A 72089-nucleotide genomic window follows, 5' to 3' on the forward strand; every position below is an offset into this window, starting at 1 on the left:
TTCGAACCGGGTTCGAGTCTGGAAACAACAGGGTTGACGGCTAATCTAAAGTAATGCTGTGTAGGCTTGTCCAAAGCGGAGTACCTAGGGAACACGATGGAGAATGGGAAGATCGGTGCTCAGCTAAAAAAGACTTGGGCTGTACCTTTTTCTTTCCTTTCCAAAAAAGTTGAAAAGGAAAGTTACATTTTCAGTGGTCTCTTAATTTCTCAGTACTGGCATGTACTAAACAGTATGTGTAAACATATACTAAACATATACTGAACAGTACGTACTTCATAACCCACGAAGTACGTAGGCTGCTTGAAGTATGTATGTAGTATGTGATCATCAGATTGTCTTCGTAGGTGTCTGCTACGACTTCCTTTGTGTCAGAAAGAAAGGCTGAACAGTATTGGTTGTAGCCAAACTGACAGAAAAAATGGATAACCAATAGAGAAGCATCAGCCACACGGCTCACGATAACCCACTCACCGCTGTGGGGTTAAAGTGCAAATGACAAATGAAGAATTAGTGTTACAATCAACAAAAACATTTTTAAAAAGCAAAAAATAAGCACTTCAAGCAAAGGGGGGAGTCTAGCCTAAATAGGGTGTGTTTGATAGTTAGTTTTGCTTTTAAATACATATTTTGTTAAATAAATATATTTTTTGCACTCTATTACTAAATATTTGATTGCACATTTTTTTATTACTTTGTTCTAAAACAAATACGAGGCTTCAAATATATTTGATTGAAAAGAAAAAAGAAATGTACCTCCATATTCATCGTTCACTTATCTGGTGTTGCACACACACTTTTGCATGCATGATGATCGCACACACAACTGAGACACGCAATTGTTATTTGTGCTCAAATTACGTTTTAAAAACATTAAATAAAAAAATCAAACATGCAGTGTGTCAAAAATGTTTTGGGCACCTATTTTTCAATTGAAGTGAACCAAGAAGTAATCATAAATGTTTCCAAAATTATTACAGTTACTTTTTTTGTAATCCTTTACACGTTACACAACCCAACTCTGAGCATGCAAAAGTTGGGAACATAAAACTCCCAGTGTATGACCAATGTACCTAACAACTCAGAACTATATATTTTCATAACTGCCTTAACAGTTATGAAAATAAAATGTTCAACAGTTGTATATATTTGTTGCCATAAGAGAGTAAACAGACATGTATTTCAATTATTCAAAACAATTTATATCAGTAAAAAGAGCATGCCAATTGATGAAAAAATGTGTGAGGGTTTTTAATGTAAGTTATAATAAAAAGCACATACATACATGCGTAGTAGCTGACAGCCGCTGTGAACAGCTATCATTAGAGGACTTTCACTGTGATGTCTCTTCCAACATGAGTGATATTGCTGCATTTTATTAACACTTCATCTCTATCACAAAAAAACTGTTCCTGAAAATGAGGAAGTGATGAAATAAGAGATCATAGGGATAGTGATCAGCATCTTTAACTTTTGATCCTCTGCTGCCTTTATTTGTGAGACTTGTAATAACAATAACAAGTCATTTTATCTTAAGCAACTTGCATTCATATGTAAAGTTTGACCCCAGGGAACCAAATCCCAAATCCTGGCATTACAAGTGACGTAACTGTCAACATAGATGACTGGACTCAGGGAACAGGATGCAAGTGCGCAAAGTTTATTCAAACAAAAGGCAAACAAAACTGAAGAGAACCTGGAACCAAACAAAGGTGAGTACAAGACTCTGTAAATTGGGTAATACTTGTATATGCCCCCAACAGTATAGTGGTGTAGCAGGTAGGGACATTAGGACCCAGCTGAGTCAGTCCAAATACCAGAGCATATAAACTGATGAGCCAAAAGATCATGACCATCTGCCTAACCCACCGAGGCATGGACTCTACAAGACCCCTGAAGGTGTCTTGTGGTATCTGGCACCATTAGCAGCAGATCCTTCCAGTCCTGTAAGCTGAGAGGTGAAACCGGCGTGGATCTGATTTGTTGGTCGAGCACATCCCACAAATGCTCAACTGGATTGAGATCTGGGGAATTTGGAGGCCAGGGCAAAGCCTTGAACTCTTCATCACGTTCCTTAAACCATTCTCAAACAATTTGTGCAGTGTGGCAGGGCGCATTATCCTGCTGAAAGAGGCCTTTGCCATTAGAGAATACCATTGCCATAATAACAAGAAACCAGACAAGCCTAGTTCAGCCGGCCCAAAATAAAAAGTGATAATAGTTGACACCCTCCCTGGATTGAAACCTGGGTCTCCCACGTATGAATCTGTCTTTAACCACTACGGCACAGAGCTATAAATATACCAAGAGGTGGTATTGCATTTCAACATTAGATTATTAACATCACGCCAAGTTTCAATATTTCACTAGACAGCATTAAGCATTGTGTTAAACTAAGTAATGTTTCTTATTAAGTTTACCTCCACCACAAATAGCATCTATGAACTATATGGCTTTTGCCACTGTCTGTTTTAACAGCTTATTAGACATTTGTGAATGACAATGATACAATAACTATCAATATAAGTGATGATAACTGACTTTTTCGTCAAGTGAAAAGACGAGAGAATCGTGTAGCCAGCGAAGTGTTTGTCTATCCTGACGAAATCCTAAGACATAATTTGAAAATCCACCAGAAATAGTCGGAATATACAGTTACAGTAAACAGTTTTATTTTAGGCTTCCCACCGGGAGGAGACCCCGGGGAAGACCTAGGACACGCTGGAGGGACTATGTCTCCCGGCTGGCCTGGGAACGCCTCGGTGTCCCCCCGGAAGAGCTGGAGGATGTGTCTGGGGAGAGGGAAGTCTGGGCATCTCTGCTTAGACTGCTTCCCCCTGCGACCCGGCCCTGGATAAGCGGAAGATGATGGATGGATGATGGATTTTAGGCTTCCTATAACGTAGCTACTGAAGGTTGTAGCCAGCAATGTTTTTGTCTATCCTGAACAAATCCTCTTTTGCCACTGGCCATTTTAACAGCTAATTAGCCATTCGTGAATGACACTGATACAGTATCTATGAATATATGTGATGATAACTGACTTTATTGTCAAGTGAAAAGGCAAGATAATCGTGTACCCAGCGTAGTGTTTGTCTATACTGAACAAATCCTAAAATCCACCAGAGCTGTTTTATTTTAGGCGTCCTATAATATAGCTACTGAAGGTTGTACCCAGCAAAGTTTTTGTCTGTCCTGAACAAACCCTAAGGTACAATGTGTTTTGACTGTGACGGGAGTCGAACACAAGACCTAATAATCCGTAGTCTGTGTCTCTAACCACTACGCTATTTAACAAAGGGTAGTCCCTCAGTCAGTCAGTAAGAGACATTCGCTGTTCTAGGCCAAGTCCACTTATGCAGTCTGCCAATAAATAATAATAATGCAATATATTTATATAGTGCTTTTCTAGGACCCAATACACTTTACAAAATGGAACAGAAACAAACAAATACAAACAATCAAAAAATACAATGAAAAAAAAAGAAGATTGAGAAAATGGGATTGGGCATGGCTAGGGGTAGGCGATTTTGAACAGATGAATCTTTAGGCGTTGCTGGAAGATGGGGATAGTCTCAGAGTCACGGATGGTTTTGGGGAGAGAGTTCCAGAGCCTAGGAGCAACCAATGCCCTAACACCAAAGACTTTGAGCTTGGACTTGGGGATTATGAGGAGGCCTGCAGTACTGGAATGGAGTGAGTGTGTAGGTTGATATGGAAGAAGAGGGTCAGAGAGGTAGGCAGGGGCAATATTGTTTAGGGCTTTCTATGTCAGTCAGAGGATCTTGTAGTCAATGTATTGGGAGATAGGAAGCCAGTGTAACTCACAGAGGATAGGGATGATATGCTGCCAGGACTTGGTGTGAGTGAGTAGTCTGGCCGCAGAGTTTTGAACCATTTGGAGCTCATGGAGGAAGGTAGATTTGATGCCGGTGAGTGGAGAGTTGCAGTAGTCAAGACGGGAGGTTATGAACGGATGTATTAGGGTTTCATTCAGCAGGACAGGAGAGGGAAGGTCTGAGTTTGGTGATGTTGCAGAGATGGAAAAAAGGAGAGTGTAGAGTTCAGAATGACGCCTACACTCTCCTAATGAGGTTACGTGCATGGGGGATGGATAAATAACAATTTTGGTTAGTTTTGGTGAGGGTGGATGTGGTTCCAATGTGTACGAGTTCTGTTTTGTCACTCGTTAGTTGCAGGAAGTTTTCCTTCATCCATGCTTTTATTGCAGTTAGGCTAGATATATTTGTATATCATCAGCATAGCAGTGGAGTGCCATGGGGCGTACCTGGTCTGCAACAATGTTTAGGTAGGTGGCATGTGTCAAATTGACGTCCACATGAATGCCCAGGCCTAGGGTTTCCCACCAGAACACTCCTTCCTGGGCTTGTCGTCTTCCCACAGTGCATCTTGGTGCCATCCCTTCCCCAGTTAAACAGTGCACACGTACATGGCCGTTCACGTGATGCAAAAGAAAACGAGACACATCGGACCAGGCGGCTGTTAGAAATCGGCGGTTTCGTATAGTGGTCAAATAATGTAGAACCCGTATCAAATCGAGGGAGAAGTTCGTTCACGTTTATTGGAAAATTGCAGCACAGATGTCATTCGTTGAACGTTCCATTACCTTCTCACTGTAATGTTGGTTACCAGCTAGCCTATACATTAAGGGCGTTTCTAACTAAGACCATGTCTTTAGAAGTCAACCCCCCCATGCCATATGGCCATCGTAAACATTCCTACAGAGAGATAATCTAAACAGAGAGGTTTCTGTTGTTCTCATTATCTAGGCACATGCACTTCCAATGAAACGTACATTCATATTGTAATTGTTAATGCTCAGATTCCACACGGCCTTCCACTGCTTCAAGATCCAGTTCCGACACTCACATGTTCACTGTTGCCATGGGCACTCTGATGTGCGGCTACGCAGGTGAAGTAAATAATACTGATAATCTCGTTATCATGGCACCTGTCAGTGGGTGGAATATATTAGGCAGCAAGTGAACATTCTGTCCTCAAAGTTGATGTGTTAGAAGCAGGAAAAATGGCCAAGTGTATAGATCTGAGTGACTTTGACAAGGGTCAAATTGAGATGGCTAGACAACTGGGTCAGAGAATCTCCAAAACTGCAGCCCTTGTGGGGGGTCTGCAGTGGGCAACACCTATCAAATGTGGTCCAAGGAAAGAAAAGCGGTGAACCGGCGACAGGGACATAAGTGGCCAAGGCTCACTGATGCACGTGGGGAGTGTGGATATACTGAATGTATAAGCTGTTAAACTGTTGTAAGCATTAAAGCCAAAATGTTGAATGTCTGTAGCAAAATGCTGAAACTGAAAGATGCAAGTAGAACATCAGGAAATCTTATTTAGACTGTTGCTAGGAAGTGGAAGTAGATTTAGCTTGGGTGTCTTAGGCAAACAGGACACAGATTGACAACGCACACACATACTGAGGAACTTCAAGCTGAAGACATAAAGCCCAAATATGACGCTTGTGCTGCATGTACACATATAAGGTATAGAACATAAATTGGACCAATGGCACACTGCTTGGCTAACTTAATGCCCCCACTTTTTAGGCATGTTTGAAGTATAAGTAATGCTGTTATGACAGTTCATGTTCAGACATTGTGCGGCGACACTTGTCTCCAAAAGCTTTTGTAATAAACGGAATATGCGGTATGGTAATTGACCTGACTCCTGGTGTGTTATTTTCCTTTCCAACAAACCAACTCGGGGAAGTGTTAGACTTCAACAGGAGCGAAGGCTGGCCCGTGTGGACTGATCCCTGTTGGGGAATTTTCTGAAGCCTGATGCATTCTTACTGATTAAAAGACTTGTGTCCCATTGTTTAGATAGGTAGAGGAATGTGGGGGATCTGGTATTTACCAAGGGGGTATCATTGACTGGTATCAGCTGATGAAATGGTTACTCTTTATCTCCTCATCTGTAAAACTCATCAGGACATATATTGTCTGTTAGGGTTCGGTTGGAACTCTTAGAATTGAAGAAGTTACTTATGGGGGGAAGGAGAGCTGTCCTTTGTGTGAAGCTTAGGTAAACACAGTAGTAAACATTATGGCAGGAAGGATAAGGTGGGGGAAGATAGCATTTGACTTGTGTGATAGAACAAAGGTGTTTTATTGACATAGGACAGCATCTTACCACACCCCTTTTTCTATGTAATAAATACTGTTGAAATGATGTTTTGAGTCAGAGACTCCTCAGACGATTATGAGTGTGTAAGCGGTTGACGCGTCTCTCATATGTGCATAATAATTAATAAAACGGTTAGAATGTGCCAAGAGAACTTTTTGTCTCTGTGTCCCTTACTCCGAGTGTCGATACATTGGAATTTCCATCACATCCCACAGACGAGCTACTGTAGCTCAAATTGCTGAAAAAGTTAATTCTGGTACTGATAGAAAGTTGTCAGAACACACAGTGCATCGCAGTTTGTTGCGTATGGGGAGGTGTAGCCGCAGACCAGTCAGGGTGCCCTTGGTGACCCCTGTCCACTGTGCTGAATGTGCCTACAATGGGCACATGGCACCCTGGAGAACACATGGCACCAGGGTGCACTATGGGAAGAAGGCTCGCCGGCAGAGGCAGTGTGATGTTTGGGCAATGTTCTGCTGGGAAACCTTGGGTCCTGCCATTCATGTGGATGTTACTTTGACACGTACCACCTCCCTAAGTATTGTTACAGACCATGTGGACCCTTTCATCGTGATGGGAAATGGGCATGAGAAACTTAACACAACACAGATGTGCTGACTAACTCTGAAAGAAGGACCATCTGTAACAGGTGTTGCCTGTTACTGATGGGCCCCACACATCCTGTCCATACATTCTGTCCATACCTCCTGCTAGGAGTTGCCCATGTGACTGACATAGGCTATATGGATAGGTCCATTGACCATAGGTTGGAACATTCCATACAAGGGTCTGTTGTAGGATAAACCTTTCTTATTGGAGGGTATTGGAATGTGTAATGGTTGCTTATGACCACTGGCCACCTCCTATGTATTCTGGCATAAAAGACAGTGTTGCCTCTGTATTTATGGAAGAGATAGAAATGAGAAATGGAAGGTCAACATCTTAGACTCATGCTGAATAAAGATGGCTCTCCCCTGACTTCTGGTTGCATTTATTTTGTTCATCGATCAAACGTGGACAGAATCTAACAATCGCAACGGTATTTCCTGATAGCATGGCCTCTTTCAGCAGGATGATGAGCCCTGCCACAAAACAAAAATGGTTCAGGAATGGTTTGAGGAACACAACAACGAGTTCAGGGTGTTGACTTGGCCTCCAAATTCCCCAGATCTCAATCCAGTCGAGCATTTATGGGATGTGCTGGACCAACAAGTCTGATCCATGGAGGCCCCACCTTACAACTTACAGGACTTGTAACTTAAAGAATCTGCTGCTAACATTCTTTTTCCTTTAATAAATCTCCACAGAGCAGCAATCTGCCTACACCCTTCACATTTACAGGTCAAGGACCTTCCTTGGGTTAATTGTGCATCCACACCTGGTAGTGTGTGTGTGTGTGTGTGTGTGTGTGTGTGTGTGTGTGTGAAGGTGTAGTGTCCGGCTTTGATGTCTCTGGTTTTGTATCATTAATTGGTTCTGGCTGTACTTCACAGCTGTGTAGTGTTGTCTTTTGTCCGTAGCAGGTGACAAAGATTGCAACAATAGGTTTGACCCTCATCATTGACAATGTTGTAGGACCTCTCTGTGCTGGCAGGCTCTGTCCCAGTCGCAGGTTTCTGCAGTGTTGGCAGTGGTCTTGCACTGAGGTCAAAATATTGCTTGTCTATGCTGGCACTGTACTCTCCTGGCAAGCAAAGCCTTTTGACAAACAACCTGTGGTATTAGTTGCTTACTTGTAGTAGTACTGATCTCAGTCGTCGACTCATTAGCAGCTGGGCCAGTGAATTTAGTCTGTCAACTAGGGTGTTACGGTCCTCAAGATTCAAGTTAATTTATCAGATGTACTAAATAACACAGCGTCTTCCTGCACAATTCAATTCTTGTGACATGGCACCTGACATCTACGTATTAAGAATTAAAACACAATCTATAAAGCATAATATATAGCAAAAATAAAAATAAAGCGATAATATACAGTTATGCTGAAACATTTGCATAACCTTGGAAAATTGGTAATACCATTTGTAAAGAAAACATATGTCAGCAAGCAAAACATGTCTTTTATTTCTTATGAGATTCACATTCAACTTTAAGTCATAACAGAATGGCCCAATCATAAAATAAAACATTGCAACAAAGATTTATTTTTTTCAAAACTGTTCAAAAGTGTACATACCCTTATTTTCCTAATACTGTGTATTGCCCCCTTTAGCATCAATGACTCAGTCTTGATGCGATCAGTCTTTTGTAATAGTTGTCTATGAGGCCCCGAATTCTTCAAGGTGGTATAGCTACCCAATCATCTTGGCAAAATGCCTCCAGGTCATGCAAAGTCTTTGGTCGTCTTGCATGAAACACACGTTTGACATCTCCCCAGTGTGGCTCGATGATATTAAGGTCAGGAAACTGTGATGGCCATTCCAGAACCTTCACCTTTTTCTGCTGTAACCACTGGAGGGTCAACTTGGCTTTGTGCTTAGGGTCATTGTCGTGCTGGAAAGTCCAAGAGCGTCCCATGCAGCTTTCATGCAGAAGGATGCAAATTGCCAGTATTTTCTGATAACATGCTGCATTCATTTTTCCATAAATTTTCACAAGATTGCCAAAGCCTTTAGTGCTAATACACCCTCAAATCATCAGTGAGCCACCACCATGCTTCACAGTGGGGATTGTATTCTGTTCACTATAGGCCTTGTTGACCCCTCTCCAAACATAGTGCTTATGGTTGTGACCATAAAGCTCTATTTTGGTCTCGTCACTCCAAATTACAGTGTGCCAGAAGCAGTGAGGCATGTTAAGGTGTTGTCAGGCATATTGTAACTGGGCTTTTTTGTGGCATTGGCGCAATAGAGGCTTCTTTCTGGCAACTCCACCATGCAGCTCATTTTTGTTCAAGAATCGTGGTATTGTGCTCTTTGAAACACCCACATGTCCTTTTCCATAGAAGCCTGTATTTTTTCTGAGGTTACCTGATTGTTTTCTTTTGTATCCTGAACAATTCTTCTGGCAGTCTTGGCCCGAAATCGTTCTTGGTCTACCTTACCTTGTCTTGGTATCAAGAGATTCCCAACTTTTCCACTTCTTAATAAGTGATTGAGCAGTACTGACTGACATTTTCAAGGCTTTGGATATCTTTTCATATCCTTTTCCATCTTTATACCTACCTTGTTATCCACTACCTTGTTATCCACTACCTTGGTACACAGGGCTTTTGACAGTTCTTTTCTCCTCCCCATAGCTCAGTATCTAGCCTGCTCAGTGCATCCACATGAGAGCCAACAAACATATTGAATATTCATACACAGACACTAATTGCAATTTAAAAAGCCACAGGTGTGGGAAATTCACCTTTAATTGCCATTTTTACCCTGTGTGTGTCACTTTGTGTGTCTGTACCAAGGCCAAACATTCAAGGGTATTTAAACTTTTGATCAGGGCCATTTGGCTGATTTCTGTTATCATTATCAGTTAAAAAGGAACCAACAACTATATAATAATCAATATGATCAATATCCTTAAATAAAACATTTTTTTTGCTTCATCAGTCATATTTTCAAGATCAATACCAAAATGTCACAATTTCTGCCAGGGTATACATACTTTTGAGCACATTTGTACATAACACTGTAAAACTAGCAGAAATTTAAAAAGAGTACCGTAAACTAGCAGTAAATGAGTAGTAGTATTATATTTTATTGATACAGTGGGGAGAACAAGTATTTGATACATTGCCGATTTTGCAGGTTTTCCTACTTACAAAGCATGTAGAGAGAGGTCTGTAATTTTTATCATAGGTACACTTCGACTGTGAGAGACAGAATCTAAAACAAAAATCCAGAAAATCACATTGTATGATTTTTAAATAATTAATTAGCATTTTATTGCATGACATAAGTATTTGATCACATACCAACCAGTAAGAATTCCGGCTCTTACAGACCTGTTAGTTTTTCTTTAAGAAGCCCTCCTGCTCTCCATTCATTACCTGTATTAACCGCACCTGTTTGAACTCGTTACCTGTATAAAAGACACCTGTCCATACACTCAATCAAAGACTCCAACCTCTCCACAGTGGCCAAGACCAGAGATCTGTGTAAGGACATCAGGGATAAAATTGTAGACCTGCACAAGGCTGGGATAGGCTACAGGACAATAGGCAAGCAGCTTGGCTAGAAGGCAACACCTGTTGGCACAATTATTAGAAAATGGAAGAAGTTCAAGATGACGGTCAGTCTCCCTCAGTCTAGGGCTCCATGCAAGATCACACCTCGTGGGGCATCAATTATCATGAGGAAGGTGAGGGATCAGCCCAGAGCTACACGGCAGGACCTGGTCAATGACTTGAAGAGAGCTGGGATCACAGTCTCAAAGAAAACCATTAGTAACACACTACGCCGTCATGGATTAAAATCCTGCAGCGCACACAAGGTCCCCCTGCTCAAGCCAGCGCATGTCCATGCCCGTCTGAAGCTGATAGTCTGTACTGCGCAGCGACAGCCCCAAACCTGAAGGATCTGGAGAAGGTCTGTATGGAGGAGTGGGCCAAAATCCCTGCTGCAGTGTGTGCAAACCTGGTCATGAACTACAGGAAACGTATGATCTCTGTAATTGCAAACAAAGGTTTCTGTACCAAATATTAAGTTCTGCCTTTCTGATGTATCAAATACTTACGTCTGTAATTAAATGCTAATTAATTACTTAAAAATCATACAATGTGATTTTCTGAATTCTGTCACACACAGTTGAAGAGTACATATGATAAAAATTACAGACTTCTACATGCTTTGAAAGTGGGAAAACCTGCAAAATCAGCAGTGTATCAAATACTTGTTCTCCCCACTGTATGTATATTATTGCCATTCTTGCCATAATATACAGTTAGGTCTGGAAATAATTGGACACTGACACAGAAGTGGCTGTGTACCAGAATATTTTCAAGTTACAGTTAAATAATAATATGGGCTTTAGGAATTACAGCTCTTTAATATGTAGGCCCTTTATCAATGGGTCAAAGGTAATTGGACAATTGACTCAAAAGCTCTTTCATGGACAGGTGTGGGCTATTCCATCAATCAAGCAGGTTAAAGGTCCGGAGTTGATTCCAGGTGTGGCATTCACATTTTGAAGCTGTTGATGTGAACCCACAACATGCAGTCAAAGGAGTTTTAAATGCTGGTGAAACAGGCCATCCTATATATCCATCAGAGAAATAGCAGGAACAACAGGAGTGGCCAAATAAACATGTTGGTACATTCTGAGAAAAAAAGAACGCACTCGTGAGCTCTGCAAAATAAAAACACCAGGACATCCACAGAAGACATCAGTGGTGGATGATCATAGGATCCTTTCCATGGAAAAGAAGAAACCCTTCATAACATCCAGCCAAATGAAGAATACTCTCTAGGAGGTAGGCATATCATTATCAAAGTCCACGATAAAGACAAGACTTCATGAGAGCAAATACAGAGGGTTCACCACAAGGTGCAAACTACTTATAAGCCTCAAGAATAGAAAGTCCAGATTACACTTAGCCAAAACACATCTAAATAACCCAGCTTTAGAATAGCATTCTTTGGACAGATGAAACTATGATCAACCTGTACCAGAATGATGGGAAGAAAAAAGTATGGAGGCTTGGAACGACTCATGATCTGAAGCATAGCGCATTGTCTGTAAAACACGGTGGAGGCAGTGGGATGGCATGGACATGCATGGCTTCCAATGGTACTGGATCAATAGTGTTTATTAATGATGTGACAGAAGACAGAAGCAGCCGGATTAATTCTGAAGTGTATAGGGATATTTTGTCTGCTCAGATTCAGACAAATTCATTTAATAGTAACTGTTCGTAGAGAATTCCTTCAATGCAAATATAGTGCCCATTCTCAGCTCCCCTTTCTGCAGCGTCCTCTTCCCAGCAGCAAGACTTCAATTGTCCTGTTTACATGTATATAAACAAATCTTATGTGGGTTTAGTGATTAAACAGTTTGTGGAAGATGGAAAATTTTCCCAATTTATTACAATAAAAACTTCTGAGAGTCTGGTATAAAAGTTGGTTATTTAAACTTTAATTACATGGTACCACGGGAATAACCATCATGACAAAAAGAATAAAAGTACAGAGACCAACACAGAGGAAGTCATGACAGATTGATCTGATTATGAATATCCAATTTCAAGCTTATATCCTCTTCCAACAGTACAGATGACAGAATTAGCATTTGCAGAATGTACATACAAGGCATGGTAGCCACTACGTTGTAGTCTAAAAATGAAAGGTTGCACAAATAGCTCCAGGAGACAGAAAAACATAGAATGTCGGTTGCCCAGACAACCCGGTCAAAGACTGAGATATAACATTCTGGACAGTTACTATATGGGGACTTAAATTAACCCTTGTGCCCTCCTCAAATTTACTACCCTCTGGACACCTTCGTGGACAAAATTGTACACATACAATAAAATATTTATACATTAATATTATTTTCAGCCTTTTTTTCTGTAAATCTCTTAAACAACTTGAAACCTGATCAAAACAAACAAACATTCAATAATTTTCAGGATTTTAACCCTGTAAATGCCAGTTTGATTGTTTGAATGATCTCATTATTTATTACAAAAAATAATTACAAAATGTATATTTTCCATATAATAAATAGTAGGGGCATTGGGCTTTGGTGGTGATTAGAGTCTTGGATATGCCAAAGATCAGCAACTAAATTGATTTGATTGCATTAGTATATTTTATGTAGTGCCAGATACTCCCTCTGGACACCTTTGTGGACAAAAATGTCCCATTGACTTCCATTAAAAATATATTTTTTTTATCTCACTGCCATTAGAGTATAAAACCATGCACCATATTAAAAAAAAAACATATAAAAGGAGCTTCTTATGGCGGTTTTATGGCACAGGCCTGTTTCTCTTACTGCTAAAAGGAGCCAAGGCCCTGCTCAGCCGAAATTCCATTCATCACTGCCCCTGAACACAAGATACTGGCCTTATAAGTTGGAGACAGAGAGAAAGACTAGTATTTAGCATATGTGTAATTGATCAAACAGACAGAGTACAAAACTCTTCTAAAAAATAATGAATAAATAAGAATGGCAATGAATTTATTTTCTACAAGTTGATGCACAATGTCACGTCTTCGGGGGCGGAACAAGGAGGAGCAGGAGAACGGCGTAGTGGTAGTATCTTTTAATATTTGAGTGATAAATGTCGGGGGCCTCCCTGCGGTGGCGGTCCGCAGAGACCTTTTGGCGGCGGACAGCGAGCCGGAGGCGAGCCTGCACTGCCTCCCACGTGCCTGCTGCCCGCCGGAACCAGTCATCCACCGCAGGGGTACCGGTCTGGCTCGGCGTCCAGGGTGCCAGGACCTGCTGGTAACCCAGTACACACTGGAAAGGTGATACGCCCGTGGAGGAGTGGTGCAGAGAGTTGAGCGCATATTCTGCCCAAGGCAGAAACTCTGCCCACTCCCCCGGCTAGTCCTGGCCGTAGGACCGGAGGAACCTGCCCACTTCCTGGTTTACCCGCTCCACCTGCCCGTTGGACTGGGGATGGTAGCCCGAGGTCAGGCTGACCGAGATCCCCAGGTGCTGCATGAAGGCTTTCCACACCCTGGACGTGAACTGGGGACCCCGGTCAGACACGATGTCCTCGGGCACCCCATAGTGCTGGAAGACATGTGTGAATAGGACCTCCGCGGTCTGTAGGGCAGTAGGAAGGCCGGGCAGAGGCAAGAGGTGGCAGGACTTGGAGAACCGATCCACAACGACTAGGATGGTGGTATGGCCCTGGGAAGGGGGAAGATCAGTTAAGAAATCAACCGATAGGTGGGACCATGGTCGTTGTGGAATGGGCAAGGGGTGCAACTTGCCCACAGGTAGGTGCTGGGGTGCCTTACTCTGGGCACACACCGAGCAGGAAGAGACGTACACCCTCACGTCCTTGGCTAAAGTGGGCCACCAGTACTTACCGGCCAGGGCACGCACCGTTGGCCCGATACCAGGATGACCGGAGGAGGGAGATGTATGCGCCCAGTAGATGAAGCGGTTGCGGACAGATGGCGGCACATACGTACGACCCTCAGGGCATGTGGGCGGAGAGGGCTCGTCGCGCTGCGCTCTAGCGATGTCCGCGTCCAGTTCCCATACCACCGGTGCCACGATGCACGACTCCGGGAGCATCATCCACTGGCCTCTCCTCCGTGTCATGCTGGCGGGACAGCGCGTCGGCCCCGACGTTCTTACTCCCCGGCCTGTAAGTAAGAGTAAAAACAAACCGGGTGAAGAACATAGCCCACCTTGCCTGGCGAGGGGTCAGCCTCCTCGCTGCCCGCATGTACTCCAGGTTTCGGTGGTCCGTCCAGACGAGGAAAGGGAGTTTAGCCCCCTCTAACCAGTGCTGCCACGCCGACAAGGATCGACAAGCTAGGCTTGACACGTCTCGACAAGCTAGCTCCCTCCGGACGCCCCCATGAAGGCTACACCGATAGTGGTCGATTAGAGCCCGCTCGTTCCACCCCGATCCCGCTGCCAGGGTCCGGAACTCCAGTGCGAACTCCTGCGCCAATCTCGTTCCCTGCCGTAGGTGGAACAGCCGTTCACCCGCCTCTCTCCCTTCGTGAAGATGGTCAAACACGGCTCGGAAGCGGCAGGTGAAGTCGGTGTAGCTGCCCTGGGTGGGCTGCTCGATGTTCCAGACGGCGGTGGCCCACTCCAGGGCTTTCCCGGACAGGCAGGAGACGAGTGAGGAGATCTTCTGGGCCTCGGTCGGCGCAGGATGCATCGCCTGGAGCGCGATGTCCAACTGTGGCAGGAAACCCTGGCAGCGGTCCACCGCCCCGTCGTAGTCCCTGGGTAGGGGAAGGTGCATCGGCCCCATGTTGGGCGGCGCAGCTTGGGGAGGCGGAGAGACGGCCAGTGCTGCAGGGTTCCGCTGGCTCAGCTCTAGGCGCTGTACCGCTTTCAACACATTGTCCATTGCGGCGCCTAGGCTGGCCAGCATTGTAGAATGTACTTTTACCGCCTCCGCAACACCGGCCTCGCCTGTGGCTCCTTGTGGCTCCATTTCCTTTGTGGTTTAGGTGGTGTGTTATTCTGTCACGTCTTCGGGGGCGGAACAAGGAGGAGCAGGAGAACAGCGTAGTGGTAGTATCTTTTAATATTAGAGTGATACATGTCGATGAGCGAAGCGTAACACAGCTCTTTGTGATACAGAGACAATAACACACAAAGCCAGGGGGAGCAGAGGGAACATATATACTGGGGGGAATGATGAGGATGAGGAACAGGTGCGCTAAACAAGACACAGGTGAAATGCATAATGAGATGGACGGTGGTGTCAGAAGGCCGGTGACGTCGAACACTGGAGCCTGTCTGCTGCAGGGGGAGGTGAAGCAGCAGAGGGCGCAGTTGTCACACACAAAGCCTTCAAGAGCGGTATTGATGTTTGTAGACCTTTTAATAATACATGTTGGTATAAACATTTTAATAATCCGAACAAGCATATGGAAACGGTCAGGAACACATCTGATGATTGGCTGCAATTGTTGTCAAATGATGTTGAATCAACGGTTCCAAACAACTTCATGTTTAAACTTCTAACATTTTCAAATGTTGACAACAAAGACTTTAAAATTGGGAACGTGTTATGTTTGTGAAATAAAAGCGCTATCGAGATAAAGAGAGCATTTTAAGACATATTAAAAGAAGGAAGAAAACCCCAAAAAGTCCAAACGGACAAGGTGAAGGAGTTTTTTAATACACATTTTGAAATGTTAATGAAGTAGTACAACATAAAACATTTTGCTACAGGAAATTATATCAAAGCGAGTATCGTTGAGAGTGTGGAATCTGAGCCTTAACAATTACAATATGAATGTAAGTTTCATTGGAAGTGAATGTGCCTAGATAATGAGAACAATAGAAACCTCTCTGTTTAGATTATCTCTCTGTAGGTTGTGCTTTGATAACCACAGGAATGTTTACAATGATCATTTGGCATGGGGGTAATTGTCTTGGAAACCTGATCTTTGCTAGGTAGACACACCCTTCAACGTATACAGGTGCTGTTCATGAAATTAGAATATCATCAAAAAGAGTTATTTCAGTAATTCCATTCAAAAAGTGAAACTTGTATAATGTATACATTCGTTCAACACAGACTGATATATTTCAAGTGTTTATTTCTTTTAATTTTGATAATTATAACTGACAACTAATGAAAACCCCAAATTCAGTATCTCAGGTTCAATATTGAAGACACCTGGTGCCACACTCCAATCAGCTAATTAACCCTGAACACCTGCACAGGCCTTTATATGGTCTCTCAGTCTATTTCTGTAGGCAACACAATCATGGGGAAGACTGCTGACTTGACAGCTGTCCAAAAGACGACCATTGACACCTTGCACAAGGAGGGCAAGACACAAAAGGTCATAGCTAGAGGCTGGCTGTTCACAGAGCTCTGTGTCCAAGCACATTACTAGAGAGGCAAAGGGAAGGAATAGATGTGGTAGAAAAAAGTGTACAAGCAATAGGGATAAACACACCCTGGAGAGGATTGTGAAACAAAACCCATTCAAATATGTGTGGGAAATTCACAAAGAGTGGACTGCAGCTGGAGTCAGTGCTTCAAGAACCACCACGCACAAACGTATGCAAAACATGGGTTTCAGCTGTCGCATTCCTTGTGTCAAGCCACTCTTGAACAAGACACAGCGTCAGAAGCGTCTCGCCTGGGCTAAAGACAAAAAGGACTGGACTGCTGCTGAGTTATGTTCTCTGATGAAAGTAGATTTTGCATTTCCTTTGGAAATCAAGGTCCCAGAGTCTGGAGGAAGAGAGTAGAGGCACAGAATCCACATTGCTTGAAGTCCAGTGTAAAGTTTCCACAGTCAGTGATGGTTTGGGGTGCCATGCCATCTGCTGGTGTTGGTCCACTGTGTTTTCTGAGGTCCAAGGTCAACCCAGCCATCTACCAGGAAGTTTTAGAGCACTTCTTGCTTCCTGCTGCTGACCAACTTTATGGAGATGCAGATTTCATTTTCCAACAAGACTTGGCACCTGCACACAGTGCCAAAGCTACCAGTTGCTGGTTTAAGGACCATGGGTTCATAATTTTCAGTTGGCCAACATTTCTAAAAATCTTTTTTTTGTATTGGTCTTAAGTAATATTAAAATTTTCTGAGATACTGAATTTGGGATTTTTTTTTTGCTGTACCTATGTGTAAAAGTCACTAAACCGGATGGAACTAATATTGATTCCGGAGCACGTGTTGGGGTTATCAACTATCCAATAGCCACCCTATTTTCACAAGTGGATGTCTCCTTGGGTGATCGTTTAATTAGTCAGAGTAGTAACACATACCCCTACAGAGCTGTTATGGAGAGCTTTCAGAATTTTGGAAGTGATACTTTAAAGACACAATTTTCAGCCGGTTTGTTTTTCAAGGACAGGCCACATGGATGTTATGGACCCTGCAGGAGATAACAGATGAATTCTGTCTTATGGGGGTAGGGTATGTGCGTTATCGTCTGCACATAGTTTCAGCATCATTCTTTGTCAAGAAAATTACTGTATCACCAGCCGTAACACTTGGACATGCTCAACCGCTACTTTCATCCAATGCAAAGTACCCGACTGAAAGGGTGTCTATGAAGATATTTAATTTACCTGCCAGCCGTGTTTGTAACCAGGAAAACCAATTTTTAGGACCCCTACCAAAATGCATTGTCGTTGGATTGGTGGACAGTGACAGGTTTACAGGAAGTCAGCAATCCATGTAATTTCAAATATTATCATTTGGAGTTCATGGCTATGTATGTGGACGGTCAACAATTTCCTAGCAGACCATTTCAACCGGCAGTGCGTGAATTTTACCAATAGGCCCTAACTTCAGGAAAACACAGTGAGGACCAAGCCATGGCTATTGACCGGTCTGACTTCTTACACGGCTATGCTCTTTATGCATTCAACTGTGCAACGGATGAGGAATGTGGTCAGCACCTATCCCTGATTAAGTCTGGGAATGTGCGACTTGAGATGAGGTTCAGACCACCACGACCCCACACAATTAATTTGGTTGTTTATTAAATTTTTTACTCCATTATCGAAGTGTCCAACTGGATGCAAGGTGGAATACTATTAGGAAACATTACCCAATCAGATGAGGAATGAAAACGGCAGAATTTTCATCTAGGACTAATTTCTATTTTGTGCTGGCATGCGACCAACTACCAGGTGGACCTGTCTGAGATGTAGCATCAATGATGATTGTTAATAAGTTTTGGAAACTCACCAGATTATATGTATTTTCCCAAGTCAATCACTGCTTTTCTGCAAACCTGTGAGATCTTGGAATACAGCTCAAAACAAGTCCTGGATGTGATTTCGACCACTTTTGGACAACATTGTGTGTTCTTTTTCTATTAAATGACAAGAGGTCTGAGTTACAAAGATGTTATGTCTTTTTATACTGATACAGTATATACTGAAAAAATATACTGAAAAAAGTATATGTTAGTCTCCAAGTTTGTATCTAAGATGTATCAGAGTAAGCGTGATAGACAAAGGTTTAATTTTATACAGCATGCTCAATCTTGTGAATCATTTAATTTGTGTCATGGTTGTAAAAGAAAGACAGTTAAAAGTATTCCTTATGCCTGTTTTATTCTTAAAAAATAAAGGCAATTGTAAAACAACATTAATACATACAACAAATAGTAAGTTATAAAACATTGAAATGAAAAACATTGAAATGGACGCCATTTTGAGGGGTCTGTGGTAGGGGATACAAAGAAAGCTTTGGTTGGTTGATAACCAGTTGCGGGGGGAGTGGCACTGGAAGTAAGGTGCCTGGAGTGTGGCTAAATAATCCAATGTGTCTCCAGGTGTTTGTATATGCAAATTGATTTTACGCCTTACAAGCTCATTTGGAATAGTTGTAAAAGCCATGTTGAGACATGCCAAGCCGCAAGCTTCATCGGTAGGAAGCAATGACTATCAATGTATCTCTGATTGAATGTGCTGTCTGTAAAAACCATGAGCTTGCTACCATTAGCAATAAGTGTTGCACCAATATTATTTACAAGGTGTTCCATCAAGATATAAAACCTTTTGAGTTGTGTGCTATAAATGTGTAGTCAGTAAATGTTGGTTGCCTAAACCAGGGGTTCTCAAAGTCTACATTCAAAGGTCCAAATCTGAATTTTCATCAATGACAAAGGTCCGGAACTATTGGTAATTACAAAATGTGTTTTTAATAAACATGTATAACAAATTAACATTTATTTTTTTTTTTTTTTTTTTATAACTCATCCGTTTAGTTGATTCATATTTAAATGTCTGCATAATTAAGGGCGTGGTCCACTCCGTTGACTGACAGGTGGATTGCCGCTGCTGTTGGTCTCTCACTCGCTCTCACTAGCTGTCTGCTGTTAGCCAGCCGTCACGTTTCTTCCTCAGATAATTCCAGCTGCTGAACTGGACATATCGGCCGTGTTCTTGCTTTTTTTTCTGGATTATTTCATACAATTTAATACACGCATTATACCTTCACCCACGCCTTTGTATTCCGTCGTTATCGAGTATCAAGAGAACCAGGGCTGTTTTTCTGTTGTTTTCCTCTGTGAACATGCACTCATTGATGTCTGACAATTTTGTTGCTTTTGTGTGGAGATTCCAGATTTAAAAACGTGTAAAACGTCTATAGATATAGAGGCTACACTCGTTCTGCGGTACTGTTGCTCTCACTGAACAGACTAACGTTAGATATGCTTATGTACCGTCAGATGCAAATTCCTGGAGGTGTCAGTGCTTTCCGTCCATGCAATAAACTAATGCACCCCTGAATGAGCACAGATTTCTAGCGCATTTACTTTAACTTCTTAGGTAATAAATATGGTTTGACCGATTTGAGGGGCAGCCAAAATAAAATGTTTAAATGGACTGAATAAAGCTTTCTATGAACTTGATGTGCAATGCCGCGCTGGCTGACATGTTTGTGCATGAAACACAAGCTCACAGCAATACTGTAAGTTAATACACTTTAACTAGCAGAATAATACAGCATCACGATACGCAGTCTCACTGTTAGCTATGTCTTAATAGTATTTCGAAGGGCAAAAACATTAACTTTAACTTTTGGCTTTACTTCAAGTCAGCTGTTGTTAGTCACTTAGCGGGATGCCAGTAGCACATAGCATTAGCTTAGCTTGAGCAAACTCGTTCACATCGAGCTAGGTTTCAGGTTTCAGCATCCAGGCTCCTCGCTGAGCTCATCCCGCCTCTTTGCCCATTTCTGTTTATCCGGGAGTGACATGCGTTGACACGCTGCCAAAATGGCGACAGTTGGCTCCGCCCACTTTAGGCTTCAAAACTGCTCTTCACAAACCTACTGCTGACGTCACGGACACTACGTCCATATTTTTTTACAGTCTATGGTTGAAATACGAAATGGAGGAGGGTCCGGATTGAATTCCCTCCGGGTCCGGATCCGGACCGGAGTCCGGACTTTGAGAAGTGCTGGTGTATACTGTTCACAGGATTGGCAATTGTCTCAAAATTATCAAATATGTAGCGCTCACTTAGTTCCTCGGGTTTAGATGGTTTTATGAAACATTGATTATGAATTTCAACAGTCAGATCCACATTACAATTGGGACAAATGTTAGCCTTGCACTTGTGAAGTTTATAGTTGGTCATTGTATTGATTACCACAGTGTATTGATTACCACAATCTACACAGTATTTCTTCTGGTCACATCTGCTAACCCAACGACCTTGCACCTTTGTGGAACTTCAGAACTTTATGATGGCTATAACAAAAATCTGAATAATATATTCGCTTACAATCCGGGCACTGCTTTGTGTTCCGAGGCTGTGTAGGACGATCGTCATGAAGACATACACTAAAGCTGTGTTTACAACCGTGATCACCGCGGGTGTTAAAACCTGTATAACAGCAATCACAGACATACGACACCCCCAGAAAACTTCGTAAAACCCCCATCATGGGCTCGGCGAAAAACAATAATATTACACCCTGTAATTAGTTAAAACCTGATGCTATCCATGAATGCCACACTATCACATAAGGCTAAACCAGCATTTGTAGGTAACTCACAACCACTAGCCACGGCCTCATCATACGTGTACTGTGGGTCCAACATACCCATCAAACAAATTGAAAAGCACATAGAATCATTATTCAACACAACATATAAATGCCTTCTTTTTTTGTGATAATCTGATTTAGCAATAGCGTTTGAGCCTTACATCGCACCCCCCACCCTCACGGTTGTTGACAATTTGCACCACTAGCTCTAGTGATTCATCGATCAAAAGCTCTGCATTACTCTGCATAACACTCTCGAGTAACCTGCCAAATGTGTGTTCATTATATTCCTCAGCTCTCATGGTCACATGAGGAGATCAGAGAATCACCAAACAGTTCTATTTATTGGCGGTCAGCTGGACCTTGTACAAAGTCTGAAGCTCTAACAGTGTATCCAAACCTTCCATAATGCGTGCATAGAATGCACCAAAATCATCAACTTCGCCCATATTTTGGAAATGTACAGACTGTCATAATTCCACATTGTCAAATTGGTTACATTGTTTCTCTCTAATATCACCAAACATACATTTACAAACAACACAGCTTTGATGAGTTGACTGTAAAGATGTATTATCTCCAGCTTTCAAGCATTGTGTTATGGGGTTACTATGGAACAAAAAACTCTGACTCTTTACAGCTACAAGCTGGGGTGTCCGATAACTGAAGCCATTATGGTTTTGTAGTAGTCTCCAACATCACCCCGCTCCACACTTTTGGTTGATAAATAGAAAACAAAGATTCAGCTATACGCAGATTGTCATAATGTTAATAATATATTACAACACCACTGAAAATGTCTGTGAGTGTTTACACTTACACAAGAATCATTGCTTCACAACGTTGCGTAAAACCACAACCGCACAGTCCATCTGATACCAATGTTGGCTACTTGGTCTGAAATAAAAATAATGTGGGTTAACAGAAGACCAAGCATATACAGGTATTTAAAGCTGATTACTAAATGTTAAAATACTACTTACCAAGGTCTGAAGGTTCAACAAGGCTGTGTTGAATTCCACTCATCCCTAAACCACAGATATAAAACAGAAAATATGAAAGATGTAAAAGCTTAACGTTTGGATTGCTCTATCATTTTCATTATGTACTTCTTTAATACATTTTTAAAATGTTCAAATGTGTCGTTTGTTAGCTTTTATAATTGCAACACAATTTAAAACAATTCTTTCAAATAAAATAACTTGTAAATGGACTATTCTGGTGCTGGAAAGACCAGATGTCTTCTGTGGAAGCCTCAGACTTAATAATGACAACACAACCGCTACGCATCCAAAGGGTTACGCCTAACTTTGTCATTGGGTACACATCACCGGTCATCACTTCAGAACTACACTGGTAACAATAATAAAAAAACGTATATGGTCAGATGAAGCTAAACTAGTTCAGGTATTTGTTGACAGGTAGAAATGCCGTTTTTGTTAGGTATAGCGTCTTCACCGCGACATTGCGTCATTTAATTTGATCTATTAAGGACAAACTCATCCGTTTAAATACACCAGCCAGCGTTCATCTTATTATTAAAAAAAAATGACCCATTGTTAAATACACTAGGTTAGATGCAAGCGGGTGTCATCCTTGTATTTTTGTTGCAGTTAGGCAACTTGCTAGGTGTTAGAGTTTAAAGGCAGGGATAGAGGTGCAGGAAAGTGTAGAGTTTTGGTTTTCTACATTTCTTTGATTGGAACTCTTTTGCCCAGCCCTTCTCCTACTATTCCAGCTTAGTGGTTGTGTCAGGCGTCTAACATTTGTATGTTGGTATTTGTGCTTTGTACAGTCATCTACGTACCACCCACTGGTTATAGATTATTTGTTGTACGAACTTGTCGTAAACATTCCAGAACCCTGGCACCCTTTTGTTGAATAGCCAACATCACACTACATATCCTAACATCTTATGCTTTGGGAATTTAACATTCCCGAACCCTGGCACCCTATTGTTATCCATCGGACTTATTGTAACATTGAATATCTGGTGAATTTAACATCCCCAGAACGCTGTAGCCCTATTGTTAAAAATCTAAAACATTTCCAGCAAAGAAAACAACTAAGGAGATTGCGTTAAGAACTGTCAAACGCATTATTAAAACCTGGCAGAACAATGGTGAACTGTCAACTTTGAACTGCCAAGATTGGACGCAATGGAGAAAGGTCTTGTGATCTAATGAGTCCAGATTTAAGAGCAATGGGAAATGGGCATGTCAGGATAAGAAGGGAAGTGCATGAAGAAGTGCATGAAGAAATGAATGACCAGGTTATCCCATCAATTTATCTTTTCCTCCCTGATGGCATGGGCATATTTCAGGACAACAATGCCAGAATTCCTCAGGCACAAATTGTGCAAGATTGGTTCAGGGAGCATGAAGAAGCATTTTAACAGATTAATTGGCCACCACAGAATCCTGACCAGAATCCTGTTCCATCGAAATTCTTTGGGATGTCCTTGAGAAGACTTTACGGAGTGGTTTGCCTCTACCGTTTTCAATAATAGATTTCAGTCAAAAACATTAGCAACTCTGGTCAGAATTAAGTGATGTGACGTTGCATAAGTTTGTTGAAAAAATTTCACTGCGAATGCATGGCTTAATCAGAGCTAAAGGCGGGCCAATGTAATATTAGGGTGTGCAATTATTTTGGGGGCCAGTCAGTGTATTTATCAAGTCCACTCATGAAAGAAATGTGAATAGCACACACCCAATCTGGTCAACTGACAGAAAAGTTCCAATAAGTGCTAACAGCTATGCATTTAACATGATCAGATCAAGTTGCCACATTGACTCTGGACTGCTTCACCCCGCTTCAACTGCCCATCAATAACAATTAACTAAATTTGACATTTCAAACACAGCAGATGTCATTTGTCAACAACTTCTTGTTCCTTAAAATTTTAAAGGATGTGAAAGCATATTTCCCATAAACATTTGTGCGATTCTCACCAAATTTGGTATGCAACATTGCTATGACAAAGGACGTGTAATGTGTGGAGCCAATTGGCCATTTGGGGACGCTGTTCCAGAAAATAACATTAAATGCTCGTTAATCCTGAACACAAACAGGCCAATACAACCTGTCAGGCCTATAAGGCCTATCCTCTTATGGCATTCTTATTGCTTGGACCACTTGATTGCTGCTTGCAGCTATATTTTATTATTATTATTCTAAGTGCCTATAATGCTTAATAACTCAAAAGTCCCTAGTAAAAAATACTATAAACTTGCTTACTGTTAAAATAGTCCACGTGTAACAATCATACAGACCCCCACCCCGATTCCTCCACCAGGAGCGCTATAGTACACAATTGAAATAGCTAATTTCAAAATGATGCAGTTTTAACTCAGTTTGTCCTACTGTGTAGATTTTTGTTGTTGTACCTGCCTCATTTCTCATGATGAACAAAAAAGCCTCAAGAACCCATAAAGTCCGCCGTTGATGGATTTTTCGGTTATGGAAATGTATGCAAAACTACAAGAATCTTCTTCTCATGAACTGTAAATCCAATTGACTTGTCCTTTGGCATACAGGTGTCTTATACATGCCTCCCTAAAAAAAAAAAAGCAGGAATAAAAGATAACTTGGCAGACATGGGAGACAAAATGACTGACTACAATACAATATATGTATGCGCAGTGTGTGTGTGTGCAGTTCTTTATTGGAACAATAACCTATGCACTTCATATTCATTGTGCATCCAGATACCACCCCCATATAAGGCCATGTGCATTTGTTGCAAGCTAATGCTAATACTAAAAAATGCCTTTAAAACAAATCTTCTCCTGAACTGTACATCGGATTTACTCGCCAGTAAATCCGAGGCCATACCTCTGAACAGGGCTTGTCAAGTCTCTTTAGAATTTTTTTGCAGATTCCCCCCTTGAAAGGGATTTCATGTATCCACCCCAGAATAAAGAACTGGATTTCACTCAATTTCCAAATACTTTTTCTCTTCCTTCTTTTATTCTGGCACACTTCAACTTGAGTTATTGCTTCAGCCAAAGAACGCATTTTGGATTTTTTTGTAGGTCCTTAAACTGCTTAACAGTTGTGTCTTTTCTATCAGTAGCAGTAGCAGGTGAAAAACCTTTAACACAAAAAAACGTTTTTTAAACGCATTTGAACATTTTTATATTACTTTTTACCCATATATAAAAGTAGTAATTAAATATTTTATCATACTTATTTAACATATTTAAAGTGCAATTATTTAAACCAACACCATACATTAGCTCATATTAGCCCTTTACCTCACCATGTTTGCTACAATCCCTGAAGCAGTATGCACTTTTGACAGTTACCAAACACTACCTCCCCATTGTTTAGTTAACAAATATTTACAACAGTTGAAACACATTTGCAATCAATATGGTAAGCAAGTCTCTCAGGCATTAAAGGGTCAAGTGACGCTAGAGTCTCTGTATCGCTGCCAACTGTGTGGCTACAGCTAAGCTAACGTCTATAACAGCAGAAGCGGTTTTCAGCAATCTCAGTTCATTTAGAGCTCAGTCTCTTACCGGCTGCCATTCGGGTGTTGTCATCAGTTCTGCACGCTGCATGGCAATAAGGTGACTCACGTACCACACTGGTCCCTTCCAGTTGCCAATGTCATCTTCAGACAATTTCATTGCAGCTTTTCGGTCTACCATGCCGTGCACCTGAGCCGTGTAGGCACTTTTCCACTCAGGTTCTCTAGAAAGCTGTTTCTCTGTCCTGAGAAATGTGTCTTCAACCGTCCATTTGTTATTTGGTATAGAAGCTGGGTCCTCCAAACAAGGATAGCTGGCAGGCCAATGTGGGTCTTTGCTGTGGCTGTCTCCTGTGACATAGGTGAGACCTTCCCTTACCACCTCAGGCTCTCTTTCCTCAGCAAGAGTCATTTCTTTTCTGTCTGACTGACAGATTCCACAGCGGCACCCTCCGCACTTTGGCTCGCATGCTGCTCCAATACTATCCCACTTCCACCAGTCCAAGAAGTCCTGATTTATGGTTGATGTACATGACTCATGGACCTTGACCACGACCTCTTTGCTTGGTGGGGAATGTTCAGTGACTCCATCAGTGAGCTTCTCAGCAGCTGCTCTCATTGACCTTGCGAAGTGTGTTTTGGACATGTGGGCTGACATGCTAAGCTCCTCAAACAACTCAGGATGACAACCTCTGACAGCCTTTCCTAGTGGTCCCTCCCACAGCACTAGACTTCCAACAGCTCTCTTCCTCTGTGGCGCTAGTTGACATTCCCTGTGGCTTATGAGCAAATGTATTTTTGGTCTCACAAGGTCCTCTAGTGGGATGTCTGGATAATTTTTTTGCCATTGCTGTGGTGTCACATGCTCGAGGACATCCGCAATGTTGCCCAAACCAAAAAAAAAAATCTTTACTCAGATTTTTTGCTATAGCATTTGCTATAACCTCCAAAAGCATCATTAGCACTGGGTGCTCTTGCAATCCATCTTGCTTCAGGAGGCTCGGCTGAACTTTTTCAGTGTTGAAAACTCTGGATGCAGTGTTGGAGAACACATTTTGACACTGTTTGGCCAACTCTGGTGGAAGTCTGTTGAAAAACTCCTCCTGCTCCACTGTTTCTTGCTGCTTCTATCTTCCTCTGGACCAAATGTACTTCTTCTCTGATCCACACTGCTTTTCCTCATCTCATAATTGGGACACAGATAAAAATGATGCTCAGGAGTCTTCTCATCCTTGCAGCTTTGATCTTTACACAGAAATGCATGTTTGCAGTATGAACCATCATCATGAACTTCAAGAAACTTTTTGCAAGCTTCCAACTACCTTACTGCTAACTTTTTCTCCATCAGCGGAAAATATCCTCTGCAGTGTTGTAACTTGTGAGGCGGAGGTCTCTCATAATTCTGTCCTCCAGACTGTCAAGCAATTGGGCCTTCTTCACCTCTCTCGATCCAGTGGGTTCACCTTGCTCTTGCAGTGCCTCCCAGTCCTTCCTCCATCTATAAAAGTCACGCTTGTTCCCAGTAAGGCATTTAGCTGGGGATCACTGCAGCTTTTTGAACAGTCTCCCCTTTCAACTCTCGCCGTTTGTCTCTGTTCAACTTGTGTTTCTCTTTACTTCCAATGTTGTCTCATTTTAAAAACCCCGGGCAAATCTTGGCATGGCACATTGGTTCCGCCTACTTTACCAATTGTGCGCTTCAAACAGTTTTTCTCCAGTTTGACTTGATAGGGCTGGCAATTAAACTAGTTGCTATGTCAAAAATCGAATGAACTATGACTTCACAAAGTTATCCCTTTATGCTAACTCTAATGACCACTACCGTTAATGAACTATTAGGCTGTATCTTTTGAACTGTTTGAGCTACAGACACGAAATCCTCTGTTTAGGTTATCCCTACTTAAAATTAGGAAATGTTTATTGATTTTACATATGCAAATTTGCGTTAATAGCATTAATTAACTATTGGCCTGTATCTTTTCTACAATTAATGCCACAGACACAAAACTAACCTTGTTTCACATGTTTAAACTATCCCCTCTGCAAATTATGAAAAGGTTATCAATTTGACTCATGCTAATTAGCATAGTTAGCGTTAATGAACTATTAGGTTGTATCTTTGAAGCCGTTCGAGCTACAGAAAGGAAACCAACATTGTTTCACCAGTATATCTATCCCCACTTAAAATGAGGAAATGTTTATTGATTTTACGTATGCAAATTCGCATAATTAGCGTTATTTAACTATTATGCTGTATCTTTTGAACAGGCCTGGACTGGTAATCTGGCATACCGGGCAAATGCCCCTTGGGCCGAGGAACATTTGGGGCTGGTATAACATGGAAAAAGAAAAGGAAAAATGTTGGCAATTTTAGAACGCGGACAGAAGAATGGATCTGCAGTCCTATTTTTGCAGATTTGATGTACAAATGAAATCAATCAATTGAGGTAAGGAATATGTAAAATTGCTTATTACAATGTTTTTCTAATAGGGTCACCTGATAGATTATTATTTTGTTGAAAAGTAGGTTTTCAGCGCTGAATAATTACTAGATTGACTGAAGCTATTTCTCTATACATGACGATGCAAATTAACAAAATGTGTTTGTGCAAACTGGGTGCACATTGGGTTGATAACAGCTAAGTTTGTCACCAGTATTAAGCAAGTAAATACACAAAATGTAGCTAGATAATTCACTTTCTGTTTCACAGTGCTGGCTTGCTTGTATCTAACGTCTAACGTTTTGCGTATATCATTTATGAAATGAGGTGTGTATTATCTGTTTGTCTCTATGATGTAAATATTAATTTAGAATAAGCAAGTCTGATTATACCTAACAAGCTACCATCTACAGACTAGGCAACATTTACTGTCATCTTCAGTCTGACGTGGTTTTCTATCCTGGCATATATATTTCTAAGTACTACAGTATGGCTCTGTTACTGTACTTGGATAGTTTATCAAAGATTGTGCTGTAAATCCTTTGTTTTATATTGTGTTATGGATTTATGAAACAATGCAACTAATTACAGTATGTTGTTATTTATTTTTACAGTATATTGTACATACTGTAAAATTGTACTTACTGGTGTATGCATACTGGTGTATGCAGAGGAACAGGTCACTGACATCTCTGGTAAAGTCCAGCTCATAGCAGATTAAAAATATTTAGAGATCGGACCATAAAGCTGGTTTGTACTGTTAGGCCTACATTAGGTCTTTCATTGTCTTTCTGTCTCTTGTTCACCTGGACAGTGTGATGTACAGTCCGCTCTTATTCTTCATGGCACACCAACTGATGAGTGTCCACCTGTCTTCTTCCACTCAGTTATCATGTCTCTGTCTCACCTTTCTCTCTGTCTCCCCTTCTCTCTCTCTCTGTAAAAGGTTGCACTCATTTGTTTGAAAAGGTATCTGCTTTTAACTGAAGTTGATTTCACAGGCATTATTTTTATTTAGTAGTGAGTTTACAATCTCTACTCTCATAAATTATAAAAACTAGACCAGACAACAAACTGAAAGTTAACCCTTAGTAGGAGATTCACTAAACACACTGTACAAAGCACAAATACCAACATACAAATGTTAGACGCCTGACACAACCACTAAGCTGGAATAGTAGGAGAAGGGCTGGGCGAAAGAGTTCCAATCAAAGAAATGTAGAAAACCAAAACTCTACACTTTCCTGCACCTCTATCCCTGCCTTTAAACTCTAACACCTAGCAAGTTGCCTAACTGCAACAAAAATACAAGGATGACACCCGCTTGCATCTAACCTAGTGTATTTAACAATGGGTCATCTACGGGCAAATGTGTACCCCAGGGTAATTTACCTATCCCTTTTCCCTGGGGTAAGGTAAGTGGATAGAAACAGCAGGAAGGACAAGCACAAACACAAAACAAAGGTATTGAAAACAACCTCAGGAACATATATACTGTCCAGTAGAGTCGATGCTCTCAAATGGAGGATGGAGTATGAAAGTTCTCTCCCTCCTTGAATTACATCGTGCTACACGAACACAAAGTCAGTTATATACAGCCGGAGATTGGTTGGGAACAGCTGACAAAACTCCATAGGACAGGTGCCACACCCACCCTAATCACCGGCAACAGACCACACCTGCTAAGGACAAAGAGAAACCACCCAAACACAGACATACACAAAAACACAACCCACACTCTACTAAGGAGATGGGGAGAAGCAATACATTATACGTAACACTAGTCCAGTATGGTTCAGGAAGGATAGAAAGGGAGTATAAGGAAATTACAAATCAGTGCTAACTGATTTACTGACCTAAGAGAATATCTCTTAATAGCTTTTAAATATATTTGATGAAATATTAACTAAAAACCTCCACTGGAGATGTCTCGTATTTGCTTCTATTTATGCTAGGAGTACAGAAGAAATCGTACATAATTGCTCCTTTAAAGTTGTTTTGTTTAAGGGTATTTTGCAACTCTTTTCAGTCATTGGCAGCAGCAAACTGAAATGACTTGCAACCAAAGGAAGTATAGGCTTTAGGAGTAATCAGAGTGATATACAGTGGGGAGAACAAGTATTTGATACACTGCCAATTTTGCAGGTTTTCCTACTTACAAAGCATGTAGAGGTCTGTAATTTTTATCATAGGTACAATTAAACTGTGAGAGACGGAATCTAAAACAAAAATCCAGAAAATCACATTGCATGATTTTTAAATAATTATTTTTCATTTTATTGCATGACATATGGATTTGATCACCTACCAACCAGTAAGAATTCCGGCTCACTCCTGTTCTCCACTCATTACCTGTATTAACTGCACCTGTTTGAACTCGTTACTTGTATAAAAGACACCTGTCCACATACTCAATCAAACGGACTCCAACCTCTCCACAATGGCCAAGACCAGAGAGCTGTGTCAGGACATCAGGGATAAAATTGTAGACCTGCACAAGGCTGGGATAGGATACAGGACAATTGGCAAGCAGCTTGGTTAGAAGGCAACAACTGTTGGCGCAATTATTAGAAAATGGAAGAAGTTCAAGATGACGGTCAATCTCCCACTGTCTTGGGCTCCATGCAATATCTCACCTCATGGTATCAATGATCATGAGGAAGGTGAGGGATCAGCCCAGAACTATACTGCAGGACCTGGTCAATGACCTGAAGAAAGCTGGGACCACAGTCTCAAAGAAAACCATTAGTAACACCACGCCGTCATGGATTAAAATCCTGCAGCGCACGAAAGGTCCCCCTGCTCAAGCCAGCGCAAGTCCAGGCCCGTTTGATGTTTGCCAATGACCATCTGGATGATCCAGAGGGGGAATGGGAGAAGGTCATGTGGTCTGATGAGACAAAAATAGAGCTCTTTGGTCTAAACTCCACGTTTGGAGAAAGAAGAAGGATGAGTACAACCCCAAGAACACCATCCCAACCGTGAGGCATGGAGGTGGAAACATCATTGGGGATGCATTTCTGCAAAGGGGACAGGACGACTGCACCGTATTGAGGGGAGGATGGATGGGGCCATGTATCGCGAGATCTTGGCCAACAACCTCCTTCCCTCAGTAAGAGCATTGAAGATGGGTCGCGGCTGGGTCTTCCAGCATGACAACGACCCGAAACACACAGCCAGGGCAACTAAGGAGTGGCTCCGTCAGAAGCATCTCAAGGTCCTGGAGTGGCCTAGCAAGTCTCCAGACCTGAACCCAATAGAAAATCTTTGGAGGGAGCTGAAAGTCTGTATTGCCCAGCGACAGCCCTGAAACCTGAAGGATCTGGAGAAGGTCTGTATGGACGAGTGGGCCAAAATCCCTGCTGCAGTGTGTGCAAACCTGGTCAAGAACTGCAGGAAGCGTATTATCTCTGTAATTGCAAACAAACGTTTCTGTACCAAATATTAAGTCCTGCTTTTCTGATGTATCAAATACTTATGTCATGCAATAAAATGCTAATTAATTACTTAGAAATCATACAATGTTATTTTCTGGATTTTTGTTTTACATTCCGTCACTCACAGTTGAAGAGTACCTATGATAAAAATTACAGACATGCTTTGTAAGTGGGAAAATCAGCAAAATCAGCAGTGAATCAAATACTTGTTCTCCCCACTGTATCTACCGGAGCACAGGTTACTATTGGAATAGCAGATGTTAACAGTAGACAATTTTATTTTTTTATTAATATTTATTTCAGTACTTTGATTAGTCCTTCAGAGTTCCTGTATTTCTGTTTACCTAATCACTATGAATGACTACAGCTATGTGTTCCATGGTGTGACAACTGCGCCCTCTGCTGGCTCACCTCCCCCTGCAGCGGACGGGCTCCAGCGTTCAACGTCACCGGCCTTCTGACACCACCGTCCGTCTCATCATGCATTTCACCTGTGTCCTGTTTAGCGCACCTGTTCCTCATCCTCATTATTCCCCCCAGTATATATGTTCCCTCTGCTCCCCCTGTCTTTGTGTGTAATTGTCTCTGACTATGTAAAGAGCTGTGCGACGCTTCGTGTCTCGATATACATATATACATATTTCCACTGGATAGTAATAAATATCCTTCTACCACGCCTGCTCCTCCTTGTTCCACCCCCCCGAAGCTGTGACACATGGTCGGCTGAGCAAGGCCCCTAGTCTCCATCTGTGTATGGAAGACTAGGCCTTGGGCCTAGCAGAAACCACTAGAAGACTCCCTTTTGAGGAATGTCTTAATATAAGCAGGGGACTCCTGCTCCTTGTATTTTAAAGGTGAACAAGACTCTATTCCTTATTGGAATAGCTGAGTTAGCAAAGCCACCTATAGTAACATGCCCCAGCAGTCATTTGTAAGCTTTGTCTGGGCAACCAATATTCTATGATTATGTCTCTTGGTTACATCATGGTAGCAACTATTCCTTGTATGTGTATCCAGCAAGAACTAGTGGAATAATCTGTACAGTTTGAACTTAGCAAGTTTGAACCCTAGCAATGTAAAATTTTGAACAACTGTCAGGACACAACATTGTGTGGTTCTCTGTTCCCAGATATATGATTAAACCTGAAATAAGTAACTGTTATGCTAACAGGACAAACACAACTGAAGATGTTTTACTTGATGAATTGCACACACCTTTCCATCTTCCACAGAAGATAACAATACAGAGCCTTTTTTGATATATTTTTCATAATATTGGAGAACACATTATTTTAATGAAAATTGGTAATTCCACGTTTCAACCCCGTAGCAATTGCAACCATGTGTTAATCCGAAATATCCTGTCACGGTAAGGTGAGTAGCAGCGCCACCGCTCCGTGCACACTCAATTCCAGTCACATACGAACGCATCCCGGACTTTTCGTGTCATGTCCTTCATCATTCACACCAGGTCCCATTTATCTCATAAGTATGTGTTTAAATGTGTCTCCCCTCTGCTCCCCACATTGTGGATCGTTGTTGTTGTTGAATGTAAGTGTCATTATACCCATTGCCTACATTCGTTTTGCTGCTAAAGTCAGCCCTTTTCTTTCGTTGTTTGTTTGTGCTCTGTGTTTGTTTAATTAAAAAAGGTCAACACCGATTACCTTCTGCCTGCGCCTGGTTCCTTACTCCCGCACTGCATGACAGAAATTATCCACCAAAAACGGAACCAGCAGGCAGTCCCTCCAGAATCGCCTGGAGGGGTGATTGGGGGTCTGACTCCCTCTCCTTGGATGAAGAGGACGTGGTTTATGGGAGAGTGGTGGAGGGAGGGGAGGGGGGGGGGTATTGTCACGGTAAGGTGAGTAGCTGCGCCACCGTTCCGTGCACCCTCAATTCCAGTCACATACGAACGCATCCCGGACTTTTCGTGTCATGTCCTTCATCATTCACACCATGTTCTTGGTAAGCTAATTGATCATGTTCTCACTATTTGTTAATGGTTCTATTGGCCTAGTAGTAAATGAATAAACAAGAAGTTTAGAGTAGAAGCTTGTTGACAGGCATTAACTGTTTCCTTTTTGTGCACACACTGCTGTGCAGCAAGGTAACCTAACTTACTACAAAGCCACAGCTATAGGTTTCTCCGTGGGTGGTTGGATATATGGAAGAACGTTTGTTTCCATGGGCTTGATGCCCATTCAGTATGATATTTTTAGATTAACTCAAACAATGTAGGCCTGAAGATAAAGGAACAAACTTAAAAGGTAACCCTACATCTCGAATGGCTATTACTTTCAAATTTGCCTTTCAACAACCTTTAAAACAGTGGCTCCCAAACCTTTTCAGTTACTGTACCCCCAAAAAGAATTTGCACTGCTTGGAGTACCCCTGAGGTACCCCCTCATGTTCATTTCACTAGTAAGTCTATGGTGTCATGAGTGTTTTCAAGTACCCCCTGTGGAAAGGCCAAGTACCCCCAGGGGTCCTAGTACCCCTGGTTGGGAATCACTGCTTTAAAACACCACAATTATTGCCAAACGCGTGAGTGAAGGAAAACCTCCACAAGGGGTCAGAGAAGGACTTTGTGGTGCTGATGGACAGCTCAGTCATAACACTATCGGTCTGTAAAGGCTTACATGACATGTAAGCCTTTTAAAATGTACGAAGTAAGCATCGCGTGCATGCTTTTTGGGGTAGTATAGTAAAAAAGGAAGGGTTTCCACGATCCTCTCGTCTTTTCACTTGAAGAAAAAGTCTGTTATCATCACCTACATTGATAGGTATTGCATCATTTCATTCACGAATGAAAGAAAAATGTACGTTGTTGTGCCATTAAATGTTGTGCCATGACATGACGCCATGCCTCGACTGAATCTGCTGAATAACAAGAGTGTAAGCTTATAAAAAAATAAGGTGAAACAATTAAACATATAAGCATAATAGCCAGGTACAGATATAATTAAATTAGGTTTTTTGCAACATTTCCGCAAAAACTGAAGTCTATATCCAGGTCGTTCAGGGCGAATATAAGCTGGAGACATACAGCTGTTTGTTGTAAAATACGCCCTTTATTGTGACGTTATCCTAGGGAATTTGTTATTCTATAAATTCATTCTGTGCAGCTTTTGCAAAACAAATACCAACACGACGAAAGACCAAGAAACAGTTATCCGCAGAGGAACGTTTTACGACTAGTCTAATACGATTTAGATATCGGAGTGTAGGGCAGATTAAAAATATATAAGTACGAGACGACCTAGCCAAAGTAAAATGAAAAATCAGCGCAAAGATATTGCCCCACCACGATCGAATAAGGTTAGTAAGCGCTTGACTTGGGATACAATAAGTGCAGGAACTGACAAATCGCACATTAGACTATGTTCATCCAAATGCATGTGTTGAGGCTTGTTCCATTAAAGTAACCTATCCCAGATTTGCCTAAAAAAGGGTCCTGAACAATCTCAAATCGCATATGTTATATAGTATGCGAGAAGATTAGTATGTCTCAATCCATGATCGCTGAAAATAGTATGCCAAATGTTCCCAGATGTTATACTATTTCAGGTCGATTTAATGAAGTAAGCATCGCGTGCATGCTTTTTGGGGTAGTATAGACCACAACCCAGTAAAAGAGGAAGGGTTTCCACGATCCTCTCGTCTTTTCACTTGAAGAAAAAGTCTGTTATCATCACATACATTGATAGGTATTGCATCATTTCATTCACGAATGAAAGAAAAATGTATGTTGTTGTGCCATTAAATTAAGCTTTGGCAGTGTACAGTTCGATCGTCTTTAGTCTAGCTAGCAATTGCTCAATTCTTATGACCATTCGAAGTAGTAAGATATAGGCCTATTACTGGCTAATAAGCTAACTACAGCCCGTGGCAAAAGCCAAACAGTTCACAGATGCAGACATCCGATGAGTCTCCCGCACTTAAATATTGTCTCACTGACACCAGCAAGTTATATACAGTATCCCGGAAATCTGAATAATTTCAGAGCCAACGTGAGTTAAGAATTATGAATCGCACATTGAATCCTTGGCGAAGTACGTACTTTTTAGTGTGTAGTTGGCTAGTAGGCCAGTATTGGAGACGGAATTAGACATATTCTTCAGAAATTTGGTGAAGCCATGAAATTAGTTTCTACAGGTTGGGATGTTTGTAGATGCTATTTATGGTGGACGTAAACTAGATTAGAAACGTTAGTAAGTTTAACACATAGCTTAAGTGATGTCTACCTAAATACTCAAACTTGAAGTTAAGTTCATTCGGGACAAAATCATTTAATGTTTAGATACAATATTATGAGGTTGTATGTCCCAATTGGTCCTAGGGTGACCAGACGTCCCGAAAAAATCGGGACAGTCCCGAAATCCAAGCAATTGTCCCGAATCCTGCCCTAATTGTCCCGAAAATTTGAACGAAGTCTCAATAGCAGACTCTCGAGTATTTTTTTTGACTCTCGATTAGTTCTAGTATGATAGAACATTAAAAACTGTCCATGCATTGAGGCGTCCTGCAGCCAGCTCCCGTCGGCTGCAAGTTGCAATAGTATGTATAGGCGGCTATAGGCGCGAATTTTCATTCATTCATTTTTGAAATGGAGGCACAGGCTGGTGTCCCGGGACCCGATCAAGATCAACACGTAGCTAAAAAGCAAAAACTCCTCTGCAGATACCGCGAGGACTGGGTAGGGAAATACCCCTGGATTACTGCAGTTTTACGCGATGCCGAGAGTGCTGGCAGCAGTGAAATCCTCCGCGAAATATGCCAGCGTCGTGCCTCCAGCGCAACCCAATCTAAGGAGGTATTATATAGCTTATGTATTACACTTTTGTTGTTTGTTATTTTATACGCACAAAGAAAATACAACCTATTTGTCCCCTTTTTATGTCATAGAGTAGATGAAGACAAAGAACTAAAACTGATACATCCACCTGACATTATATACAAGAACTTTCCTATATAGTTTGAACTATAACCTACTGTATCGGACAGTGTAACCATGGTGGAGTATTAGTGTATTAGAATGCCTGAGAGCCAGCCAGGCGCACCCACCTTGTCTCCACTGGCGCTGGTGAGGACAAACGTGGAGAAGACCGGGAACTGGTACTTGGTTTTGAGGGGCCAGCTCTCCACGGACATTACAGACCCCACCCATCCCCCCGAATTTTACCCATTCTCATCTGGTCACCCTAATTGGTCCCAATACTGGCATACTAGCTTACTATATACTTAACAGCACTCCGCAATCATCTTTGAAGTACGTACTCAGTACGTATTATGCGATTTGAGATTCTGACAAGCTTCCGGAGGATAATAGTTATTTACATTGGAAGTGCAGGTACACTTAGACTGACGATGCTTGTCCTTTTAAACCCATTCCAGCTGTTGGCTATATGCAACATGTTAAAGTACTTATTACCGCTTAACATAGGTAATGTATTGAGCATTTATTGTCATAATACATGCTCACGATTGCGAGTACTAAAATTACCTTTGTTAACAATCTAGAGCAGTAGTCTTCAAGTTGGCATTCTCTGACTATGTCAACATGCTTTCCCTCATATAGATGTGTTTGACGACTTGGCTATTGTCTTACATTTCTGAGGTGGTTCTACATTGGAAGTGCCCCACACAGCAAAAGAATTGATACATACACCCGCCTCACAAATTTCCTGGTTCATCTGGCCCGGGTCCGTTTTGGACCGGGTTTTCTAATTTTCAAAATCCCTAGGCCTGTTCTTGCTGTAGGATAAAATAGGATAAACTAAACCATAGGATTTCTATGACTAGGCCTAGTCTAGGTTACTCCAGCAATATAGGCCTAATCTTAAATCTGCATTGCCTTGTATTTTAACCTAACAATATTGTCAATAGGCCTAACAGAAAAAGTTCAAGTCAAGACATAAAATTGTCATTCACGGAAAGTTATAAGCTCTTCCTATTCTGTTTTTGTTAAGTAGCCTACGTTGGCTAAGCTACTTTACATTCATTTTGTGGTCAAAACCTAATTTAGTGCTTTATAGGCCTAGGTCGGTGCAGACAAAATATTTTATCCATTAGGCTAAAACTTCAATGAAATGCACAGCTAAAATATCAGAAAATGATTAACTGGTGAACGACCAGAGGTTCAATAAAAATATTGTTTATTTCTCCTATTACTCCGTTTGTGTGGCTTGAAGCAGGACACGTCTCCTCGTTGCCCGATCCGCTGCCAGGTTGAACCACCTGATTGCGTGCTTGGTGACCTCTGCGTCCGTGGCTGACCGTGTCACTGTGTTTTTCCTCACAGCACCTGTAATCAAACAGACAGATATGATTATGTATGTGGCATCCAAAGCCAAGTATGCTTACACAATACAATATATATGAGATAGGTATTAAGGAGATTAAATTAAAAAAGAAACATGACTATAAATTATTATAAAGTTATAAACAGGGTTGTGGTGGTTAAAATAAGAGGTGGGTAAACTATGAATTTGTGATCAGGGTAAGGTTTGCCGCACCTTTCGCTATCGGATGTTTAAAAAAAGATATCCAAAATGTTCAAACAATATCAGTGGTATTAAATGGTTATTTGATCAGAGCGCAATTTTATGTGGATAAATCAGTATTTTAAGTTTGGTAGGGTCCTACATAGATTCTATTTGGAGGTAAACTCTTAACAGATGGATAAACTCTATTTCTGACATTTGAGCGGTGGGTAAACTCCATTTATTTGCGTTTAGTCTCTACTACAGCCCTGGTTAACATTACGTCAGTTAGCAGATGCTTTTATCCAAAGCAACTTAACATTCAAGCTATATGTTGCAGCAGAGACCTTAGTGTTAGATTAACCATTCCAAAAGCAACACTAAATTAAAATACAACTCACATGGTCATTTACAACCCACACAAAACTGCAGTCCATCAGTGTTTATTATTATGGAGAGCCAAGACAAATGTACGCAAGCGAAGCTATCAACCATCAGGCAGCCAATACATTTGCGTGCGTTTACTTCGATAACATGATGGGCCTATTGCCCACACCTGGGGTGTGTTTCTCTTGACATGACAATCCACTGTGATTCCAACCCCCAAACTTGGACCGTAGTTGCGCTCTTACGCACAAATACAGGTATGCCACTGTCTTGGCCAAGATTGTGCCGGAAGTTATTATCACCACTTTCTAGAAGCGCACCCATGGTCAACCCGGTTTACAGTGCCAGCAACAAACTGAAGGAATCAAAAGGAGGGAGTCTCACAGCAGAGGGGATCCCACAGCAATTTCAAAGATTTACTAAATGTCAGAACGGTAGGCTTTTTACTATCATTATTGCACTCCCCTTTTAGTTAACAGGAATATTTTTAGTAGCCCATTTCCCCTACTAAATAAATGACCGTGTCAGGTTCACAGACGCACTAACTATCGCATTGTGTTAAACAGTCAATCAGGCATAGGCCTTCCTGATTGAAAATTTGCGTATGCAAAGTAGCTGCTCGCGGAGTCATTTCAAGTTAAAAAAAAACAAACGTAAAAAAGTCTATGGTATAGTAGCCAGTCTAACAAAGGCTACATGGTCATATTGACAGATAGTTGTTACGATTTTAAAGGCTGCCCCAACATTTACAAACTATTGACTTTGAATGCATTTAATATGACTTTGAATTATATACTTACTGAAAAGCAAAATCTTCGTTGCCATCCTACTGAAGGACTTTTTGTTATTAACACCCTTCCAGTTTATCTGATGAGATACCTCCTCTGTGAAGAGCCTGGCCAGGATGTTCCAGGTCACTCTCTTCACATCCTGACCTCCAATGGTGGCCAAAGAAGAAATCTAAAATGCAAAGACATCTTGTTTTAAATAGACAGCAAGGTAAACATTTATAAGCTTAAGTTGCATTTAAAATGTTTAAGTTCCTGTTGAAAGCATCCAGAAATGTAGAAAGACATAGAAAACTTCTTTGCTAAAAATCCTGTTCTCTTGGATTATTGTCTCAACATGCACTTGGCTCACACCCTCATGAACCTGTGCCACCTTTACACACAATGTCAAACGAGGGAGATTGTCACTCACTGACAGAATCTTACCACTGGGAAAAGGCGGATCAGGACAGGCCTGTTCAGGGCTGTTCAATAGAATATTTGCAATAATCATGGACAATCAATAAACCTAATGGCAAGATCCACATTAAGTAAGAAAACTCACCACTCTCTGTCGAGCTGGGCCATTTGACGGTTCCTTTAAAAACACTTCAAATGCTTCCACTGCCTCCAATTGTTCCAGGGGAAACTGGATATTGTCCGGCATCTCAACACCTGGCCCCGGGGTGCTGTTCAGCCTGCTGCTGAGGTAGTTCACCTTTACCACAAGCTGGTCTTGTTGCTGTTTAATGGTCTCCAGCAGGCTAAGGATGTGGAACTCAGCCGCTGTTGACACACATGAAATATAGCTAAAATGTAGTGTATAAAATATCACGTTTCAGTGTTTATCCTCATTACTCATAATACGGACCTTAGTTATTGACAAAAGTGTAAAGAAAATATGTGATGGTTGTGGGATGTTATTCCAAAATCTGTGGCACAGAATGACACTGAGGACTTGTCAGTTAGTGCTCACCAGAGCAGGGAATGGTATCGGTCGTTCTTCCCCCTCGCCATGTTGGTCTGTAGGCCAGGCTTGAAGAGGGCTCCTCTGTTCGCCTCATGTTGAGGGTTGGTGCGGTGGGTGGAGGGAGGTGAGGAAGGACTGCCGTTCCTGGCCCATAGTGAGTTGGGTGGTGTGAGAGAGTGCACATTTTTTTAATTACATGGTAGTCATCTGTTAACCATGACTTATAATACACTTTGGGGCCTTCCAATTGACTAATATTTCAGAAATCAGTCCCTACCTTGAGTAACCCTCCTCATGTTAAATGCAGGTGCAGAGAGTTGAGGTGGTGAAGGGTGTTGCGGTCTGGCCCCATGGTCAGGTGCTAAGGGAGAGAGATTGCTATTAAAAGGTTGTGATCTGTTAACCAATGGTATGCTGCGAGCTACAGGGCCAAACAATGGCAAACAAAAAATCTCTGGTCATGGGGAACGTGAATTTGTATGTTTCAAGATTTTGGTATGAACTACCTATTTCAACCCCGTGAATGGATTGCCATTGAAAAACAATGTGTTTCAATGCAATTTTATGATGAATTTAATATTGCATCCTGGATGCTGAGACTTTTCAGGCAATATTACATGAATGCAGAGGTTTTTAACTGCCAAAATATTTGGCTGAGATTTTGATCTTTTGAAAGTTACAATTTAATTAGAGTACGCAGAAAATCTGGTATATGGTAATGCAGATGCAAACTGTTGATTCGAAACAGACTGACCATTGATGTGTTAATCTAGACGGGGCCCCTTTACCTAGACAGTTTCCTCCAGGTTGAGTAGTGACTCTGCTGCCTGGCACTCGGCGAGATGGTGGAGCTGGAGGAATGGATACAAGGAGAGGGGAATCTCTTTAGCACTAACAAGGTAAACCATATCTATATTATTAATATTATGATTTTGTTATTTTGATGTTAAGAGATTATTCCTTACTCTGCCAGTGTAATTGGTTTGGGCTTGAGGCTCCAACTGATACACCAGCCGAGTTGGAAGGTCGTGGCGACCTCAGAGAAGCTAAGTCCCAATTTTCTGGCTCTTCTTCACTCTCATCAGAGTCCCCAAAACGATGGCTGTTTAGTAACCATATCATTTTGGTTATTGCAAGCCAAATATTCATATAATACATAGTATTTTTGAATGCTACAGGAAATAAACTTCCTATTATTGTAGAAACATAACAAAAACAAGACCAAACCCACTTACATTGGCTTCCTGACGCGTTTCTCTGGGAGCTCACCCTCCTGCTCTGCCTCAGACTGTAGCTCAGAGGCATTGCAGCCAGACTGATATTGATTCATTAGCCTGATGGCGTCTTTGTAGTTGTCTAAAATGTAATATGTTAAAATGAACATGAGTTTCAAATTAGCTGTAGAGCTGCACAGAATTATTATTGATGATAATTGTTAGTATCATTATAATTTTTTTAACCAGGTTGGTCTCGTTGAGGACACAATATCTCTTACAAGAGAGACCTGGCCAAGAATAGCATCAACAGATAAATTGAACATTTTAAACAATGCAAGGCAAAGACAATTTCATGTGCATTTTCAGAAAATAGAAAGAATAGGTTATTCCAAGCATAAGGAGAAGCAACCATGAAATTATTTTTAAACAATAATTTTATGAAATTGGCATACCACAAGTTCTGACGACCTTTACGTCATATCTTGGCCAGTTTGGCTCATGATTCTCCTCGTTAGCAGCTGCCCGTTTCACACGTTCAGTGCTCTTAAAGCTGGGCCAGTACACCATCCCGTCATCATACCAGTCAACTGGCACAACAGCAATGTCCCCGCTTGCTTGAAACTCAATTAGATGAAAAGGCATCCTTAATGTAGAAAGAAAGAAAAAGGGTATTTATTCATCATCAAAAAGGGAATAACATGGACTAAAGCATGCACAAGTATAGGCCTACAATGTATACAAATAAGCAAGTAGGATGGGCTGAAAGTTAACCTGAATGGTGCCCCAAGGTGGGAAGAAGTATAAGGAAGGAAAAAGTACAGGTCATAATGGTCAAGTAGAACTTCAGCTAAACCGTAGAGTACTATTGCATATTTTTGGCAGAATGTGTTGGGGTGCTGTTTCATAATCTCACAAAATTCTTTCAATAATACTAATAATATAGTGGACTATGTACGGTCAATGGTTTTGAGAATGGTGGGACATGTCAATGCATGTTAAATTCAGCATAAAATATCATTTCCCCATGGCATTTTGAGGGACAATATTTCATCACATATTTTGAAAACATGAATTTCATGGGTGTTGTGTATACATGGAAAAATACCAACTTTTGTGAAATACTTACAGCAAATTTTCATCCAGAGTAATGTACACATCATCAAAATCTGCCTCCAATTCCATGTCATCTTCAATAACAACTTGCACCTCTGGCATTGCATGTGCAGCTGAAGAGGGTGGGGCAGTGTTCTCAGAAAGAACTCTGTCATCTGCCCCTGTTCCTGTCATGTCCATGTCAGTCAAGTATGTCCTAATTTGATGATGCCTTTTTTGAACGTCTACACGTGTCCTTCGTCTTAAGGTTGATAAGGAGACAGGCACAGTCTTTCTATTCATTTTTGTTCTAAAAGAGACATTTCAGAAAGACACGTTTATCAGGTGTGTAGAAGTTATCATTTCTAATGTTGTATTTAAATAAAAACATTGTTGAATAGTGGTGTTGTCTGTTTCATTGCTACAAACTAGACTGTTTATTAGACCCCAGATGAAACAAGAAGCTAACGTTAGCTAACGCTGCGGTGACTGTCCCTCTGACTCCCCCGCTGCATGGAGTATTCCTCCGTATTAGCTAGCTAATTTTACTGTTTTAAAACCATTTTCTAGGTTAGTGGGGGTGCCTACCACTCAAAACCAACATGAAAAACGTAGCTAGCTAGCTAGTAATGTTCACTCATTACTAGCCGCTCATTTTAAACTGTGTGTAAAATGAGCGGTGATGTTAAATCACCATATGTACTGTGTATTTCCTGAATGGTTTCAAGGTAATAGTCGGTAGCAACCATTAGCAGATAAGCCCGTACATCTTGACGTTCAAACAGGCGCCAATACCCATTAGTTGTCTGAACCGACTTAAACAGTGATTAAAATGCCGAAGCTTGATTTTCATTATAAAGAGGATGGCAGATAGACAATACACATGAGACCAAACTTGCCAAAATGCAAACTTAACAATGCACAGCTAGCTAGAAGCTAAACATGCTAACACGTGCAGACTCGTGGTTCACGGACTGTAATATTGACCCCACTTCACTGACTGAAATACCAGTGCCAATTTATCAACTATATGTTTGCATCGAAAACGTGAACTCAAACATATAGCTATATATAGGCATTGCTATAGGTTTGCATCGCAAACGTGAACTCAAACATATAGTTATAGGCATTATCAATACTTGCGAATGATGCAATCGCGCCTAGCAGCATGCTAGCTAGCGGCTACATGTTGCTAACATAAGCTACATATGGATAACAGCGACACATTAAAACAGACCAAACCAGTCTTTATCACAATACCATAACATATTCTGCCGAAATGACTATCCCATTTTAAATCAAATGGGCTACATGATAATCACCTCTCAGCTAACAATAGCATGTTGCACAAAAGTCCTAATATCAAACAACGTCATTACAATCATTATACATGATGATTAAAAAAACCACAAAGGCAATGTTTGCTGTGAATGTCGCAATAAATCAATACACTTACTCAAATAGTTCAGCGCAACCGTGTCCCAGGAAAGAAAATCTCCACTGATATGACTCTGTCTGCTCTTGGTTTAGCAACTTCAACCGTTATTGTAAAGGCGCGTCCACTTCTGCGGATCCGACACGGGTCCAGTGTCGGACAGTCGAATTTACGGCGCTACCCGTAGGGCGGAGCTGATCCTCTGGGCGGCACCAAAACGAATGTGACACTCACGCGGGTTTTGCGACTTGGAGGCGGATCCGCTTAGGAGTCTCCTGCTGTGTGGGGCAGCTACACTTATAATGACGATGCTTGTCCTGCCATGTCCATGCCTGCTGTTGGCCAAATGCAACAAGTGAAGTACTTTATTACCTGTGTTAACAATCTAGTGCCAGTAGTCTTAGTACAGCACCAGTCTTCAGGTTTACATTATCTAAGAGTGTCAATGTGTTCTCCCTCATATTTGACAACTTTGAGCTTGATTGGTCTGTTTTGTCTTATATTTCTTTGGTGGTTCTACATTGAAAGTGCAGCTACGCTTATACTGATGATGCTTGTCCTTTAAACACCATTCCAGCTGTTGGCTATATGCAACTTTATTACCTCTGTTAACAATCGTGAGCTTGTTGTCATAGTACAGCACTATTCTACACATTCATATTTTCGGACAGCTTCAAAGCGCATTACCTCATATGGTTATGTATAAATTCTTTGATCATGAGTTCTCTATGTTTTTCCTTACGTTTCTTCCGAGGTTCTACATTTGGAAGTGCAGCTACGCTTATACTGATGATGCTTGTCCTGCCATGTCCATGCCTGCGGTTGGCCATATGTACCAAGTTGAATACTAAAATTACCTGTGTTTACAATCTAGAGCAGTAGTCTTAGTACAGCACCTGTCTTCAAGTTGACTTTATCTGACTGTGTCAACGTGCTTTCCCTCATATGGATGTGTTTGACGACTTAGCTTGTCTTGTCTATTGTCTTACATTTCTTTGGTGGTTCTACATTGGAAGTGCAGCTACACTTATAATGACGATGCTTGTCCTGCCATGTCCATGCCTGCTGTTGGCCAAATGCACCAAGTTGAATACTAAAATTACCTGTGTTTACAATCTAGAGCAGTAGTCTTAGTACAGCACCTGTCTTCAAGTTGACTTTATCTGACTGTGTCAACGTGCTTTCCCTCATATGGATGTGTTTGACCACTTAGCTTGTCTTGTCTATTGTCTTACATTTCTTTGGTGGTTCTACATTGGAAGTGCAGCTACACTTATAATGACGATGCTTGTCCTGCCATGTCCATGCCTGCTGTTGGCCAAATGCACCAAGTTAAGTACTAAAATTACCTGTGTTTACAATCTAGGGCCAGTAGTCTTATAACAGCACTAGTCTTCAGGTTTACATTATCTGATGGCGTCAGCGAGCTCTCCCTCATATGTATGTGTTTGACGACTTTGAGTTTGACTTGTCTATATTTTTTTCTTACATTTCTCTGATGGTACTAGTTTGGATGAGCAGCTACGCTTATACTGAGAATGCTTGTCCTTTAAACACCATTCCAGCTGTTGGCTATATGCACCATGTTAAGTACTTTATTACCTCTGTTAACAATCGTGAGCATGTTATCATAATACAGCACTATTCTATAGATTAACATTTTCTAAATGCTTCAATGTGCATTCCCTCATAGGGTTAGGTATAACATCTTTGATCATGGGTTGTCTATGTTTTGCTTTACGTTTCTTCTGAGGTTCTACATTGGAAGTGCAGCTATGATTAAACAAACAATGCTTTTCCTGCCAAGTCCATGCCTGCTGTTGGCCAAATGCACCAAGTTAAGTGCTAAAATTACCTGTGTTAACAATCTAGAGCCAGTAGTCTTAGTACAGCACTAGTCTTCAAGTTGACATTATCTAACAGTGTCAACGTGCTTTCCCTCATATGGATGTGTTTGACGACTTTGAGCTTGACTAGACTATGTTTTTTTTTTTATTTCTCTAATGGTTTTCGATTGGATGAGCAGCTACGCTTATACTGACAATGCTTGTCCTGCCATGTCCATGCCTGCTGTTGGCCAAATGCAACAAGTTAAGTGCTACAATTACCTTTGTTAACAATCTAGTGCCAGTAGTCTTAGTACAGCATCAGTCTTCAAGTTGACATTATCTGACAGAGTCAGTGTGCTTTCTCTCATATGGATGTTTGACGACTTTGAGCTTGACTATTTTTTTCTTACATTTCTCTGATGGTTCTAGAATGGGAGAGCGGCTATGCTTATAATGACGATGCTTGTCCTTTAAACACCATTCCAGCTGTTGGCTATATGCAACATGTTAAGTACTTTATTACCTCTGTTAACAATCGTGAGCATTTTGTCATAATACAGCACTATTCTACACATTAATATTTTTGGACAGCTTCAATGCGCATTCCTTCATATGGTATGTTTATAACTTCTTTGATCATGAGTTGTCTATGTTCTGCCTTATATTTCTCTGATGGTTCTAGATTGGGAAAGCAGCTATGCTTATACTGATGATGCTTCTCCTGCCATGTCCATGCCTGCTGTTGGCCAAATGCAACATAATGTTTTCTTTTGCGTTTACCTAAACAAGCCAGTTGCTCCTACTTCCCCCCAAGGGCCACATTCCTAAGGATCAAAAGGACTGATACCCTTCTTGGTCTAGGCAGAAGAACATGGTCAAAGTACCTAATAATCCTCTGATATTATACAGACATGTATGTCGCAATCAAAGTAAATATTTACATACCAGGCAATAGAAATACAGACATTTCTCAAATGTACTTTAGTTCAAAATGTCCATAACAGTCCACACACTCAATCAAACAGACTCCAACTTCTCCACAATGGCCAAGACCAGAGAGCTGTGTAAGGATATCAGAGATAAAATTGTAGACCTGCACAAAGCTGCGATGGGCTACAGGAAAATAGGCAGCTTGGTGAGAAGGTAACAACTGTTGGCGCAATTATTAGAAAATGGAAGAAGTTCAAGATGATGGTCAATCTCCCTTGGTCTGGGGCTCCATGCAAGATCTCACCTTGTGGGGCATCAATTATCATGAGAAAGGTGAGGGATCAGCCCAGAACTACACGGCAGGACCTGGTCAATGACCTGAAGAGAGCTGGGACCACAGTCTCAAAGAAAACCATTAGTAACACACTATTAAAATCCTGCAGCGCACCCAAGGTCCCCCTGCTCAAGCCAGCGCATGTCCAGGCCCGTTTGATGTTTGCCAATGACCATCTGGATGATCCAGAGGAGGAATGGGAGAAGGTCATGTGGTCTGATGAGACAAAAATAGAGCTCTTTGGTCTAAACTCCACTCGCCGTGTTTGGAGGAAAAATAAGGATGAGTACAACCCCAAGAACACCATCCCAACCGTGAAGCATGGAGGTGGAAACATCATTCTTTGGAGATGATTTTCTGCAAAGGGAACAGGACGACTGCACCGTATTGGGGAGAGGATGGATGGGGCCATGTATCGCGTGATCTGGACCAATAACCTCCTTCCCTCAGTTAGAGCATTGAAGATGGGTCGTGGCTGGGTCTTCCAGCATGACAACGACCCGAAACACACAGCCAGGGCAACTAAGGAGTGGCTCTGTAAAAAGCATCTCAAGGTCCTGAGTGGCCTAGCCATTCTCCAGACCTGAACCCAATAGAAAATCTTTGGAGGGAGCTGAAAGTCTGTATTGCCCAGCAATAGCCCCGAAATCTGAAGGATCTGGAGAAGGTCTGTATGGAGGAGTGGGCCAAAATCCCTGCTGCAGTGTGTGCAAACCTGGTCAACTACAGGAAACGTATGATCTCTGTAATTACAAAAAAATAAATCTGTACCAAATATTAAGTTCTGCTTTTCTGATGTATCAAATACTTATGTCATGCAATAAAATGCAATTTAATTACTTAAAAATCATACAATGTGATTTTCTGAATTTCTGTTTTAGATTCCGTCACTCACAGTTGAAGAGTACCTATGATAAAATGTTCAGACTTCTACATGCTTTGTAACTGGGAAAACCTGCAAAATCGGCAGTGTATCAAATACTTGTTCTCCCCACTGTATGTATATATCCAAAACATATATATATGTAGAAATCCTCTACATATATCTGCATATATGTTTTGCATGAGTTTTCCATTTAGGGAAGACTGCATTATGTGAAAAAGTGTGATAGATGTTTTCGGTCTCACTTCTTCTTTGTGTATTCTCCATGCAGTGGAGTGAAAAGACAGAAAGTAATTTCCTTTTTTAGGCCTTTGTAAACCGGCATAACTTTCAGTGGGGGAAATGGTGACTAGGTCCTGGAAATTAGTGTGATCAAGCAACTGCACCATTAGTGCTCATGTAGACTTAATAGTAAACATTATGAATCCAAGAAAAGTAAACAGTTACAGATGATCAAGATGGGAACAATTGATTGTGTCAGCAGTTTTAATTTCCTGAGATAATTTCCTATTTACAAATTGTCTGTAGAAGGGCTCTGTCCATCCAGGGGCGCCAAAGTTAGTGAATATTATTATATATTTTATTACTTTCACTATTTATTTAGCCGGCCTAGAAGAGTGAAGGTGATTGACTGACCAACCCTTGTTAAATAGCATAGTGGTTTGATAAGCGGACCTGCAAACTATAGGTCCGGCGTTCAAGTCTCCACACTGTCAAGACAAATTATGCATTAGGATTTGTTCCGGATAGACAAAACCTTTGCTGGCTATAACTTTCTGTTACTATTACTTTATAGTAAGCCTAAAATAAAACAATTCACGGTTATATTGTGACTGTTTCAGGTGGATATTTGAAGTACACATCTGTGTATGCTTTTTGGGTCAGGATAGACAAATTTAGCTGGCTACAACATTCAGTAGATATGTTATAGTAAGCCTAAACTAAAACTGTTTACGGTTATATTGCGAATGTTTCTGGTGGATTTTCAACGGTAGGCATCTGTGCATGCTTTTGGGGGTAATAGTATAGGCTTTATCAAAACCTCTTGGGCAGTAAAAGAGTGAGGGTTTCCATGATTCTCTCGTCTTTTCACTTGACAAGAAAGTCAGTTATTGTCACCTATTAGTAGATAGTAGGATGACTTACTGGCTAATAAGTTGTTAAAACGGCCAGTGGCAAAAACCGTCCAGTTCATAGACGCTATTTGTGGTGGAGGCTAACTTATAAGAATAATAAGAAATGTTAGTCAGTTTAATACAATCCTCAATGTGCCTAGCGACTCATCAATCGTACATTGCTGTGGCGTAGTGGTTAAGACTGTGCCTGTCATGTGGGAGACCAGAGTTCAAATCCAATGAGGGCAACGACATTTAACAATTCTAATTGCAGGCCACAATAAAACTGTTTACATTTATATTGTGACTATTTCTTGTGGATTTTTGAAGTAAACATCTGAGCATTCCTTTTAGGTCAAGATAGACAAAAACTTGGTTACTGGCTACAACATTCGGTAGCTACGTTATAGTAAGCCTAAACGTAATCTATTTACTGTTATACAGTATTATTTCTGGAGAATTCCACGATTGTCTAGACTGATTCCACAATTTATTCATTTTTATTGCGGGCCGGCTGAGCTAGACTTGCCTTGTTCCTTTTCTGGTTAGACATACCTGCTTGTTGGGGATGGACAAGTTCAGTTATCTAGTAGTGAGTGACACTGAACGTGAAACATTATAAATTAGCATCAGAAGCCTACTTCAAAAAATGGTGCCCAGGAAAGAAAAAGATGAGAAGAGGAGGAAAAACAGGATAGGATCAGTTACAAAAACGTAAATGTTTTATTAATGTGATGGATAAATAGTTAATGTAATGGCATTGTAGTTACAGTTGGAGAAGTGTTACCACTAGAAAGCATACTTTGGACGATACTAGTAAAGTACACTAATATAAATAGCTACTTAGAGTTTGTCACTCAGTTACTTTTACCTTTAATTAGGGAATGTTGGAAAGATTATTCTTAGTGAAGTACACTTTTTCTTTCAAGTATGCAGCACTAACCAGCCACTGTCTGCCTCAAGAAATCAGGCATAGGCTTACATTTTATTGACATCTTAGCTAGTCTACTTAGCCAGTTTTAGCCCTGCTTGTATAATGGGTATAGAAAAGAATCACCCCGCTTTAGAATAATCACATTTTGTTGCTTTGCAGCCTGAAATGAAAATGGACAAAAACAATTTTTGTTTTATTCAGCTGTATTTACAACTTATAACATCCAAGTGAAAGATATAATACCAACTTGTCAGAAAGAAAAAAATACAAATTAAAAAACAGAATCACTGAGTTGGAAAAATAATCACCCCCCTCCTAAAAATTACTTGTAAACCCAACCAGGTGTAGTTAATCACCTTCTCAATAGCACACAAGGCCAATTGACTTTCAACTGTGATCAGCTGTGGTCATTTTGATTAGCTCAGCATAAAACAAGCTTTTCCTGAAGCATTCCAGTCTTTGGTAGTGCAACTGAAGAAAAGAATCAACTATGGGTGGCAAGGCATTGTCAAAAGATCTCCGGGATGAAGTTGTGGACAGGCACAAGTCAGGAGATGGATCCCAAAAAATTAAAAGGATTTATCAGTGCCTAGAAGCACAGTGAAGTCTATTATTAAGAAGTGGAAGGTATTTGGGGCAACACAGACCCTCCCTGGGTCAGGACGTCGCTCCAAACTGGATGAAAGAGCCAGGAGAAAAATGGTCAGAGAGGCTACTAAGAGGCCTACAGCAACTCTGAAGCAGTTGCAGGAATTCATGACAAAGAGTGGTCATTGTGTGCATGTGACAACAATATCACAAATTCTCCACAAATGTGGCTTATATGGTAGGGTTGCAAGAAAAAAGCCACTCCTCAAGAAAGGCCACATGCAGTCACGACTGAGCTTTGCCAAAACGCACCTTGAAGATTCTAAGGCCACATGGAAAAGGTGTTATGGTCAGATGAGACTAAAATTGAATTATTTGGCCTAAACGTCAAACGATATGTCTGGCGAAAATCCAATACAGCTCACCATCCAAATAACACCATTCCTACAGTAAAGCATGGAGGTGTTAATATCGTTATGGGATTGTTTCTCTGCAGCAGGGACTGGAGCACTTGTCAGGATAGAAGGAAAAATGGATGGGGCAAAATACTGTCCAATTCTTTAGGAAAATCTGCTGTTCTCTGCCAGAAAGTTGTCAATGGGAAGAAGATTTTTCCTTCCAACATGACAATGACCCAAAGCACACAGCAAAACTGACCACACAGTGGTTGAAGGAGAAAAGGTGAATGTTCTTGCATGGCCTAGTCAGAGCCCAGACTAAAATCACATTGAAAATCAGTGGAATGACTTGAAGACAGCAATAACGGTCACCATCAAATTTAACTGAACTTGAGCAGTTCTGCAAAGAAGAGTGGTCAAATATTGCAACGTGTAGATGTGCAATGTTAGTAGAGACATATCCCAACAGACTAAAGGCTGTAATTAAAGCAAAAGATGGTTCAACAAAATACTGACACAAGGGGGTGATCCTTTTTCCAACTCAGTGATTATGTTTTTAAATGTTTTGTTGGTGTTTTATCTTTCACTTGGATGTTATAAATACAGCTGAAGCAAACAAAAACTGCATCTGTCTTCATTTCAGGCTGCAAAGCAACAAAATGTGATTATTTAAAAGGGGGGTGATTATTTTCTATACCCACTATATGTATGTATACAGTATGTATGTAATTAAAAACAGAAGGTTCAGGTAGCAGTGGTGGTACAGTAGTTGTTTGTAATAGTAGTTTTTATTTGTTTTAATAAAATGTTTATAATTGACAGATGTTTTTTAAATGTCATTGTATCTCTGTCCAAATGGTGCATATATCTAAATGTAGTTTTTGATCAATTTCCATCTTAAGTTTAATTTATTTTGAACATACCCTCTCATTTTAAATTGTCATGAATTCATTAGTTTGAGGTGTTACATGTTTTAACTATTGTGAATCAGACTCTGCTTCATTTGACTACACCAAAACGTACTTGCTTAGTAGATGTAACTACTGTGTATCTATGTGGTAAGATACTGCTTCAAATTAGAGCCCTCTTTCCTGGTAACTACATTGTAACTATGTGGGAAGAGACCCTGCTTAAAATGACAGGCCTCTTTCATTGTAACTACAGAGTATTTACGTGGAAACAGACACCGCGTCAAATTACAGCCCTCTTTCCTTGTAACTACATTGTTACTATGTCGGAAGAGACACTGCTTCAAATTAGAGCCTTCTTTCCTTGTAACTACAGTTTAACTATGTGGGGACAGACACTGCTTCAAATTACAGCCCTCTTTCCTTGTAACTAAACTGTTACTATGTGGGAAGAGACACTGCTTCAAATTACAGCCTTTTTTCCAATGAAACTACACTGTAACTATGTGAGAACAGACACTGCTTCAAATTACAGCCCTCTTTCCTTGTAACTAAACTGTTACTATGTGGGAAGAGACACTGCTTCAAATTAGAGCCTTTTTTCCATGTAACTACACTGTAACTATGTGAGAACAGACACTGCTTCAAATTACAGCCCTCTTTCCTTGTAACTACACTGTAACTATGTGGGAACAGACACCACTTCAAATTACAGCCCTCTTTCCTTGTAACTACACTGTTACTATGTGGGAAGAGACACTGCTTCTTGTAACTACACTGTAACTATGTGGGAACAGAGACCGCTTCAGATTACAGGCCTTTTTGTCACATTTCAAGGAGGGAGATGGAGGCAGGCACAGAGATTTGAGGCATCTTTTAATGAGAACAAAAGGAAAGAAAGTGCCAAGCACTACAAAACACGCACAGGTGAAAGGAATAGACTGATAAACTGAAACAAGAACAGGAAGGACCATACAAGGACAAGACAAGCCAAGGACAAACAGAAAACAGGAACAGTCCCAATTTATTTGTCGCGATGAAAACAGCCACATCCTACATGGCAAAAAAGATACCGACAAAAAACAAGGACAAACAACAGATCAAAGCTGAACAGGGGCCTGTTGCACAAAAGTAGAATGAAGAAATCCAGGATAACTGAAAAAGCGCAGCTTGACTTAGCGTGATCCGCTCATCGCGGCTTAATCGGTTGCACGTTTGCCGAGCCAGGATGAGAAGGTGAAGCTATGTCAAGCCAGGTGTAGATAGTCGGGATAAGTGCACGTCCACGGCGTTCTTAAATAGACCACGGTATCGATCACAGATTCACTGATTCAGAGATGGAGAAGACACGTGCGGCATATTTTTCACCCGAGGAGCAGCTACTAATTATGAGGAGGTAAAGCTGTTATTAAACTGAGAGGAAAAGCCTGGCAGACAATAGCGGACCGACTGAATGCGTAAGGATTTTAAAATATCTACTTTCTAGAAAAGTTGTACACTGTTTTAATTGCTTTTAACATGCTTGTTTTATGTGTCGGTTTCAGTGCTGTATCTCGTTGTGTACTAAATGTGCTGGTTGTACTGTAGGTGTCTTTGAGTAGCCTAACATGTAAAGCACAATATAAATAACATTATATTATTTAGCCTACTTTGCCATAAAAGTAAGCAGAGGGAATTAATATTCCTCAGGAAATTTACCCTAAAGACTAGGCTTAATTTCAAACTCTCATGCGAGAATGTTTTACAACCATGTGCACAAATCTCTAGAAGCTATGTCTAAGTCTAAATATCTTCCTACAATTAATGTTCATACAGAACAAATGTGACTGGGCAAAAAAGAACCTGGCAACAAGTCAAGATCAAATATAAAAACATTTTGCATGCTGGTAAGTGCCTTAATTCTTAATGGTATGTAGAAACTACTGGTATAGAAATCAAGAATAGAACACTGAGGAAAATCCAGAAACCTGAAAAATAAGTGACTTCAATCCCCACTGTTAGCTCATCTGTAAAACAATGTATTAATCATGTTTTTCTTTCTCTCTCCCAAGCTCCAAACTGACAAGTGACAGCACTACAATAAAAAGCTTAAGAAGCATTGTGGTGTTCCCTGTGTGATTAATGTACACTATACTATGCAAAGTTATTAGTGAGATGAAAATTGAGGTTATGAAACCAAATTAAGCCACTATAATATCGAATAAAACATTAGGCCTAATTAAGGAGTAACACAAACAATCCTTTATTGGAAAAGGACAAGACAATGAAATCACTCATCTGAAATAATGTATTGGTCTCTGACCAGCCTGCCATTAATGTCATCTGGGAACATAGCTGCATTGTCCCACTCAATCTCCGGTGCCACTGCTGGACCCCTTTCCTTTCTCAGACAGGCAATATTGTGTTGGACCGTGCAGGCTACAGTAATGTCACAGGCCCTGTCTGGGGTGACCCTCAGGTGGTGGAGACACTGAAATCGTGACTTGAGAGATTGTATCCTTGCTGTGCTGCTGTCTGAGGGTCTGCAAGGGGAGTGAGAAGTTATGTCTCACAGGCATAACCCTTGTCTCCCAGCAGAACGCCAGAGAATTCACCTGAGAATACAAAATGTAATCATTACAACTACAGAAGTAAAACCTTTGACGCAATTGTGTTTATCAGTGAAATGTGTGTGGCCTACCTTGTGATAGTCGCTGGGAAATGGTACTGGACCTAAAAACTCGGGAGTCATGGACGGACGCAGGCCACTTTGCCTCCACATTGGTAATGATGCAGGCAGCATCACAGATCATCTGAAACAATGCAATGTTTCCTATTCAGTATACATGTCATGCACAGAATACATTTGGGCTAGTGGACAGTAACTAAATAATTTTTACCTGAACATTGATACTGTGGAAGGATTTTCTGTTGACATAATCTCCCTCGTGGGCCCCTGAGGGGCGTTTAATGCGGATCTGTGTGCAGTCCAGCGCACCAATGACATTAGGGAAAGCTGTAACACAAAATAGTCTGAATATATCCTGTGACTGTTTGTAATGTAACACATTTTTGTAATCTGTAATTCATGTTACCTGCAATCTTGTAGAAATCTCTTTGATGAAGTACATTCTTCTGTGGCCAGCGAAGGTAATAAAGATGTGTGCCAAGGATTTCAGTGCCAAACACACTTCTGACACAATGGCAAATAGTGCCTTTATTTAGAATTTCGGCATGTCTGAACACAATAAAACCCCAGAATCCTGTCCATCACTAGTCTTCCACTCCTTGCTATCCGGAGCTGCTTCCCTGGGGACCCTTCTAGCTCCCCCTGACGAGGCCTGATTGGGGGCAGGTGTGCCTCGTCAAAAGGTGGCATCTATCGAGGTGCATTCATACCAGAACCTATTTTTCAGGTTTTACTAGCCTATATGGACACACATGGGCGTGCAGGGGCATATGTTTGTGTTGCATTGGGTCCTGGGATTTTCAATATTTTCTCAGGGATTTATATTAGGCATAATAGTCTTTAATATTAGGTATTACACACACCTTACAGATTACATGGAAACACTAATAGGCACCCAAGCTTCCATATGAACACACAAATATGATTTTCTTATACTAATACACTCACATCATTCCATCGAACATTTGTTGAACATGGTAGCATCAATTGACAGGAAGTTGAATAGCTCTGCCAGATCTTGAGGACCAGACTGTCTTTCCTCTTAATAACATGATAGGAAATAAAAAGCAGAAGAGCGAGAGTTTCCACACGCTCTTGCTCTTTTGTTAGTAGATTGAAAAGTATTCAAGAGAGATACCCAAGCCCAATCCACTTCATCAAATTATTGAACAATTCCAGTTTGCTGAGATAAAGAGTGTCTCCAGAAACCTACATCAGGATCAGTTTGGCTCAGTCAAAGACTGGGAACGAAGAAAGGTTGGTTCTTTCAGTTATTGCTTAACATATTGTAGGTTAAAAAGTTGCTGAACATAATGCAAGAAATATATGAAGCAATGTGCAGTGTAAAGTGAGAATCTTCAGGTTAGTTTAACTAATTTAATTCCCCTTTGCACAGTATGTTGTGTGCCATGCACAGTATGTTTTAAATGTGTCTTTTGAAATTTGCTCCTGTCACTGGCAGCTTTGAACAGAAATGAATGAAGATCTAACCATAAATGAGTACAGCTTACAGGAATATCGGATGTTCAGGGGCATTTTCCTAGAAGGGATTTAGTTGGTACAAATAAGTATATCGTTAAGGGTGTAGCAAGGACTGAAGTTGTTGAAATGTTTCTCCGTGTGCACAACTCTATCACTCAGGGTTGTAAAATTCTAACATCTCCTTAGAGGAGTCATTGGCCTGTGTAGTAAGCTCACAAGCTATCTTTGGAAATGCTAGAAAGGTCAACATTAAAATCTGTAACTGACATGTATCACATAAATATGGTAGTACAATAGATTGGGGTTACCCAATTTTGTGTCTTCACTGTGATAGAACATTTGTTTTTCACGTGGATAATAATAATTTCATAAAGTTCTACTGGGGGAACAGAAATGTAACCCTCTGACGCTACTTTCCCTCAGAGAAAATTGCGTTCACCTATTTTATCTTCTTTGGTTTACATAGCCCAGTCCTTGACATGGACAACACACTGGGATTCACTCTGACCCCGATCAGTTCCAACCAAACCAACAGCAGCTGTTCCCGTGACAATTTGCTGAAGACGGTGGTGTTTCCTGTTCTCTACTCTCTGCTATTCCTGTCAGGCCTGTCAATCAATGGCCTGGCAGTCTGGGTGTTCTTCCGCATCCCCAGTCGCTCCCACTTCATCATTTACCTCAAGAACATTGTGGTGGCTGACGTTTTTATGACACTCACCTTTCCATTTAAGGTGCAGTTATAATGTTAATAAGGTTCCTGCTTTACATTACTTTGAGCTTATAAAACAAATGTCTTACAAACCATCTATAACCCTATGTCTTATTTTATAAAGCATTCATAAACATGGCATATCTGTGTAACATAAATACCAATGTAAAATGTGACAGGGGAGCTCTTTGGCTACTTAGAAACCGTACTCAGATGCAGTTTAGATGCAATTACTGAGCAGCCAACAGCAGCCAATGAGAAAATAAAACCAGTCCAAACAAACTGAAAACTGTTCATTAAAACAACATAAAAAATGTGTTTCCTAAAGTATTTCCAGTAAAAACTGACATGGTATTATATGGCTAAATTTTCCAAATATCTAGTGTCCTGAGTCTAAGCTAAAATATCACATTCTGAAATTTTCAGCTGCCCCTGAAAGGAAGTTAGTATTGTAACAAGCAACAGCATTTGCACCTGTGGAAGGACTTATTTTGTTGCCACTCGCTAGCTTGAATCTGATTATTCTGTAGAAATGTGATGTCTTCACTATCACTTAAACATTTAAAACCAGCAGGCTTGTGAACAACATTAGGTACATTCCTCAGGAACATTCACCTTTTCAGGTAAAAATGGTTTTGGGCTGGGCATTAATTATGCAGTGCTCCACTCCAGTAGTGCAGCCATTGCTGTGTGTGATTGAACTAACATGTATGAAGATAAACGCCAAAAATACTTTGAAAACCGCATGGTTTTAGGTTAGAAAAAGATTTAAATTTTCGCAGGTCATGTATGTCGACGATAATTCAAATATTCAACTGTAAACAAACTATTGACATATACCCACATAACTGTTTATTCCGTTAAGACATCTACTGTTATTTGTATTAGTGTGAACTGATTATTAACAGTGCCTTTTATTTAAATGTTTTTATTTGTGAAAGAGAATGCAGGAGCCGTCGTAGCACGGTAATGAGAGCTTCTCAGGAAGAGACATATGAGGGAGGGCCAGCAGCAGGTTCATTATACAACTCCTGTGTCTTTATTGATAGCTGAAATCAGCCAATTGAGCGCTTATCAGATAGCAACATGTAAGGGAAATAAGAATGTCTGGTTTTTTTGTAACTTTCTCAGATTATGGATAAATAATAAAAATAATCTAATCATAATTGTATCCAGCAAAAGGCTCAATATTAGTTTTGTTTGATTAGTAAGCACACCCTTAGGGTAGAGCTCTGTTTGACCAGAACTCAGCGTGGCTACTGCCAATGCCAAAACCTACCTGCATTTGGGTAAGAAGTGGTCATTTAATGAATTAATCAAGTTAATGAATGTAAATGAAGAAATGATTCTTAGTGTCAGTGTTTCAATACAATGTTGAGAAAAACAAATGTCTACTTATTTACACACTTCATAAAGCACTGGTTTATGTCATATTTGACATTGCTATTTGTCACAGTTAAAATTGTAAAATTACTATCCTAAACAGCGTTATGGGTTTTTCCTCTAGGTGCTGTCTGACTCGAACATGGGATCCTTGGGTCTGCGTATCTTTGTCTGCCGCGTTTCCTCTGTGATCTTCTACTTCACCATGTACATCAGCATCCTCTTCTTTGGCTTAATCAGCATTGACCGCTGCAGGAAGACCCTCCAGCCCTTCAAAAGGACCAATGCCAGCCGTCTTGCCCACAGGAAGCTGCTTTCTTGGGCCATTTGGGGCTCTCTGTTGGCCCTTTCCCTGCCAAACATGATCCTGACGAGCCACAGGCCCATCTCGCCCTACTTCAAGTGCAGCGATTTGAAAACGGCGACTGGGCTTCTGTGGCATGAGGTGGTCAACCACGTGTGCCAGTTCATCTTCTGGGGTAACCTGGTGACAGTGATAGTGTGTTATTCCCTCATCACCAAAGAGCTGTATAGTTCCTATGCCCGCAGCAAGGCTTCCTCTGCTGGGGGTGTCAAATGCAGAGATGGTAAACGTGAGGGTAACAGCAAGGATCAGCCCCGGAGAAAGAACGCAAATGTCTTCCTGGTGCTGGCAGTGTTCTTTGTGTGCTTTGTGCCTTTCCACTTTGCCCGTGTGCCATACACCATAAGCCAGACAAGGGGTCGAATATTTGACTGCAACCTCAAGCTGTTCCTCTTCCAGTTGAAGGAGAGTACCCTTTGGCTGTCCTCCCTGAACTCCCTCCTAGACCCCCTCATCTACTTCTTCCTCTGTAAGTCCTTCAGGACCACCCTGTTCAAAATTCTGCGTCTTCCACCTGGGACCTGTAGCTGGCTTACTGGGATGGGGTCAGAGACCAACAGTACCACTATGGAGGACTCCACTACCTGAATCTAGGAAACTAAATACATGTCTGGAGGATATTCTATTAAGTGTGAACTAAAGTGATTAGATCTCGGTCTAGACAATTGGGACTGTCGATGTATACTGCTAATGAAAGTTGGTACTATACGAAGTGATTGTAGCTAAAGATTAATGTTCTTGAACAGTCAGTAATAGTTGAATATCATAACTTCCTTTAATCCTTCTCTTAAGTTCATGCCAAGGAAAGGACCTCAGGTCACACTGTGTCTGTCTTAAAGGGATATTTGGGGTTTTAGCATGATAGCCCCCATTTCCCAATTACTTTTAGGTCAGGTTTCACAGACACAGATTAAGCCTACTCTAGGACTAAAATAATTGTCTGGTTAGAAAACTCCATTGAACTAGATTTTTTAGTCCTAGATTAGGCTTAATCCTGATCTGTAAAACTGGCCCTTAGTATTGAAGCATCATCCAGACAGTTGTTTTTGTCAGTGTCTGTGATGGATTTGGCTGTCTAGTTGCGTGCACAAGCCATGTAACACATACAACTTATAAAATCCCTATTTCCACTATTATGATCATCAATGTGTATCCATCAACTTGTTTTCTTTCAAGTCTGTGTACTGCTAGTCTTATGTAGCTACACCCCCAACATTCTACAGTGCCTTGTTCTCAAGGCTAACACAGTGCTGATGTCACTTTCTAATGCTACATCTTTTAATCCATATTTAAGTGTATTTAGCCATGCAACCGGTGTAGACAAACAGGAGATAACATGCCTAGCCATTTTGTTGGTGAGCGGAACAACACTGGCAATGTACTACGGCTGATGTAGATCACTAATCAGTTTTCATTTAAATACATAAGTCATCTATGCAGAAAAAACTATACCTGTTTTTTCAAAGGTTTCCCAAAAATGTTTCAGCCCTAAGCGTATGATGTGGGGATGGTTTCCAAAATGTTTTGGGGTGAATCTGACCACTGCAGTATATTGCTTGAGTGTGCAATTACACAGCCCAAAAAAATCTCCAGAACTGAACTTTGACCAAAACAACTGTCTGGTGGATGTTTCAACACTAAAAGGGGAAACAAACTAAATATCACTATGACAGCCTTTTTCCTTATGCTGTCTTCTGCTGCGATTCATTTTGTGTTAATTCTTTTTTAGGGTTTAGAAACTAAAAAAAAGAAATTGTATACTTATCATGAAATTATATTTAAACATGGCAAAGCACTAACATTAATTATTTACAGGACAACAACAGCAGTTTTGTTTGCCTTTTTATGCTGCATAAAAATGTGATTTGTAAAATATTTTGTAACAGATGCACCTTTTCTTTTTGAAATGAATTCATTAGTCACTTCACACGTGATGACGATCAGAAATCAAGTGATAGCAGAATTTGAATAAAATGAATGTTGAATCTTTGAATGCAGTTTTCTCCCTTATTACTTTTTCACCGGTCTGATAAAGATATATTAGTAATTAACACACTTTTATTTTAAGGAGATTGTGAAATTTCCAAAAATATATGCAGTTATAGTCATCGACTACTGACCTATGCGACTTACGTCCACGCGAATAAATAAATAAATGTTCTCGTGTGCCAGCCAGTGCGTTACCGTGCGGGAGGCTGGGCATACGATAGTTACTGGGCATACGATAGTTACTGGGCATACGATAGTTACTGGGCATACGATAGTTACTGGGCATACGATAGTTACTGGGCATACGATAGTTACTGGGCATACGATAGTTACTGGGCATACGATAGTTACTGGGCATACGATAGTTACTGGGCATACGATAGTTACTGGGCATACGATAGTTATTGGGCATACGATAGTTACTGGGCATACGATAGTTACTGGGCATACGATAGTTACTGCCACGAGCAAGTGAGAGTAGTAAGAGAAAACGTAAACATGGCTAAGGGGGATTTGAATATTAAATTAATAGTAAGTTATTATTCCTTGGCTGAATTACGACCAAATCGACATCTGACCAGTAGGTCGGAACGTATCCCGGTCGACGACAACTGGTAGTCTCAAGTAAAAATGTTAAGTGTTTTCCCAGGCCACCACACATCTTTAATAGACTGTGCCTAAAACTTTCAGATTCATCAAAATTGGAAAAGGCAAAACTTCCTCCTCCACTGGACCTTGGTTTTAACAAAGCAAAGACAGATATAGTTATACAAACTCAACTCTTCCTGTTGTTTATCCTGGCTACCAGCCTGGGACTGCTTGCCCTTGACTGTCTGCTCAGACAAATTCCCCGTTTATAGCCGCACCGTATATAAACCGCACTTATGTGCAACTTAGAGGGCTGTGAAAACACCTTTCATCGTATCTATTTTGACACATATTTCAGCATCACGGACAGAGATCGGAGGTCTAATTAGTCATTTGTTTAAACTTCACAGAAAATAAAGAAATGCATTGAATTACATGCTAATTTTGAGTAGGTGATCGAGGGGTGTTCAAATAAAAGTGACATTTGGCACAAAATAGGCAAAGTTGTTGTAGTTTAAAAGTACTGAGGCCCGACCACGCAGGCTGATATCAGTCTTCAATAACATGTTTGAATTCATTCGTTACCGTAAATGACACCTAATCACCGACATCATTTGTACAGGCTGTTGCACACTTCTAAAGCAGCTGGGCAAAACCAATTCAATAATCAATTACACAAAATCATGGAGGGAAGAACAAGTTCACTGATGGGTTTATGAATCAATAGGCCTGAATGAGTGCATGTTGTGCATACATGTAATAAAATGAAATATGCATAAAATGACCATACAGTGCAAAACCTTCAATTTCAATATGTCCAAGTTGCTTCTCAAAAATGTCTATCCTTTCTATGGGAAACCCGGTCACACAGTTCACAGGTCCAAAAGCATTTGAGTTTTGCTGTTCAGATGGTATTCGTTTTGAATGGTTAGATTTATATGCACCTTGTTTAGAGCCGAAATGCCCACCATTAACCTTTATAGTGTATCTTTATAGTGTATCATAAGTCGACCAAGATGGCGACTTATGACTTCACGAGGTCCAGTGTAGGCCCAGTTTTTGCAAATTAGCAGTACTTTACTTAACAGCTCTTAGTTTATTCACTCAGTACAGCCTGGCATACACCCTATAAAGCCGACAAGAACTCCTGGACATTGGAGCACAGTGCACAGAAAGTCCACTGGAGATCGCAAAGACGCCCTGGGAGATGCTATTCATATCGCCGTCAGGTAGTGCCTAGAGGCGGCGTTGAGATCGTTAAATAAAGGGGAGGGAAGCATGGAGGCAAGGCTAAAGCTAGCCCCCCATCGTCCTTCACTAGCTAGCCTTTTCCTCGCTAATGTACGGCCCCTGGCGAAAACAATGGACGAAATACGACTAAGAATCTCACAAAAATGTATTATGGATTGCAGCGTCATGATTCTCATGGAAACATAGCTTAACAACAACCCAGTGAGAAATCAATGGCAGCGTGCCTGCATTTTGACGCTTTTCTCCTGATCTCAATTTGCATCAGCTAATTTGTATCACTAGTGGCCCAACTGCTTTATGCTGGCGGCTAGCCGCCGAAGTGAGGGCCTGCGCTTTGACCTACGGTGCCCATCTGCTCATGTGTGCAGATGTCGCTCATCTAATTCCAGCATCAAGGGGGCGGTCCACAATGAGGAATGCCTTGTTATACTGCGATATACCGTGGCACGTTGCAGTGTCATGTGGAATAGACAAAAACATAAAATAAAAACCAAGAACAGCCACCAGGGGGCATCTGTGAGAACGTCGACACCCGCCTAAAACCGCTGTTATTCAAGCATGTGTCTGTATTTATACAGCCAGAATAAAACATTCAAATCGGAGGAATATTGTCTACTATAATTCTATTCATGGATTGCTATGTTGCTGTGTTTGATTCAATGTTGCTATGTTTGATTATCTGTTATTTCAAAGAATGTATATGTATTTATAGGTCTACACACATGAATCTATTCCTTTTCATTAATTGCAATTATTTGACAGTAAATATAGATGTTGATTACAGCTATATTTCTAGGCTAACTGCACACTTTTACCAAGTGAACATTACTTATTGCGTCATTGATGATATTTTTCTGCACAAACATTTCCCGAAGACTGTATCTGTTTCTATCAATAAAAACTTTTTGAAATAAAAAAATAAGAAATTAATTTTCCCACCAGATATCTTTAATAAAGTGCAATATGCCACTGTAGACCCAAACTCAAATATATTTCAAGTTTTAACATAGCGTGTTTACATGAAGGACATTTAGTTTGTTTAATAAGCAATAGGCTACACATTCAACCCATCATTATGTTTCAATAATATTTTCAGAGGTAAATTACAATAGATTTTTTCCCTAATGCTTCTAATAAAATGGCGTTTGAACAGAACATGTCCTTTGTTTATTTACTGTACAAATTGCTGTTAATTACTCCACATTAAAGGAGTGAGAGATGAGTGAGACAAAGCGTCTATTATAATACTTGCACCGTCACATGCCTAATCATTTATTAAGTTGGAATACGGTGTAAAAAAAACATAATTAGTCCCTGAATAGTTTTTCTGTTTGTGAGTTTAGAATTCTGACAACTGAACAATGTAATATATGCTGTACCTGTTTAGGAAAAGTAATGGAAGGAAAGTTTAGCTTTCAAAATGGTATTTTCCAAATCAATTGCATTGAAAAATAAATACAAATTAGTAGGCCTGACAATTTATTTTGATGAAATAATGACAAAAAAGCTACATAAAAATCCAGATGTTCAATTATTATTTAAAATAATGTACATGCTTACGTTTTCTTTTTATAGCCTTGACAATGATCTTTTTGCAACAAAAGTTGATTCCAAAATCATGTTTTCAATCTGAATAAGGGATTTTGAGGCCAATGTTAGAAACGGCTGAACAAATAGGCTACCATATGAATTACGTCCATTTCCACAGGATGTCAGAGTGTTTAAGAGCTCTGCAGAAAGTTATAGGTTATAGATAATTTACTGAAACTTTGCGTCTAAATTTCAATATGTTTAAATCTAGTTTAGAATAGTTTTGCAATGCCCCATAATGTAGCCTAATTTCGCAACATTATTAATAGACAGTTGCTTATTTGTCATATCAACTCATTTTTGAGCCTTATCAAACCCGGCCCTACCGTCCGTGAAGGACCGCCTTCGGAGAAGCAGTACGCAATGTCTGTGAGGTCCCTGGCGGCCTGCAACAACGTGGGCCTCTTGGCGAGGGCGACCGAGGGTCGCACCTCGTGGTCTTCAGCTGAGGTGAGTGAGGTGTTGATATAATATAATTTTCTATTACTAAAGATTGTAACATTTTGCCTCAAAATTCCTTGTTTAGCAGGAACAATGCCTATATTAACAGAATATTAAGAACAAAGAGAACTGCAGCATGAACAACTGCAAAACAACTGCAAAAACAAAAAACTGAAAAAATTTAAAATAAAAACCTTACAATAACCTGGTTGCATAAGGGTGCAAACGCTCTTATAACTGGAGGATATGGCTGTGTTCAGAATTAATCAATTACATTCAAACTCATGTTAAATAGAAGTCATTACACACCTGCCATCATTTAAAGTGACTCTGATTAATCACATATAAAGTTCAGCTGTTCTTCCTGACATTTCCTAAGTTGCAACCTCAGAGTAAAAGCCATGGTCTGCAGGGAGCTTCCAAAGCATCAGAGGGATCTCATTGTTGAAAGATATCAGTCAGGAGAAGGGTACAAAATAATTTCCAAAGCATTAGATATACCATGGAGGTTTCCAAGAGGCCTACAGCAACATTAAAGGAACTGCAGGAATTTCTGGCAAGTACTGGCTGTGTGCTACATGTGACAACAATCTCATGTATTATTCATGTGAATGGGCTATGGGGTATGGTGGCAAGACAGAAGACTTTTCTTACAAAGAAAAACAAGCCCGGCTGAAGTTTGCAAAACCAAACATCAAGTCTCCCAAAAGCACGTAGGAAAATGTGTTATAGTCTGATGAAACCAAAGTTGAACTTTTTGGCCATAATTCCAAAAGGTATATTAGAGGTAAAAACAACACTGCACATCACCCAAAGAACATCATACCCACAGTGAAGTATGGTGGTGGCAGCATCATGCTTTGTGGCTGTTTTTCTTCAGCTGGAACTGAGGCCTTATTCATGGTGGAGGGAATTATGAATAGTTCCAAATACCAGGCAATTTTGGCACAAAACCTCCAGGCGTCAGTTAGAAAGCTGAAGATGAAGTTCACCTTTCAGCACGACAACGATCCAAAGCACACATCCAAATCCACAAAAGCATGGCTTCACCAGAAGGAGATTAATGTTTTGGAATGGCCAAGCCAGAGCCCAGACCTGAATCCAATTGAACATCTGTGGGGTGATCTGAAAAAAAAATAATCTGACAAAATGCTTGTCTATATGGAACAAATCTAAATGCATACTTTGTTTTGACTGTGAGGACATTCATTTCTGGACAATCTACATTCATGGTCCGAGGTGATTTTGGCCGGATTTCACTACTTGGACATTCTGGGTCCTAGATTCATTTCTGTAACAGATATCATGGAGTATTGCATATCCTCGTATTCAACCCACCCTCAGCTACAATAATAACCCATAAAAACACCCAAAGACGTCTGGGTCACCATTTAGAAAACTCTTCATTTGGAAAGGCAAACAAATATTTGTTAGAAAAGATTTCTGCCATTCAGCATGTTAACATTTGATTGAAAGCGTTATGGTATTACATTGCATTGGGTTGAAACTAATGAACAAAATAAATAATAGAAGGTAAAAAATATAGGCACCCCAAAACAATGTTGTTCTTCTTCCTAGAAATAATACATTATAAAATAAATTAGAAATGTTTTTGTGTAAAAGAACGGCCACCAGATGGCAGCACGAGATTGGTAGTGCAGTTTGGACTTCTATTATTTATAAATAGAGTTTTTACCAACTTTTCCCCAAAAACCCAAGAACATCCTCATACTATGTTGACAGAAAAACATTTTTATATCATATTTATAATACAAACGATGCATTACGGTTCAATACATCATATATAGTGATGTACACCCTTGTAATCCCTATAGTCTTTACACATTAGCCTTTCTAAGATGCATGGTCAATGTTGTTGCCAGGTGACAAGTTTTCCTCCTGCAGGCTGTGGTCCCCATAGCAACCCAAACAGTACACGGAACGCTTCACGAAGGTGGCTACATACAATATGAATTGAAACCGGACGATAATAGAGATTATGTTTTCATTAATATTTATTCAAATGAGCACAGAGTGCAACCTGGAAGGGTTGATAGCCAATTAACGAATTTGAGAGCTGTTTAGCTATCTCATCTTCATCCGTTTATCCGGTATCGGGTCGTGGGGGCAGCAGCTCCAGCAGGGGACCCCAAACTTCCCTTTCCCAAGCCACATTTGCCAGCTCTGACTGGGGGATCCCGAGGCATTCCCAGGCCAGTGTCGAAATATAATCTCTCCACCTAGTCCTGGGCCTACCCCGAGGTCTCCTCCCAGCTGGACGTGCCTGGAACACCTCCCTAGGGAGACGTCCTGGGGGCATCCTTACCAGATGCCTGAACCACCTCAACTGTCTCCTTTCGACGTAAAGGAGCAACGACTCTACTCCGAGTTCCTCACGGATGGCTGAGCTTCACACCCTATCCTGCTGAGAACCATGGCCTCAGATTTAGAGGTGCTAATCATCATCCCAACCGTTTCGCACTCAATGGGTTATATGGTTTATAATTACTTCGCACTAGTGACTGTGTTGCACATTGATGTCCTTGATTGTGTTAGTGAATGTTTGTGTTTTTACAATTTTCACTGTGTTGTTTTTGATTAATATACAGTATGCAACTCCATACCGAATGGATTCCAGATCCATTCCAATAACCAATTCTCTATTTTTAAATGTCCGTCCCAAAATGATGGCCAGTGTGGGTTCAGGATGGCGCCTCCTGTGGCCGTATTCACTGTGATTCTGCTTTCACTCATGGTGTCACTTTCCATTGACTTAATGAAGTGAAAGCAGGGGGGATGTATGATATGATAACTGATTATGATTGGATAGAACTGAGCTTAGGGCTCAAAGCAAATCAAATTGGTATTTATAAGGAGTTACATGAAAATGTTTTTTTTTTCTGTTTGCATAGTTATAATGGTGCATTGTAATCTGCTATGTTTAACATATTCTATTCTTAGGATTTGTTTTAATTGTTTATTTGGAAAGTGTTTGTTTGACGTAAGGTCTAACATTTTAATGGTGGAATAGCTTAGATGTAACCATTTTTGATTTGGCTAAGCAAAGTCAAGTCTGATCAGACAACGGAATCTCATAGGTGCTCTCCGGCATAAATATAGCACATTGAATGAAACAACAACCAAGCCAGTTCTGGATGGAAAAGGAACTTTGACATAGACTTTTATGGAAACTTGTCTGAATAGGGTGTACGCTTCACTCTAATGATGGAACTTCTGAGATCCACAAGTTTTCAGGACTGATCTATTGTCTTCATTGTTGGAAGTTGACAGAACAATACCCAGTGGATGAAAGTCTGATGGGCTGTTGAACCACACTAATTGTTGTTTTGCAGTTATACTTTCAACAGATCAGGACATCACAACCTCTTTTCTGATGATACATCATGTCACTGACTGGACACAGACAACTGAGTGTGTGAGTAACTGCAACATGTTCAAGAAGGATTTCTACAACCACATGGGTCACATCTGTTTCAAATCCTCCTGACCACTCACATGGCAGAACGATGCCAGGGTCAGATCACTTGGCTTCATATTCCATTTCCAGATTAATCTTCGACAGCAAGATGAGAGGAGAGTCCTGAGGGACTCCACATACTACAGGTCAGAGTACCACGGGCCAGTTGACTGGAAAGGTCACATGGTCCCATCACAGTGAAAGACACTGTTGTGGTGTTAATCTGAATTAGTGATGTTTTGGAAACTCCCTACTCCACTACACACCTACACTGACTTGTTAGGACTACCAGGCAATTTGCTGGGTCCACATCACACTGACTGCAGTAACTGATATTGGAACTTTACATCACTGATGCAAGACAGAGAAGACTGAAGACTAGAACTACCGGACATTTGATGAGAATCTAGGGTCATTCCTAACAATCAATAGTTTTCCTAAAGTGACTGGTATTTTGATCTCTTATGTATGTTCATTCATCACAAGGTGGGTAAAGGCCTACATATGTTCACTACCCAAATATTGGTCATTGATACTTGTCTTTTAGTGAAGTTGCTTAATAGTCATAATTACAAGAACGGTCCTGATATGTTTAATAGTGCCAAACTGTCACTAGTACATTCATTGGAGTTGAGTGTTGTGTTATGTTCAGGATATGTTGGGTTGTTAGTATGATGTTGATGCATGGCTCATGATATGGACAAGGGGGAATAAATAATGCATTTCATTAATATGTCATGTTAGGTCTGTTTCTGTTGGACACTGGTTAGACTGATAGTAGCCTAGTACTTGTTGTGTATGGTAAAGATCAATCACGATGGTCTCTACGACTGCAATGTCATACAGTGCTATGTGTCAGGGCAAGCTGTGTCCACTGCATCTTATTTTCATTTCATTTAAGGAATAATAAAGCCTCATAGGCCAGATAATCCTTTTTATTGTTTTTCTTTATAGTTTTTTTTTAACAGAAGTGTTTGGACCTTTTCAGTTCATAAGGAATTGGATTGTACTTTTATTTTGCTAGGCTATATGGATAGGCTATATGGATAGGTCCATTGACCATAGGTTGGAACATACCATACAAGGGTCTGTTGTAGGATAAACCTTTCTTATTGGAGGGTATTGGAATGTGTAATGGTTGGTTATGACCAGTGGCCGCCTCCTATGTATCCTGGTTTAAAGGATTGTTTTAACAGAGAGAGAAAATGAGAGAAAAATGGAAGGTCAACATCATAGACTTATGCTGAATAAAGATGGTAATCCCCTGACTTCCGATTGCATTTATTTTGTTCATGGATCAAACTTGGACAGAATCTAACAGGGTTTAACATACATCTTTCTCTCCACGTCTCTCCTCTCCGCCTCCCTCCTCTCAGAGTCCCTCCAGAAATAATTTATAGATTATTAGATAAATAATAGATGAGACAACATATCTACAATTAAATATAATGGGTTTCAATACGTGTATTGCTATGACATTTCCTAATCAAATCAGTCAGACCTTTCAATAAGTTTCAAATAATTTGGACCTGCCCTGCAGGTACCAAGCAAGTGATCACCAACCTACCATGTTCAAGGAAACTCACATAGCTATTCTACCTGTCCTTAAACTAGTAAAGTAGGTAGCTACAAAAACCATTACCATGTACAGTATGATCTTGTATAACTAATAAGAATGCAGGCTTGAGGTCCACCGCAACACTTTGCCTCGTCATAGGTCATACTCTTAGTGGTTCTTAAAATATAAAATCACCTTAAATAATCATCAATTTAGCTAGCTAACTAACGTTAGCTTAATGGATTGTGTCGTGAAACTGAACTTGTATCGCATTCTGCCTTGCTTTATTATTATATGTGTACTTTCACTATTGCACATCACCTAGCTACTTAGCTATCTAGATATTTATATCCATTCCAATTTCTAATGATGTATTGCTGTTGTCCATGTCAGTCATGCAGTGTCACGATTAACAAAACAAGCTAGCTAGCTAACTACACAGAAGAGAAAACCAATCAGAGTAGAGCCATAATGCTCGCACGTCACATACACATGCCCATATATGGTACTGTCTTGACAGCCATATTTAATTTTCTATCCGGTGATGTCCCTGTAACCAGGACCACATTATACCTCACAAACATTTGTAATTATTTGGCACTCACCTGACTGTAAAGCTGGCAAGCCGGCTAGAAATCTGTCCCTATGTTGGCTCTACTGCAATTCGAGCCTAGGGAGAGGTTAGTGTGGAATCTGAGCATTAACAATTACAATGTGAATGTACGTTTCATTGTAGGTGAATGTGCCTAGATAATGAGAACAACAGAAACCTCTCTGTTTAGATTATCTCTCTGTAGGTTGCGCTCTGATAACCACAGGGATGTTTTACATTGACCATTTGGCATGGGGGGTTACTGTCTTGGAAACCTGATCTTTGCTAGGTAGACACACCCTTCAATGTATATATCAACTTGTAACCAACATTACAGTGAGATGAGAGTGACTGAGATGAGATTGAGATTGTGTAAGGAAGACCAGGTCCGTAACCTTATGAATAAGACTTTCTAATGCTGCAATAAATATTATAATTTCTCTCTCCCTTGACAATCGGGTATGCTAATTATTACAACCAAAAATTATTACCGAAAACGGAAAACGAGCAGGTTAAGTAAAAATATTATGATTTGTTTCCCTGTTTAGGGTAGAATAACGATTAGATTTAGATTTATTCCAAATAGTCAATATATTAATGTAATAAATTAATTTAATACTGTAAAAAAAATTAAGAAAAAAAGCTGCGACTGCCCAACAAATACCCTAAAATTAAAGTAAAATATCCTAATTTCAATGAAGGGCAAAAACTATAAATTTTAAGACATTTTCATTCAAGGTTCTGCAGAGAAAAACTTTAATTTTACAGATTTTTTCATAATTATTACAAACAAACACCTTCAATAAAGTGTTAACACATGCTCAAGATAAAAACTACTGAAAATATTCTAAAATACAGTAATGAATCCGGTTTTGTAGAATTACAGTAAAAACATTACATTTATTGAATATTTAAACTACTGTACTTGTTAACAGTAGAATTTTCTTTAAATTCTTATAAATTCTCATAAATATAAGCTTTAAGATTACTGTGAAATATCCTCAACTGAAAACATACTGAAGAAATGCAAAAGAAATGGATACATCTACAAGAGTTTCACTGTGTCAATTAAAGTGCAATTGGAAACTTAATTACAAATAAAGTTAAATCAAAACATAGCACAAAAGGTCAATGAATCTGTACCAGAAGTGACTGTGCAACGTAGCAGATAAAGATCAATCCTCCTCCAAATTGCCAGTAATCAGCTGGATCCATCCCTGGTGTAGTTAGGGGGGAAAAACATAAAATATGGACACACTAAGATTCACTGAAAAGTCCTTAAAAAGTAGGATTTCATTTTTTGCCATTTCTTTAAACAAACTTAATGCATGTTAGCATTCCCGCCAAAAAAATTACCAAAAGAAGGAAGACGTGGATTCACAACAATGGACAGTTATCACAGATGTATCATATCAAGGGGAAAGAAAGCAGGCAAACCAAATTCAGCCGGCCCGCAATTAAAATTGTGATTGTTGATGCCCTCCCTGGATTTGAACCCAGATGGGTTCCCACATATGAGACCGTGTCTTCAACCCCTACACCACGGAGATACACATCTGCCGAGAGTTGGTATAGCATTTTGACATTACTGTAGATCATTAACATCATGCAGAGTTTCAATATATCGCTATACATCATATAGCATTGTGTTAAACTGAGTAACGTTTCTTATTAAGTTTACCTCCACCACAAATAGCATCTATGAAATGTATGACTTTTGCCACTGGCCGTTTTAAAAGCTTATTAGCCAGTAATATTTCACTAGACACCATTACGAATTGTGTTAAACTGACTAACGCTTCTTATGAAGTTTACCCCCACCACAAATAGCATCAATGAACTGTATGGCTTTTGCCACTGGCCATTTTAACAGCTTATTAGCCACTCGTGAATGGTATTTATACAATAACTATCAATACAGGTGACGATAACTTTTTCGTCAAGTGAAAAGATGAGGGAATTGTGTAGCCAGCGAAATGGAGTCTATAGTATAGTTTGCATGTTCTGCCTCTGTGACCACGTTTCCTCCCACAAAAAGGTTATTGTCAATTCTTGAGAAAACAAATAAAATTAACATGTACA

The 72089-nt window shown here is 40.5% G+C and overlaps 2 protein-coding genes and 1 long non-coding RNA gene across 4 annotated transcripts; 1 reads left to right on the plus strand and 2 right to left on the minus strand.

Annotated features, from left to right (window-relative positions):
- Nucleotides 1–21611: 21611 nt before the first annotated feature.
- Nucleotides 21612–22492, minus strand: LOC117594772. The gene is made up of 3 exons (XR_004576009.1): nt 22271–22492; nt 22108–22184; nt 21612–22000 (listed from the first exon to the last, which is right to left on the minus strand). It is a non-coding gene; the product is annotated as an uncharacterized LOC117594772 (long non-coding RNA).
- Nucleotides 22493–37650: 15158 nt separating this feature from the next.
- LOC106024496 lies at nt 37651–44219 on the minus strand. The gene is made up of 11 exons (XM_034294617.1): nt 44017–44219; nt 42595–42870; nt 41921–42111; nt 41487–41607; nt 41217–41353; nt 41040–41102; nt 40529–40612; nt 40258–40395; nt 39847–40067; nt 39315–39474; nt 37651–37949 (listed from the first exon to the last, which is right to left on the minus strand). The coding sequence occupies exons 2-11, from the start codon at nt 42861–42863 to the stop codon at nt 37813–37815; spliced, it is 1521 nt and encodes a 506-aa protein (XP_034150508.1). The 5' UTR covers nt 42864–42870; nt 44017–44219; the 3' UTR covers nt 37651–37812.
- Nucleotides 41075–60510, plus strand: p2ry12 (purinergic receptor P2Y12). Of its 2 annotated transcripts, XM_010865115.3 has the most exons (3): nt 55688–55839; nt 56531–56795; nt 58281–60510. In XM_010865115.3, exons 2-3 carry the CDS (start codon nt 56544–56546, stop codon nt 59106–59108), a joined length of 1080 nt encoding a protein of 359 aa, XP_010863417.2. In that variant the 5' UTR covers nt 55688–55839; nt 56531–56543; the 3' UTR covers nt 59109–60510. The 2 variants fall into 2 exon arrangements, with proteins under 2 accessions (XP_034150560.1, XP_010863417.2); XM_034294669.1 differs by lacking the exons at nt 55688–55839; nt 56531–56795 and adding an exon at nt 41075–41150.
- The last annotated feature ends 11579 nt before the right edge of the window (nt 60511–72089 follow it).

This window comes from Esox lucius, chromosome 1 (genome assembly GCF_011004845.1).
Source record: "Esox lucius isolate fEsoLuc1 chromosome 1, fEsoLuc1.pri, whole genome shotgun sequence".
In the NCBI taxonomy this organism is placed as follows: domain Eukaryota; kingdom Metazoa; phylum Chordata; class Actinopteri; order Esociformes; family Esocidae; genus Esox; species Esox lucius.

Coding starts and splice junctions, on each gene's coding strand:
- LOC106024496 (XM_034294617.1), bottom strand. CDS start 42,863: ATGAATAGAAAGACTGTGCCTGTCTCCTTATCAACCTTAAGACGAAGG. Junction 41,354..41,486: donor AAACGCGTCAGGAAGCCAAT/GTAAGTGGGTTT, acceptor GTTACTAAACAG/CCATCGTTTTGGGGACTCTG. Junction 37,950..39,314: donor AACGAAGATTTTGCTTTTCA/GTAAGTATATAA, acceptor GTTTGATTACAG/GTGCTGTGAGGAAAAACACA.
- p2ry12 (XM_010865115.3), top strand. CDS start 56,544: ATGGACAACACACTGGGATTCACTCTGACCCCGATCAGTTCCAACCAA. Junction 56,796..58,280: donor CACTCACCTTTCCATTTAAG/GTGCAGTTATAA, acceptor TTTTTCCTCTAG/GTGCTGTCTGACTCGAACAT.